The 72,089-nt window shown below is 42.9% G+C and overlaps 1 protein-coding gene across 1 annotated transcript; it reads right to left on the bottom strand.

The window, feature by feature from the left end:
- Positions 1-17,277: 17,277 nt before the first annotated feature.
- On the bottom strand, positions 17,278-48,633 carry LOC124872988. The gene is made up of 8 exons (XM_047373443.1): positions 48,025-48,633; positions 47,875-47,939; positions 47,474-47,701; positions 24,033-24,199; positions 23,871-23,946; positions 22,141-22,220; positions 21,962-22,056; positions 17,278-17,351 (listed from the first exon to the last, which is right to left on the bottom strand). Exons 1-8 carry the CDS (start codon positions 48,416-48,418, stop codon positions 17,278-17,280), a joined length of 1,179 nt encoding a protein of 392 aa, XP_047229399.1. The 5' UTR covers positions 48,419-48,633.
- Between the last annotated feature and the right edge of the window lie 23,456 nt (positions 48,634-72,089).

Here is a 72,089-nt window from a genome sequence, read left to right as displayed (position 1 = left end):
GGATGTGCCAAGTGAGCAGCTTGGGAAAGGCTGGTTTTAAGAGCAATAAATGCTTCCTCTGCTTCTGTTGTCCATTCTAGAGGCGCCGTCAAATGGTGCATGCCCTGTGTCTTCACTAAGTCGCAGAGTGGGGCAGTTAGGTCAGTGTATCCTGGAATAAATGACCTGCTGTATCCGGTGAGTCCCAAGAAGGAAAGCATGTCCCTCACCCGCACCGGTTTTGGATGAGAAAGGACAGCAGATTGATGTGAAGGGGACATTCTTGTCCCGGGCTGAGAGATTACCCTACCCAAGAAACCCACCTGTTTCCGGCAAATTTGTAGTTTGGCTTTGCTGACCTTGTACCCAGCTTTTGCTAGGTGTGAGAGCACCACAGCCGTGGCCTCCAAGCATTCAGAAACAGTTGGTGTCGCCAAAAGAAAGTCATCCACATATTGAATCAATGTGGTGTTCGGTGGGAGGGGACAGTCCAATAAATGTTAGGTATTATTTAGTCAACTCAGAGGTAAGAACGATCCAGTCAGTTACTTGCAGCAAGGGTAGCCCACTTTGCAGTGAAACTACAAAGTTTTTGACACCCTATCTCTTTATTTATATGCACAGTTCAACAGACAGTTCAGACAGGGTGTGTGTGTGTGTGAGACGGAAAGGAGGCTGGTTCTCACAAAGATAACAATGATCTCACACACACAGGGAGGAAGGCATAGTGCAGGTGCCTTGCAACACAAAGTTTTTACATGAGTGATAACAAGTTTTTGCACCCATCCAACAGAGGGATTCCTTAAGGACCTGATTAAATATTCCTGGTGACAGAGCAAAACCCTGCGGCAAACGAGTGTAGCGGTACCTGTTTGACTTATATGTGAATGCAAAACTATCTCTGCACTCCTCAGCTAGAGGCAGGCAGAAGAAAGCATTGGCAAGGTCGATGAAGGTGAACCATGCATGTTCGGGGTTTAGATTGGTAAGAGCAACATAAGGATTGGGCACTGGAACTGTAGGAGTGGAAAGTGCTGCATTTACAGCTCTCAAGTCGTGGGCCATTCTCCATTTCCCAGTGCCCTTCTTTTCTAATGGTAAGATGGGTGTGTTCCAAGAAGAGCCGTCAGCTGGTTCCAGCACCCCAGCGTTCCACAGGCCTTCTATGGTGTCAGAAATTCCACTTTCGGCTGCTGGTTTGTGAGGGTACTGGGATTTCCAAATGGGTCGGTCAGTGTTAAGCTGGAAAGTGATGGGAGAGCAGTGAATGAGTCCCACGTCCGTGGGGCCCTCAGCCCAAAGTGAAGATGGCATGCTCTGAACTACAGCTGCAGCCATTGGATGATCTGTTTTTTCTCTGCCATGATGTCTTTCAAGTGGCACATGTTCCAAGGTGCCATCGTCTGTGGACATGTTAGTAATGTGGTAGGTGTTACATGAGGGGGAATAAGATAGAATGGGTGTGGATGAAGAATGCCAGTCAGTGAGAGCTAGGGAGCGTTTTAACACTCCTCCCAGCTCACGGGCTTCGTGAGCAGGGTGGAGCGCCAGTGAAACATGGGGTACACCATCAGACCACATTTTAAACCAGTACTCCTGTTCTGTAGACAGCTGCACGGAGGCTACGACACCTTCAGGGGCTACATAAATGTCTGTGGTGGCGATCTCCCAGGAAGTCCCCTCCAGCTCCTCAGCAAAGCTTTCCTGATAACACTCACAGTTATTCCTGTCATAGAAGAGGGTGACATGTGGCGGGTCAGGGGGAGAGACGTAGGGCGCCAGGGTCGAGATCCAGGATTTCCACCGAAGGAAGGACGAGAGGATGCCTCCGCCCGCTGTGGTTTCTGGATGCAGGAAGACCCAATATATGTCAGTCATAGGGTCAGCCAGGGGTTGTATGAGATACTGTCCATGAGAGAGGCGGGAATTGTTGCCACAGGCTAATTGAGTTCCATTGGGCAAATGCACAGACAGTCCATCAGGTCCACATAAAATGGTGGCTCCCATTTTAATCAACATGTCTCTGCCCAATAAGTTGACAGGGGTGTCCGTTGACACCAAATAGCTGTGGTTCAAAGTCTGTCCCCCTATCTCGGTTTTTAGGGGTTTGGTGTAAGGTAGGACCTGTTTAGCCCCAGAAAACCCCATGACAGTGGTAGTCCTTGTGGAGAGGGTGGTAGGAGGGGCTCGTTGAATAGTTGAACATGTGGCCCCAGTGTCCACCAAAAAAGGAAGAGTTTGTCCATACACTGTCACGGACAGTAAGGGGTCCTCAGTCCCTCTGTCCGGGGGGTTCTGTGGGGGCCCTCAGTAGTGGTCCGGGCCAAGGCTGGGTTCATCCCAGGCTGGCAGCTTGTTAGGGTTTTTATGACTTTTTGTATTATCACTCATCTAAATGCTTTTCCCTCCTTACATGTTGCAGGAGGGGAGATGGTCACAAGAATGAATTATGCTTTTATTACCAGCAGCATCTGGGGGCTATACACCAGGTGCTCACTTCCCACTTCCTATGTTTGTTTATAATCAAGACAGATGAACACTAACCTTTCTGACCCCCCACACACACACATATACACCCCCACCCTGAATGATGTTTGAACTGTGTGTGACCAAGCATGTATAAATAAAGAGAGAGGGGGCTAATACTTCGTATTCTGTAGTGCACAGCTACCCTTGCAAGTAAAACTGACTCGGTGTCTTTCCTTACCTCTGAGTTGATTAAATAATACCTATCACAGCTGAAGTGAAGGTTGCTGCTGTTGACCTCCACGTGGTGGACCACCCCGTCCTCGATACGGGCGTCGCCCTGGGCCTCCTCTGGGTCCATAACCACGCTCATATGCCTCAAGGTTGTACGGACATTCTCGGCTCCAATGACCCTGCTCCTCACAGTAGTAGCAAACGTCAGCACCCCCCCATCGCCTTGGTGGTCCTCCACGGAATCCACGGCCCCTTGGCCCGCTTCTGCCCCTGAACCGGCCTAGTTGGGCACGATAAGGACCAGAGGTTGCAGACCTCGGTTCAATTGTGTCCTGATGGCCAGGAAAGGGAGGAGTCTGGGGGACCTGAGACACCCCACCTTCATACATTATTTTGGGAGTTTTGTTGTCTTTCTTTTTTTCTCCTGCTTTCTGCTTTGCTTCGGCTAACTGCATTTTTAGCAATTGGGTCTGCAGGGTCTTAAGTTCCTCCTCATCTTTCTTATGGTCCTCTCTTATTTTGGACAGGTGGTGAATCAGATGGCGATCCCAAGTTCCAGTGTCCGCTCCAAGCATGTCAGGATTGTCGTCCATACTGGCCTTCACCTGTTGGGGCAGTCCCTTGAGGACAGCATCTCTGAACCAGTCTCGCTGTGCCCCCTCATTAGCTGGGTTAGTTCCTGTCTGAGTTTGCCACATGGATTTGCACTGGTCCAGGTATTCCCTGGGGTTAATTTTAGGGTCCCATTCAAACTGTTCTCAATGCATCACCTAGCCAGTGGACATGCTGGGTGAAGAGGTCAGAATCCGGGGCTCCTGAGGTGTAAGCAGCAGTCTCAATCTCTCTACATGTGTGGTGTGGCATGCACCGTCCTGCCACTGCTCTATAATCTCCCAATGCTAGCGTGGTGCCTGCCGTCAGGGTGTCTAAAGTCTGGAGCCACCCACACTGCTGCTCCTTCAGTTATGGGGGGCAACTTGTCACAGAGAGCCGTAATGTCGCCCAGAGAGAAAGGTTTATACCTACAGGGGGCTCCAGAGCCTTGTTGCTGTAAAAGGGGATAATTGGTCTTTGGGGCATAACTAAAGCCTTCTGGTTTAGCTGCAGCTTTGCGGGTTAAATGTTCCCTTAACTGTCCAACTGTCTGACTGCGTATTGGGGATCCGTCCTCAGGATGGTTGTGCTGCGGATCTGCTCTGTCTTCTCCATCTTTTTGTGGTATGCTGTGGCTGTTTTTCTGCAGCTCTACAGCTGGGGTAGAGGTGTAACAAGGTGTGGGTGTGAGAAAAGAATTGGGACACAAAACCCTATCTGGCCTCCAGGATCCACTTAGCATTAAAGCCACTGATCCCACCGGATCAGTCCCTGCTGTCCCGGGTGGCTCCCGTGCCCCAGCCTCTGAAATTAGACATGATTCTTGTGGGGGTGAGCGAAAGGGATTTGTTTTGCTCAGGCTTCTTTGTTGTTGTTCTTGTCTTTCTCTTACCTCTCTGTCCTGAAAAGCTGCTTTTTCCGCATCCTGAAATGACCCATCAGATGCTGACATAGATAATCTGGAACTTCCACTGACAGATGCAGCCCCCCCTTCTGGAATCTCTAAGCCATGCAGTACAAGTGTTCCATTTTCTACTTCCAATATGGGGTACAATCCACCAGGGGGCGGTGTGGGTGCACCAGTGAGGGAGCTGCATGGGGAGGAGGGTCTATATGGGGGAGGTGTGTCTGAGCCCATCTCCTGAGCTGATTTTGACCCCTCCTTCTTGTCTCCTCCCCTGGGTTTTTTTCCGCTGCATTGTGTGAATTCCTCCTTGGTAAATCAAAAGAATATCTCCCCAGAATCGCTCTTCTTTTTCATATTTATGTATGTTTGTGTTGTGCTTACCTTTGGACCAGACAGAAGCGTCATTCAACTTACCTTGTGCGTCCAGTCTGTTTTTCTTCGCTGTGTTCAGTTTCTTTCTAAACCAATCACCTAAATTCCACTTGTCTGTCAAATTAATTCCATCCGCCTTAATTGTTTGTCTTACCTTTTTTGCGATTTTGTTTTTCATTTTATCAGCGTCGTCCTTATCTCTCGTTTGGAGAACCAGTGCTTGTATGTTAGTTACTTGTGTGTTTAAATCTAGCCATCCTGGTTTTTCAAAAAATTCCTCTTCCATGTTGTCTAAAATCCTGTGAAATAAATGTTCAATCAACGCTTCACAATATGCATATAAAATCCACTTATCACTGTCTTGTCCTTGTCAACACGCCAGGTTACCGGACAATACAGTGCATTTCATAAACAGCCATGGCAAGCCCGCTCTGTGCGGGCGTCACCCAGATACACACACACATACAATCAGTCAGTCAGCGCTTGTCACAGTCACTCCCGTTTAATATCAGCAAAAACACTTAACATTCACATTTCTTGTATAATCCGCACCACAGATATTTATATGTAGTACTTTGTCTTTTATTTTACAGCAAATAATCATCCAGGTCAGTTGCACACACACACATTCAAGCTCGTACTGCCTCAATTCAGCACAACTGTCTGTGACAGACACTCGCACACAGGAAATATGTACAAATATGCAGAAACAATCCACTACAAGCCACTTCACCCTATATTCAATAAATGCATTTTATTTTCCCTCAAATAATAAAAAATGCAACCGCATTTTTAATTCAGAACGAGTGTCCAATGATTTAACTTCGACTGCACTCTCAGTCGCTTGTGTAATTCCTCCGTGTGACCACTAGATGGGACTCTAACCCTTCATAGATTTGAATGAACCAGTCACAGGTTTAAAAAATTCAGATGAAGTTCTCCTCTTTTAATCCTTTGTGTTTTGTCAAAACACGGGACTTAAACCCAGCTTTTCTTACTGCTTCGTCAAACAATAAGTTGAGACGCCAACCTCAGCAATTAGGCCTCTAACCTTTAAGGACTTTAACCTTTTTCAGCTTTAAATGAACTTTCAAGCTGCCTTATTTTGCCGACCCTGTCAGCAAATCTTATCTGACTCTATTTTAACACGTCCAGTTGACGCACACACTTTTACAGTTTTGAAGATTAAAATGACATTCAGAATCCTCTGACACCCTGGTTAATTTAGCCTATACATAAATTCAATCGGAGAGTTTAATAAAATAGGCTCTACCTCACCTTTTTATGATGGACGGGTGCCCGGTGTCAGAAGATTCCGTCTGTCACACTCACTTTTTGTCCACGTCGGGGGTCACCAAATTGTTGAAGTACCTCTTTAAAGAGGCCTTATGCACGTTCATTTATTCACCATAACCTGGAGGAATTCACAACACATTAGAATAAATCACACGGAGACAGCTGTATGTCATTCAAAGTACCTGGACCAGGGGAAGCTCTCATGTGATCAGGACACACACCGAGACGACTTCGGAGCTTCTCACTGGGCACATTGCTTTTATTAAAACACACATTAAAATGGGCAGCGCCCTTAATTACAATATTTTCTCACATGTAGTCACGTACACACTTTTCCGGCTTTACCATATTTAGACAGTCATTGTCCTGCACCTGCACCCTGTTTTCTACTGATATGAGAAGGGAGTAAGTCAGTCAGTTGTACTATCTCTATTTTTCACACACTCCTGCAGTTCTCAGTAATTTTCCACTTCACCTCTCCAGTGAGAAATACTTCTGCAGGCCACACACAATGTCTTATACTAACACATGTTACACATTTTATTTCCCACACTGGTTATGAACATAGTAATAATAATGATGCACACACATAATATATCTCCACACTAACCATATAGAGGCACCTTCTGTGATCGGAGGAAGTTTGTCTCACAAAGTGTTGAGATCTCCCAGTGTGAATGGCTTGTATCTGTTTCCTCCAAATTGTTGTTGGAACAGTGGACCCATATAAGAAGGTTTGGGCTGGGTTCGGGGTCTCATGTTATAGCCATGTCCAGCAGGGGGAGGAGTAGCCTCAGGTACTGGTGGCAATGGGGTTGAGGGAGATGACATAACTTCCTCATTTTCAATTGGTAACTGATTCTGTACTGTAATAGGTGGTGCCTGCATAGCAGCGTCATAATAAGTTACTGCAGTCAGTGGTTCTTGTTTTACCCATTTCCCTGACACTGTCATATTAATTGAGCCCTCAGTTACATCTGGTTTCAGAGGTGTGACCAATTCCATATCACTAGGTGAATGGGAAATATACGGGGTGGAACACTTTATTGGGCCAGAAGCTGGCTGCAATTTGTAACCCGGGTGTAAATTTTAACTTCCATTTCCTCATTCTCCAATTTTTCACTCTTTAGGCCCTTTATCTCTCAAATCTCGCGATAGTTTTAATATAATGTCAGCAATTCTCGCGAGACTGCTACACTGCCAATCGCTGTCGAGTATCGGGGTCACATGTACCACCGCAGCCTATCTGCTAGGTATATTAGCTGGAGCGGGGAAGTATGAAAGATTGGGACGCGTTGGGAGGAGCAGAGCTGTAGGAGCCAACTACTGTGAGCCGAGAGGGGATGAGATGAGAAAAACCCGGTTGTGTGAGATATAAACAGAGGAATTGGCCAGGTTTTGATGGCGAGCTGAAGATCCAGGCCTTGAGCCTAAGAACGATTGCACTTTTGGTGCATGAAGACTTCTGATTCTCCTGCCAGGCTGGTAGGAGGCTCCTTGCAGCTAGCGAACAATTTGTCCCCACTCTGATCTGACTTATGTAAGTCCATGACCTGCACGGCACCAAGCCCTCTATAATTAACTTGTGTGGGACCTCTAACCAACCCCAGCTTGGGGTGGATGAACTGAAGAGTGTGGGTCTATCAATTAAGGAACTGTGGGATTGATTGATTAATTTTGTTTTCTTTTGCGCATTTTATATGGCCATTCGGATGTTTCATTGATGTTGTAAATATGTACCGTATTTTCCGCACTATAAGGCGCACTTAAAAACCATTAATTTTCTCAAAAAATGACAGTGCGCCTTGTAATCCGGAGCGTCTTATATATGGATCAATTGGTTAATTGGTTGATCCATACTGGTTGTACACGGCGCTCTGTCAAAGTGTTTCAGTACGACTGGTAAACTACAAAGCCGCACCGCTTGCAGCATTACGGCTACCGTAGTCAGGGGTGTCGCCGAAGTAATAGCGGTAAACACCTGTACTGTGCTTACTCCTAGTCCAACACCACTTGTGTGTGTATAACGACCCCAAAATTGCACCTTTCAAGAGACACGCTTACGATGCTGAGTTCAAACTCAAGGCTGTCAGCTACGCAGTCGAACATGGGAATAGAGCAGCAGCGAGAGAATTCAACAGTTAACGCTACTATATTGTGAATGTACTAACGTTTGATTTAGTGCATCAAACTGTTTCTTTTACGTGTTTACTGAATCAGGGAAAAGTTCCCTTTCACGTTTTAACTAACGTTTGATTTCAACTTCATAGACTCCAATGCATTCCTAACGTGCGGTTGACTCTATTCAATAGATTTCTATGTAGAGGAGACCTTACCATGAGAGTGAATGGAGTTATCAGAACGCTGGTTTGTAGTGTATTAATAAAGTTTGACTGACTGACTTATCTGACTGTTTTGTTGACATTCTCTTTAGCACACCTCCATCTAGTGGATGCATAACGCAACCCCAGTCAAACGTTTGACTGCAGTAGCTTCTATTCTATGCGCCTTATAATCCGGTGCGCCCTATATATGAAAAAAGTTCTAAAATAGGCCATTCATTGAAGGTGCGCCTTATAATCCGGTGCGCCTTATCGTGCGGAAAATACGGTATATGATTTTTCTCACTTTAAATACAAGGCACTTGCAACTGCAACCTTCTAGTTTGTCTGCTCCTTCATGAGTCGTATCTATCTTCTGAGAAAAACTAGCCCATTGACCTTATTGGTCACCATCCATTTACATTGATTTAAAATATAGTATACTGTTATCTTTACAGATATGCTACAAATTTGTCCCGTAATACCCGGTCAGCAAATGGGTCAGTTAGTGGAGCCTGTGAAATGAATGAACCTCCAAAAGACAGTGCAGACTCAGCAGTGGAATGTGAGCAGAGAGAGGCGGTGGCTGAGGGGGAGGGAGCATGCAGTGATGGGGCAGGAGGCGACTGGGCAGTTACTGGCGGCAGATCACACACGCTCACGTGTCCCCCAGTAACTTGCAACGTGAGGTATAAGCCTGCGAGGGGAGAAGTGGGGGGAGTGGGAAGTGTATAAGGAGGCGGCATTTCAACTGTACTGCTATCTTTAATCTGTCTGCTTTTCCTGTCTCTGTTCTCAGTCATAGCATGGTCACTACTTTACACAGCAAACCCATCTGTGACCAAAATTTTTCATCTTTTTCTGCTTTGTCTGTAAGTTCCTTCCACTTTCCTCTTCCCAACCACCTGCTGTCTCTGCACTGTTTGTCAGCCAACTCTTTCTCCTGTTTTGATTTTTTCATCTTCAACCAGAACCACTTGCCAACATTCTCTCTATCTGTCTTGCTCTTTCCATCTTTTGACAATTCTTCATTTATTTTAGAATCCATCCATTTAACCAACCTCTGCTCCTCTTTATGCTCATGTGATTTTTTAATAGCAGCTTTCATTATTAGCAGCTGGTTCTCTATGCTCTTCCATGGACCATTCTGTTTCTCTGGACTAATATTTACTTCTCTATAAAATTCACCTTCCATTCTTATGACAACTACTATCCTTTTTTCTAAAAGATATATTTAATGCGTTATCTCAGTCACTCACTCATTCAGTTCTGGTCAACCGGGACTTATGGCACGCTATGTCCCTAGTTCCCGGTCCAACTGAAGGTTCTTTAATGACCTTCAAGACAGCAGAACACATCCACCCCCAAGGAGTCTGTTTTCAGTGGCCGGTCCTTGTTATCACCGTCAGGTTAACAGACCGAACACTTATCCAGTCCCCCGGGCCTTTCACACCGTTTTTTTAACCCGCAATGGGAGCCGCTCACTGCTTTGGCGTTCTTCCCCACTCGTGTTTTCCTAATTACTCTGCTCTTGCCGGGGTGTGTGTCCAGCTCACAGCTCATTAATTTAAACTATAAATCTTGTCTGATCTTGCTGGTGTGTGTGTCCAGCTCACAGCTCAAATTCACTTTTTAACCCTAACAATGTCTGATCTCGTTGGTTATATATATCCAACTCACAGCTCATTCATTTAACTTTTATTTCTGTCTGATCTTGTTGGTTGTGCCCAACTCACAGCTCATGGCCGGTCTTACAGTTGTAATAACTTCTGTTCACGGCTCTTAAGAAAAACGTCTCGAACTCACAGGACTACCTATTCTTACGGTGTTATTTTCACCGCTTATATTGTTCCTTCTGTGTTTATGCAGATGTCTGTAATCTGAGTTTTCGCAGAGAAATATCTCCGTTACTCATCAGCATTCACACACAGTGTATTTGCCTGGTCTTGTTCTCAGTTATATGTAGAATTCAAGGTTTCTCAGTCCCCCGGGCCTCTAACCCAACTTAATCAAACTCCCCCATCAAGGACATATGCTGAACCGTCACGTTCGAGAAACTACTATATTTTTTCACACAACACCACCACTAAATCTTGTAATTATCTTAAAACAACATCCTATTCACCAGTTTAAATCCTAGTCAACCTTTATGACACTCTTTTTCTTAAGTTTTGGCAGACTTAGACTTACTAAGACATCGGACACAATATTAATTTAGCCTATCGAAAATCCAAAAGCAGAGTTTGATAAAACAGGTTCTACTTACCTTTTCTGTAGTTTTGGCTAGCCTGTGTCCGGTGTCTGTTTGTCCTTGTCAGTGATCCCAATTTTCACCTGTTCTCCCAAATCCCGGACGAGCCTCCATGTTGTCAAAGCCGTCTCTGCTTCCCCGGGTCCGTTGGTTTGGGCACAGGTTTCAAAAGAGTGAAATAAACACAAAATACAATCAACTTAAGTTCGCCTCTGCGCAGAGTGAGAGATATGCCCCAGCCAAACACCTGCGAGCCCAACTCTGGTCTCTCTCCGCTTCCAGCTCGTTTTATTAAGTCTCCAGGGTGTGTTCACATTACATATATCATGTCACTCATGTATAGCATAACAGTTCCTTATGTCCAAATAAGGAGTGCTTCTTGTTATTTCTTCCAGCAAGCTCATCTTGTCTTGTCTCCGGCCCTCCCTGTCCTTCACCAATTTATGACCTTGCACTCTCTATCCTCTACTCCCTGTCCTCTATCTACACATTCCCGTTACACACATAGATAGTTTATGTTCTACACTTACCAACACCCGTTGCTGACTTCTGATGGTACTGAGAAGATTGTGACGAACGTGAGACTCTGGCAGCCTTCCAGGTACTGTTGCTCCATGACTGACTCCTACTTCGGGCAGCCACAAATACATCAGCCAGGGTTATGGTACTTAATCCACACCTGAAGCTCAGGACACAGCATCCTTAAAAGTTGTTCCAAAATAATGAGTTGACCAATTTCTTTTACAGTCTTGTGTTTAGGCTGAATCCAGTTCTTGTAAAGTTCTTTCAGCCTTGTATACAGTTCCTTGGGACTTTCATCAAAGACATCTAGGCAGCCTGTAGGTTTCTGGATTTACATCATATTTTAGCAAAATGGCAGTCTTTACCTTCTCATAATCCAATGAATTTTCTGCATCCATGTTAACATATGCACTTCAAGCCTTACCAGTCAAAAGAAGAATGAGGTGAAAAATCCAATCTGACTTTAGCCAGTGACAAGAAGCTGCAATTCTTTCAAAAGCTGTTAGACAATGTTTAATATCATCTTCAACAGTTAATTTCTCTAATTTTGGATGATGAACATGTGCAGACTGACCTGTTAAGCTGGAGGCTGAGCCAGAATGTTCCAGTTGAAACGTTGCTTGAGTCTAAATATCATTTGGAATTTAAACAGGATCTGGACCAGTTAATGTAGGCTCTGGCCTGCCCTTCCATCTGCAAAAGCCGAAATTGTTGCAAACTCTTAAATCGCTGCTCTTGCAGTATAGATTCCTCTCTCTGTTTTTTATCTGGAAATTCCTGTTGTCCCATAAAGGCCTGAAGAATTTCAGGAAAATCCTGAAGGGTTGCCCCCCTAGCATCTTCACCCTCAGTGTCTCGTGCCATGACTGAAGCTCCTTCCATCTCCTCTCTGTCTGCTCCTGCAAGGCCTCTTTAGTATCCATTCTGTTTCCTTTCCTTGGCCGCACAGCAGTCTGCATGGCTAAACAAAAACCAAGATTACTCACAAAAGAAAAAGAATATTGGAAAGAAATCCTGTCTCCTCAAATGGAGCATCCCTTTTCTGACACCACTTGTGAGTGATCGAATCGGAAAGCAGGAGGAGTTACAGGAATTATTAGAAAAATAGGGTTTTTCATTTTAACCCAAAAAAGTTTTGACTGCAAAAATGACAACTGAGCTCATAAAAGAGGTCAAATAAGCAAAAGTAAACTCAGGCAAAAAATGTGAGCAAACCACCTGACTGCACAAACAAACATAACTGACCTGTTAGGACATGACACACAAGAGTATATAATTTGTTAAAAATACACGTAAAACAAATCTGTGTGCTTACAAGAAGAACCCATGCATTTAAACACCTTAATAAAACTTTGTTGCAAACTAAAGCGCATCATTGTGTTTGGATGAATGAACAATGAGGGTGCATGAGAGTTACTCAACTTTACTAGCGTGTGGCCATGGATTTGGCCATCACAAGGAGAAATATCTAACTGGTTGGGCTCATCAGGATTAATGGCTAAATAAACCCATCACCATAACAGTGAAAATTTATCCTATGCAGCCTGATACTTTTTCCTATTGGAAGCATATATATAGTAAAGAGAATTGGCCCTAGCACTGAACCCTGTGGTGCTCCACAATTAACCCTGGAGTTTAAAGATGATTTATCATTTACATGAACAAACTGGAATCTGTCAGACAGATACGATTTAAACCAGCCTAGTGCTGTTTTCCTGATCCCTACAGCATATTCCAGGTTTTCTAAGAGAATATTGTGATTGACTGGATCAAATGCAGCACTGAGATCTAACAGAACAAGTACAGACACATGTCCATTATCTGAGGCTAGGAGAATATCATGAGTGACTTTCAGCAAAGCTGTTTCAGTGCTATGAGGAGCTCTGAAGTAGAGGCTGACATTTGTTCGGGAGTCCCACGGGTCACGGGATTCCCACGGGAATCCTGCGGGATGGGAGACAGCATCAGTAAAGATCACGTGATTGGGACGGTACAGGATAAAAAATGAACGGGAGCAGACGGGAGCGGGAGCTAACCAATAGGAGGGAAAATAAACTAGGATCAATTGTCTTTGGAAATGTAAAACTGAGACTTTGTTATAAACGTTAAGAAAAAATAAACTTGAATCGACACCGCCATTATTGTGTAGTTTTTTTCCAAGAAGCCTATACTATAATGCGAGTCAAGCGAACTACACAACCCACAAGCCAACAGTGCTTCTGATCAATGTTTTCCACCTGCATTCAGAATGGAGGGAGCAAACGCAGGTGGAGAACTGGACGTGGTAAAATTGGATTTGTAACGTAAAGTCAGAAATAAGGACTTATCTATTAAACTCATAGAGCTGACAGGAAAGTCGCAAATATTACCGAACTTCAGGAGAGTTGAATGTAGCGGTGATAAAAACCAGTCTGCTGCTTGTAAAACGTGTTTAGTCATAATCAAGGACACCAGTGATTAAAGGACACTTGTAAGACAGATTCTGGATTAAATCAGCCCTGCATCTCTTCATTCATCAAACCAAAAGTACCAACATGTGTCAAATCTCATCTGACCAACAAAGTTGCTGCATGTGCTCTAAAGATTTAAGAGGTAAGGTACGGAAGCCCGTGAGGGGACATGGGGAAATTTATTTATTTTGCGTCCTCACTCAATACTTTTGCGTTCGGCATTTTGGAGAAACAGCACAGATGATAAACTGCTCATAAAACAAACAGCACTGATATGTGATTGATATGGTTTATTTATCATATGCAGGTTAACACGTAGTAAACAATGCGATTAAATGCTTAGGATAAGAAGAACCGTTCAAATCACGATAAAAACAAAAACACTAATGACGTACAAAAAAAAGTACACATCATGCAGCAGTAATAAGCAAACAACGTGTCACAGATGTGGTTTCGTGCAGTTTTATTGTTCAGTAGTTTGTTTGACAGCTTGTGGATAAAAACTGTCTTTTAGTCTGATTTGAAGATAATTTTATTTAAGGCTGATTTCAAAATAAAATTCAATAAATCTCAAAACGGGTGTAGTGTTTGTTTCATTTTGTAGTTATCTGGTTTGGAAACTATCCCACAAAGTATTGCGAAATAACACAAAAACTATTGCGTGGGGACACAAAAGAGACAAATTCCATGTCCCCTCGAGGTCTCCGTATAGAAATGCTTCATCAAGGGAAGATATTAAATAAATATGTTGTGAAATAGAAAAAATTTTTATGTACCATTAAATGTACAATTTATTTAATACGTCATTAAATATTAAGTGTACCACTAATTACGTCATGTCGTCTTTAAAATTATACTTAATTATTAAGTGGCATATTTAATTGCATAATAGTCCATTTCATGATATAATGGTACATTTATTGTTTCTAATGATGTATTAAATAAATAAATGGTACCTTTAATTTAATGGCACATTTAATGTTACATTTCTTTCATGTTACATTTACTTCACTTATGGGACATTCACAACATTTATTTATTTAATGATGATTTTATTGTATTAAATTTGTCCAGTTTGACCCTCCATTCTTGATGCCTGTATAGGAGGTCATGTCAGAATTTGAATCAGGTGTTCTGGAGCAGATACACATCTAAAACTTGCAGGGAAGGGGTCCCTGAGGACCAGGGCTGTGAACCATTGAGGTACAGTTTCTAAATTATGAAGGTAATGCATTTTTGTCCTTTTGTTCAACAAGAACAGTTCTCTTACTAGGTGCATTTTTCTTTCGTTTCAGCAACTTGAAACATAAAAGTAATGTCATTGTTCAAAGGAAACGATCACTTAATAAATAAGTAAAATACAACTAAGTACATTTTGTTTATTCAACTAAGATAGACATGGTCTGTTTCCTTGTTTGATATTTTATTATTTCTTCATTATTATTCTTTTTACTTTAACTGGCCTTTACTACAACTAAAAACACTTGCATCTTTCATGTTTGGTATTTATCTCACAGTGGTGAACAAACATTAAAAAACATGTGGACTGCTCATTTGATTGTATTGTATTGTATTCGATTAAACAGGCTAATATGTCATGATAGAGGTGTTATGGCTTCATTTGGGTTCATGTTTTTTCAGCATTTTCCTTGTTGTCTATGTTGTTCTACAGGTTTTGCCATATCTGTTAGTTTCTCTGTGCTCATATTTGTTTTTCACGCATGTTTTTGCATTTAGCTGTCTAGTTTATTCTTGTGTTCCTTATCTTTGAATGCATTCTCTCTTAGATTTTTGTAGTATCTTTGTTCAGATCCAGTCATGTTTTGGCTTTCACCCTCTGCCACTGCCACCGTATCACAGTAATCACAGTAATTTCTTCCACCTGCCTTATGCCAATCAGTCTCACTACCTGCACCATGTACTATATATAGTAATCTGCTTTGTTCACTCCTCACGGGTGAATACTGCTTCTGGTTACCTCAAGCCTGGAAGTAAGTTTTCATGTTTTAATGAAACATCTCAACTCACCTGGCAGCTTGGCGGCTGTGGTCCAGTCAACTAAAATAATACGTTTTATTAGCTGCACATTACTGCCCATTATGAAGGACAAGCCATAGCAACAACGTATGGGGCTGTGAGTAGCTGAGGCACCTACAGATCGTCTGCACCTCAGCCCATTTTTATTTACACATCAAACACATCATTTGCCTCCTGAGCTTCTCGTTGCTAAATCCCCTCCTTCTGCCTGAGATATATTGCCATTTAAACATGACAAAGAGGCCATGGAGGTGGCCATTACAATAATCCATCATGTCTAGTAGTGGTTGGATCCAGCCTTGCGGTAAATCCAATCTATGCAGGGTCAACTGTGTTTTGTTGTCTTGCAGTGTGGCTGCCTGACATGTCTGCTGGTCTGTCGTCGGTTAGCTTTGTCAACACATGAGACACCAGAGGCACATTAATGCTCCACGTCTGACAGCAGAAAGAAACTGGGATGTCATCGTACAGTTAAATATCATCAAACACACAGCTTTTTAAAATGTGTCTTTATTATAAATCTGATGTACAGTTCCAATAGGAATAATTCATTTTTTATCAAAATATGCTCATAGTTTCCAGATAAAAAGCATTATTAAGTTCTAATTAAATAATTTTCAGAACTTACAGAATAATTGATTGAATGCTTTACTTTGAACATGTGCAGACACTACATTACATGCATTTTAATATGTTCAACTAATACGTAACATACCTAAAAATGAGCAGTAAGAAGCTTAGGCTAATTCAGTCCAACCTCATTAAAGGTCCCTTAACGAGGATGGACACCCTCCCTGGGCTGCCACCTTACCATGGTGGAGGGGTTTGAGTGTCCCAATGATCCTAGGAGCTATGTTGTCAGGGGCTTTATGCCCCTGGTAGGGTCAGCCAAGGCAAACAAGTCCTAGGTGAGGGATCAGACAAAGTGCAGCCCACAGACCTCTTATGATCATTGCCACAAATGGACACAGTCTTCCCTCGCCCGGACGCAGGTCACCGGGGCCCCACTCTGGAGCCAGGCCTGGAGGTGGGGCACGCTGGCGAGCGCCTGGTGGCCGGGCTTTCACCCATGGAGCCCGGCCAGGCATAGTCTGAGGAGGAAACGTGGGTCCCCTTTCCGATGGGCTCACCACCTGTGGGAGGGGCCAAAGGGGTAGGGTGCAATTTGGTATGAGTGATAGCTGAAGGCAGAGACCTTGGCGGTCTGATCAATGGCAACAGAAGCTGGCTCTTGGCACGTGGAATGTCACCTCTCCGGTGGGGAAGGAGCCTGAGTTGGTGTGCGAGATAGAGAGGTTCCGGCTAGAAATATTTGGGATCACCCCGACGCACGGCTCTGGCACCAGTCTCCTTGAGAGGGGTTGGACACTTACACTATGGAGTTGCCCCTGGTGAGAGGTATTGAGCTGGGGTGGGCATACTTGTTGCCCCCCGTCTTGGCCCCTGTACGTTGGGGTTCACCCCAGTGAACAAGAGGGTGGCCTCCCTTTGCCTACGGGTCAGGGGACGGGATCTGACTGTTGTTTGTGCTTATGCACTGAACAGCAGTTCAGACTACCCACCCTGTTTGGAGTCCTTGGGGGGGGTGTTCGAGAGTGCCCCTTCAGGGGACTCCCTTGTTCTGCTGGGGGACTTCAACGCTCATGTTGGCAATGACAGTGAGACCTGGAGGGGTGTGGTTGAGAGGAATGGCCCCTTCCGTTCTGAATCCGAGTGGTGTTTTGTTATTGGACTTCTGTGCTAGCCATGGATAGTCCATAACTAACACCATGTTCAAGCATAAGGGTGTCCATATGTGCTCTTGGCATTAGGACACCCTAGGCCGCAGTTCGATGATAGATTTTATTGTCATCTGATCTGTCCGCATGTGGTGGTACCTGGTGGTAAGCTGGCTCTGATGGTGGGGAGGATGCCGGTCAGATCTGACAGACCCAAACAAATCTTAAGGTACACCGCCAACACAGTTTACAGTTGAGAGGGTGGGCTGTGGACCTCAACTCGGGACGTTGTGGGTCGGTGGGCAGAGTACTTCGAAGATCTCCTCTATCCCACTGGCATGTCTTCCACTGAGGAAGCGGAGCCTGGGGACCTGGGGCGGGCTCTCGAAACTCTGGTGCTGAGGTCCCCGAGGTGATTAAAAAGCTCCTTGGTGATAAGGCCCTAGGAATGCCTTGGGATTCCCCCAGACGAGCTGGCCTAAATGGCAGGGGAGAGGGAAGTCCGGGTCTCTCTGCTTAGGCTGTTGCCTCGCGACCCAACCCCGGATAAGCGGAAGGATGGATGAGTCCAACCTCATTCTCCCATGTTCATAAACCAAATGATCGGTTGTCCTATAAATGAACTACTTTTATCTGTCATGATCCTTAGGTGTTTGGATATTTGGGTTTCTTTGGTGTCTCTGTTTTCTTCATTTTTCCTGTTGTGTATGTTGGCATTTTAGTTTAGTCCTTTGTGTATTAATTTCTTAGTTCATTATTGTGTTCTTTGCACCTTTAGATTTATGTGTGATCTCTGTAAGATTTTTTACCGTGGGTTTCTTGTACCTCTATTCAGCTCCTCTGTCTTAATTAGTCTCCCTCCCTCAGTTCCTCTGGGTTCCTTCTGTCTCAGCTGTTCCATAATATCCCTGATTGCTCACACCTATATTTCATGTCTTTCTTCACACTTACCTCAGTTTATAAGGACTCTTGTTGTCATCACTCTTTCGTGGATTCTTCTGTTACCATGCCTGTCGCTTCCCTGTCGTCAACCTGTGTCTCTGTCCATATTCCATGTTGACTTCATCTTGTGCAGTTTGTGAGATTTGTCGTTTATTGTTATTAAATCCTGCTTTTCAACATGCTGCTCCAGTATTCATGTCTGCACTTTGGTCCCACAAACAGCTAACAAAACCTGCCACTTCTTAACACAAACATCCTAAGTACATATATGTACAAACTTTTTAAATGATTGCAATCTAATCTCGTGCACAAGACTACACACTACAGATATAAGATTTCCATTTATTACCAGTTCATCAATCTGTTTTAGAAAAGTTAAAGCCAAATTAGGAAGGTTGGTAAGAAGCCTACAAACACTCTTAAACCCTGGATACAAAAAAAGCCCAGTTATTTTTACAGTGACTGCAATAAACAGATCGAAGACCTAAAGCGTGGTTAAGGTAGATTTCTAACCTTTAAATTCCCAATACATAAATTAAAGAGAGACAACATTAATTTCCAACAGAGTTCTTCTCTGTTTTCAAATATAGAGGCATTTTGTTAGTTAACCTTAACTTAAACTCTAGGCCTCTTTTTGAGAGTTCTGCTCGAAAATGACATGCCTAAGATGAACTGACTATATCTTAGGAACTATAAGGTTTATTTGAATGGTTCCGGTGTCCTAAGAAAGGTAAGACTCCAGAGAATATTTCAGAGGTCTAAAGATCAATACTTAAGTTACTGAGTGAGAGAAAATAAATCTGGCTAAATAAATTACACATCTGAATATTCTTTCAAAAGTATGTAGTTGCAATCTAGAAGATCTATTAAACCACAGTCCACAATGTTAACATTAGCTGTACCAAAATTATGCAAGGTGAAGAATTGTCATAATTCTCCCGTGTTATGTTTGGAGTTTCATTTCCTTGTCTATTTCTCTGCATTTTCTCTGTTTATTTTTTTCGGTTCCTGTCATGTTCATTCATTGTAGTTTAGGTTCAAGATTTATTCTTGTGTTTAGATGTTTCTGTTACTTCCCTGAAATCTCTGCTAATCTGTGTTAATTAGCCTCCCTTCTACTGTTGCCCTGCATTTTGCCTGTCACCAGCTGATCCATATTTCTCTTAGCCCCCAACCTCTGTATTCATACCCTCTGGTTTTCATTGCTCACCACTGGTTCCTCCTGCTTGCTCCTTTTCCTTTACCTCAGCTTCCCTGTTTACTAACCGCTCAGTGCCTTTATTTTCAAGTCTTCCAATTTATTATTATTAAAGAACCTCTGCTGCTCACCATGTGTCTCCCTCACACCTGGTTGCACATTGGTTCTTCAAAACTACAGCTATTAGTTGATTTAAAATCTAGGCAAAACTTCTTAAATAGCCATTTGGCAACATGTGTGTCGTGAAGTGCTCAGTGTTTTTAGGAACAACGTGCATATCAGGAGCATCAACATGCATTGAGCTGCAATAAAAACTTACAGAGAGGTAAAGGAGATACAAGGTAACATGCTTCAAACAGTTAGTCAACAGTACAATCCAGTGGTGAGAACAGAAAACCAGAGAAAATAAATACTGAGGAAAAGTGGGAAATGGACCAAGGAACCTAGGGAGCTAATAAGAGGGAGAATCAGAAACAGGTGGAGGAAGAGAGACGGAAGGTAACTGAGGGTGGGAGGATAATTGACACAAATAAGCAGGGAATCCAGGTGAATAACAAATACATCAAAGTAAACAATAGAACTAACTTAAACAGGGAGGGACAGATCTACAAGGAAACACAGACTAAAGCACCTAAAACAGGAATCCAAGAATCTAACCACAAGAATGAACGATTATTCTAATCAACATGAAATGAACCGAAATAATAGCAACTGTAGAACATGGCATTGAAGAGAAAACAGAAGTCACACTCAAAACCTGACATAGGCGGATTGTGACGTTAACCTAGTTTGTATTTATTTATTTATTTTATTTTACTTTTTTTTTACCATGCCCTGTCTGGCAGAGAAGCACTCAGAATTGTTGTCTGAGTGCCAAGAAAAAGCCAAACAGATTTACTTTCACAAGTGGAGCATTACAGTTAACGCTTGAAAGCTCTGCTTGATATTTATAAAAAGAAACTTTATAAGAAACTGTTTTGGGATTATTTCAATTGTTACAGACACAGAGACAGAAATGGAAAGGAAAAAAAAAAGAAGCACAAAAGAGAGAAAGGGGGGAAAAAGGAAAGGGGGAAAGAAGGAGAATAGAATGGAGGAAAGAAAGAAGGATGAAGAGAATACAAGATAACACCTTGCTTGCTTCTACACCTGCAGAAATGTTCATATTAACAGCTTTTTTACCGAAAAGTGCATGGTACTTATCAATGCAAGATGTATTTAGTTGTAAATGCTGCTCAATATAGAAAATCTGTTAACACCTGAATCTAAACACCTGTGGGTCTGAGTGTGGGCGTGCATGTTGCATACAAGGTTTCTTCATAAAAATATGCAATAGTGAGTGTAAGGAGCCACAGACCTACCCCCCTGGACCTGGGACAGATACGGAGGAGATTCAAGCCACAGACATCCAAAGGCCCCCCAGAGCACAAGAACCCCAGGAGATCCACCGTCGCGACTACCTCAAACCCCCCAGAGAGGAGCAGGGGATAATCTCAGGGGAACCACGCAGCAGCCACAGTGCAGAAGCCCCAGGGAGCTGCAGTGACGAGCCCACAGGCCCTGCCGGCAGCCGTCTATGCCTGGGCAGATCCAGCCATGCACCCAATGAACCCGAGACCCCGGGACATATGACTCCCCAAGCAGAGGCCCGACCGAGCCCAGGGGTCCAGGCCCCGGCAAGCAGCCACCAGGAGTGAGCCAGCACACACCAAAGCACCCAGCCCTGGATACCGAGAACCACAAGTACACCGGCGGGCAGCGATACCAACCACCGGCAGCTAGTGTGGCGGGGAGGGAATAAGCCATACATTCGATGGGGGCCTAAACTGATTCAGGAGAGGGAGCAGCCCAAGACCCAACCTGACACAAAAAACAGGCACATACAGTCACAATCACACATTCCCACCCTCATGCGTACACATAAAAACACTCACACCCACACACCCAACGTAAAGACAAACAACAATGGATGTCGTACACTTACTCACACTCCCCATACATTCTCTGTACTCCCAGGTCCAGGTGCCAATATTCCATAGGACAACCAGCCCCCTGGACCCAGGAGGTGGTCCCCTTCCCTCTGGGGGTGGAGACAGGCAATACGCCCCAGCACCTGAACCTGGTCTGGGTTAGCCTGGGCTTGTGCCTGAACCTGAGCGACCCCGGCCTGGACCCCCCGGCCTGACCCCAGTCCCCAACCACCCCCATATACAAAAGAGGGTCCAAACAAGCCCACCAACCAGAGCCGCCACAGAATAAAGTAGTCCCAACCCCCAAGGAGTTCTGATTCCAACCCCATGTGCCCCCAACCCCCAATGAACCTGACATGAATCTCCCCACTGGGACACCCCCAACCAGGACACAGATATCGAACACACCCCCGAACCCAAACGCCATGAATCACTCCTCACAGCACATGGGCTACTGTCACAGGAGAGCTTAATCCCCAAAAGGCTGATGAAGCAACACCCACACAGCGCAAGCTCTACACACAGTCCTGCTCCAAGCAACCCCGCTGCGTCCCACCTCCACCCACAGCGCGCTGCGACAGCAAGGCAAGGGCCCCACAAAATGCTGTCCCAGCCCCCGCCCACAGGCGCAACAGGGCAGACACCGTTGAGCACCGAGCTCACAACGGAGCCCCCGACCCCACACCAAGACGGGACAAACTCACCCGGCAAGAGGTCCCAGGCCAGCGGGAAGCACTCGAGGCTGGCGTCCCTGGCATCCTCCACCCCGCCCCCGCAACCACACAGACACACCACATCACTGCCACCGAAACGATAGCCCAGGTAGAAACATTATCCAGCTCAGCTCTGCCATTGCTGCTCAGCCAATCCAGATTCCGGTGACCCCACAGCCAAGAAGAAGACGCAACCCCCTCCGACCCCTTTCCCCCAGACAGAACTGGGACTGGCGTCAGGAACCGGAATCTAGACAAGGAACCAGAATCCAAACTGGAACCACCGAGGTCTAAACGATGCCCATCCCCACCCAAGGCTAACCACCCACCTCCATGCCGGAAGAAAACCTACACCCACCCCAACATTCGAACAACTCCCAGAACACATAAGACATTAGACACCCAGGTTGACTCCGCCCTGCCCCCTCCTACAGATCCTCCGCCCAGCCAGCAGAGTGCACTCCTTGAAGGAGAGAGCACCTGCAATGAGATGGTACATACCCGCCAGTTTAGGAGGCCCTTACCCCCACCGATGCACCGAAGGCCTCCAGCCTGGTGCCGGATGCCAGAGCATGTGCCGGCCTAAAACCCCGGTGACGTACCAGCCCGGGGGCAACACGCCCCAGGAACCCAGAGCCCCTAAGATCATCCCAGATCCACCCAGGAGCAGCCCGGCCACCAGGCCAGTAACCTATCTCCACCGGTAGAGGCTCCCCAAAACCATTGCATGCAGCCACCAGATGCCGCCCCAGTGAGCCACCAAAGCCCCACCCCAGTTAGGGCCACAGCCCCCGGCGCCAGACCCCCCAGAGACCCCAGCCCAGTGACACCCCAAATGCCCCAAGCACAGACACCCACCGTATCCGCCACAATGCCCCACAGGACGAACCCAAAGGTGCCCCACACCTACTAGGTGATGGAGCCAATTAAAGGAGCCCAGAGAGATTTCTGTACTGGTTAATATTAAGAAGGTTTTTATTTTTCCAATTCATGAGGATAGTTTTCTTATCAATACATAAGGCAGTGAAAACCATGTAAACTGAATTTGTCTCTATGGTGACATCATCTAAGTTGCCCAACAAACAAACTGAGGGGGAAGGTGAAATATTACATCTCAGACACTTTGATAAGTCTTCACATATCAGGCGCCAGAACCTCTGAACAGGTGTACATAACTATAGTGCGTGGATGTAATTGTCAGGTATATTGCCTGTGCAGTGTAAGTAAATATTAGTTGGTGCAAAACCCATCCTGAACATCCGTTGACCTGTATAGTATACTCTATGGAGGATTTTATATTGTATTAATTGTAAACTGGTGTTATTAGTCATATTAAAAGTTCTGGAACATATCCGAGACTATAATGTTTGGTCAAAGTTAACTGATAAGTCCACCTCCCATTTCATAATAAGAAGGGAAATTGATTCGTCTATATTAGACAGTGTCCTGTGTATGTTAGACATTAATTTGGGGGTGTTGAGTTTTAGGAACTCTAGCACACTTGATGGCATTTGGAACCCAACATTTTAAGCCTAAATGTATTTTTTATTATAGATTTAATTTGTTGATATTCTAAATATGTATTCTTGTCCATCCCATATTGTATAATTAATCTGTTAAATGGGATGAACTGAATTCCTTCAAATATATGTTCCAGGTATTCAATTCATTTACTCCTCCAATCTGGAAAGTTTATCATATTATTTTTTTGTGGGATGTCAGGGTTGTTCCAGATGGGTGTACGTCTGCATGGGATTAGCGAAGACCCTGTCATTTTTAGATAGTCCCACCATGCTGTCACAGATGTGCTGATATTGAGTCTTTTAAAGCATAAATATCGTTCTATATTTGAATCTGCGGCTGAATTGTTGTAGAGGCTCTGGAGACGGAGGCGGCTCACCCTCGAACCGCTCACGTAACTCAGGAAGAGGAGGCGGTTTGCCCTCGAGCCCCTCATAGAATTCAAGAAGAGGAGGCTGGAACAACATGAGGGATGGGTGGTCAGGTAAAACTGAACAGTCACGCTGACCCTCAGTAGCCACATCTGGAGCACCTCGCTGACCCCTCAGTAGACTTAGCTGGAACGTCGCATTGACCCTCAATAGATGGAGCTGGAGTTGAAGCGTCATGCGGACCCTCAGTAGACTTAACTGAAGCAGAGGCATCTGGCTGACCCTCAGAAGCAGGAGGTGAGGCGTCGCGCTGACCGTCAGAAGTGTCGCCAGCGCTCTGAAGATGGGAAGCGGATGGTGTGGTCCAGCAATAAAAAGCCCTTACTGCAGTCTCATGAATCCCTTCTGCTGAATGCGCACAAACCTGATCATGGCAAAATGCGCACATAACTGATCAAGCGCGCACAGCCTGTAATTGCACATCATGCAAAAGACCCACTGTGCTTTGCTGTTGATTGTTAATAGGAAATAATTAAAGACATTATAAGGCATAATAATTACTTCATTTGCAAACTGCTAAAAACATCTTCTTAGCAGATTATAAAATCAGCATTTTAAGGCATTATTGGCAGCAATCGGAGCTGGATCAGTTTGATTACATTGTTTAAATGTGAACATGTGCCAGGGGAGGATTTTGTGCAGTTAAAAATTATTTTGTGTCACCAAAAAACAATTTAAACAATCAAACCTTTTATTTATCGTATATTGTTAAAATATTGGCAAAACAAACAAAACGAATTTAGTATAACATTGGAAAATAATTTATTTTTACGTACATAAATGTTGGATTTAACTTTTTGCAGGATAGTTATTTGATGCTATGTTTTAAATTTAGCAAAGCTATAACATACAGATTGTCAACTCCTACAACAATCTATTTTTATCTTGCTAATTATGTTCAGGCTTAATTATTGTAGCTGTTTATGATAAACTCCAAACTCTTCAAACGTATACTCTCAAAAAAACAACAGAACCCAGTGAGTCTCCGAAAAGAATTAAAAGATCATGGGAGACAAATTAATTAAGAGTCATATTTGTCTTTAATATTGTTAATATTGATTGGCCAATTTGTTGCAAGGTACATCAAGCAAGATAAGAGGAATAAACTCATCAGGGCAGATGACAAACCTGATGTGAGTAGCACAAAAAAGGTTTAACTGTAACAGTCCAGAAAAGCAAGGGCAGAACGGAACAGAAGGAAAAAATTAGCAAATGGATCATTTATAATGATGCAGCATAACAATCCCTGCATATTTATAGCAACACAGCAGAGGATCTCTTTGCTTATCCTCTTGTTCCAGCCAATAGCACAAGCAATTTCCTCATTTAAATAAGGTGGTATTCACCTGTTTCACACCTGTTATCCATGCTCAATCTTTGAAAATCACACGCAACACACCCACTTATTGCACGTGCTATTTATTTATAGTACACTCAATTTAGCACCTGCTATTTTGGATCTTTGAATATCAGGCCCTTAATGCACTGGCAAGCACTAATTGACACAAATAAGCAGGAAATCCAGGGTAACACCAAATAGTAAACAATGGAACTACCTTAAACATAAACAGGTAGGAACAAATCTACAAGGAAATACAAACTAACACAGGAATCCAAGAATCTAACCACAAGAAAAAATGAGTGATCTAATTAACATGAAATTAACTGGAATATTAGCAACTGAAGAACATGGCAGCGCAGAGAAATCAAACTCAAAATCTAATATAGCCTGAGCTTGTGTGGGAGGTCGAGAGATATCAACTAGAAACAGTCGGACTCACCTCCACGCACAGCGTGGGCTCTGGAACCCATCTCCTTGAGAGGGGTTGGACTCTCTTTTACTCTGGAGTGGCCCACGGGGAGAGGCGGTGGGCTGGTGTGGGTTTGCTTGTTGCACCCCAGCACAGCCGTCTCGTGTAGGGGTTTACCCCAGTGGATGAGAGGGTCGCATCCCTGTGCCTTCGGGTTGGGGATAGGTCTCTGACTGTTTCAGCCTACGGGCCGAGCAGTAGGGTGGAGTACCAGGTCTTCTTGGTGTCCCTGTCGGAGGTGCTGGATAGTGCCCCTCCCAGGGACTCAATTATTCTGCTGGGGGACTTCAACGCCCATGTGGGAAACGACAATGACACCTGGAGAGGCATGATCGGGAGGAATTACCTCCCCGATCTGAATCCGAGTGGTGTTTTGTTATTGGATTTCTGTGCTAGTCACAGATTGTCCATAATGAACACCATGTTCAAACATAAGGGTGTCCATCAGTGCACTTGGCACCAGGACACCCTTGGCAGGAGGTCAATGATTGACTTTGTTGTCGTATCATCAGACCTTCAGCCGCATGTTTTGGACACTCGGGTGAAGAAAGGGGCTGAACTGTCCACTGGTCACCACCTGGTGGTGAGTTGGATACACTGGAGGAGGAGAAAGCCGGACAGACTTGGCAGGCCCAAGCGCATAGTTAGGGTCTGCTGGGAAAGCCTGGAGGAGCCCTCGGCCAGGGATGTATTCAACTCCCACATTCAGGAGAGCTTTGACCACATTCCGGGGGATGTTGGAGACATAGAGTCCGAGTGGACCATGTTCCCCGCATCTATTGTCGATGCTGCTGCCCGTAGCTGTGGCCGTAAGGTCTGCGGTGCCTGTCGCGGCGGCAATCCCAGAACCCAGTGGTACACCAGCAGTAAGGGATGCTGTCAAGCTGAAGAAGGAGTCCTATCAGCTGTGGTTGGCTTGTGGGACTCCTGAGGTAGCTGACGGATACCGTGAGGCCAAGCGTGCTGCGGCCCGGGCTGTGGCAGACACAAAAACTCGGGCCTGGGAGGGGTTCGGTGAGGCCATGGAGAAGGACTACCGGTTGGCCTCGAAGCGATTCCATTCGGTGCCTCAGAAGGGGGAAGCAGTGCTTCACCAACACTGTTTATAGTTGGGGTGGGAGGCTGCCGACCTCGACTGAGGACATTATCGGGTGGTGGAAGGAGTACTTCGAGAAACTCCTCAATCCTGCCGTCACGCATTCCCTGGTGGACTCGGGGTTGGACTCTTTCTTCACCCAGGCTGAAGTCACCGAGGTGGTTAAAAAGCTCCGCAGTGGCAAGGCTTTGGGGGTGGATGAGATCCACCCTGAGTACCTCAAATCTCTGATGTTGTGGGGCTGTCATGGTTGACATGCCTCTTCAACATTGCGTGGCAGTCGGGGACAGTGCCTCTGGACTGGCAGACTGGGGTGGTGGTTCCAACTACAGGGGGATAACACTCCTCAGCCTCCCTGGTAAGGGCTATGCCAGGGTATTGGAGAGGAGAGTCCGGCCGATAGTCGAACCTCGGCTTCAGAAGGAGCAGTGTGGTTTTCATCCCAGCCGTGGAACACTGGACAAGCTCTATACCCTCTACAGGGTACTCGAGGGTTCATGGGAGTTTGCCCAACCGGTTCACATGTGTTTTGTGGACCTGTAGAAAGCATTCGACTGTGTTCCTTGTGATGCCCTGTGGGGGGTGCTCCAGGAATATGGAGTCGGGGGACCTTTATTAGGGGCAATCCGGTCCCTGTACGAACGGAGCAGGAGTTTGGTCCGCATTGCCAGCACTAAGTCGGACCTGTTCCCGGTGCATGTTGGAATCCAGCAGGGCTGCCCTTTGTCACCGGTCCTGTTCATAACTTTTATGGACAGGATTTCTAGACGCAGCCAAGGACCGGAGGGGGTCTGGTTTGGGGACCAGTGGATTTCGTCTCTTCTTTTTGCAGACGACGTGGTCCTGCAGGCCCCGTCTAGCCAAGACCTACAGCATGCGCTGCGGCGGTTCACAGCCGAGTGTGAAGCGGCTGGGATGAAGATCACCTCCTCCAAGTCAGAGGCCATGGTACTCGACCGGAAAAGGGTGGCTTGTCCTCTTCAGGTTGGAGGGGAGTTCCTGCCTCAAATGGAGGAGTTCAAGTATCTCGGGGTCTTGTTCACGAGTGAGGGAAGAATGGAGCGTGAGATCGACAGACAGATCGGTGCGGCTGCCGCAGTAATTGGGGCACTGTGCCGGTCCATTGTGGTGAAGAGAGAGCTGAGCCGAAAAGCGAAGCTCTCGATTTACTGGTCGGTCTACGTTCCTACCCTCACCTATGGCCATGAACTTTGGGCCATGACCGAAACACAAGATCCCGGATGCAAGCGACTGAAATGAACTTCTTCCATAGTGTGCCCAGGCACTCCCTTAGAGATAGGGTGAGGAGCTCGGCCATTCGGGAGGGGCTCGAAGTAGAGCCGCTGCTCCTCCACATCGAGAGGAGCCAGTTGGGGTGGCTCGGGCATCTATACCGGATGCCTTCTGGACGCCTTCCTCGGGAGGTGTTCCAGGCACGTCCCACTGGGAGGAGGCCCAGGGGACGACCCAGGACACGCTGGAGGGACTATGTCTTGCGGCTGGCCTGGGATCGTCTTGAGCTGGAGGAGGTGTCTGGGGAGAGGGACGTCCGGGTGTCTCTTCTGAGTCTGCTGCCCCCACGACCCGGTCCTGGATAAGCGGAAGATGACGAGTACGAGTCCGAGTAAGTTTCAGTCTGTCAGGAAATGCTGTAGTTTTGTAAGACCGAGGTGTAGAGTGGAGTGAGGAAGCAACAATGGAAGTCTTGTCAAGTTTATTATACAATGTTGTATCCACTTACACAGTTGCTGAGATAGATATAGGCAAGGTACAGAAGCTTTTAAGTGAGTGAGAGTAAATGTAGAGCTGTATGTAGAGCAGTATAAGATGCGAGAGCAGTACAAGAGTGCAGGTGGTCAGTGTGCAAGTGTGGCAGTGCAAGTAAAGCAGAAGTCCAAGCTGAGCATTAATGTAACGCATAGAGTTGGAAGTTACAAGTGTCCTGACAGCAAAAAAAGGGGGGTGTTGGGGAAAGGGAGAGTGTCAGGGTGGTTTCCGGGCTTTGTTAACAAGACTGGTGGCAGATGGGAAAAAACTGTTCTTGTGGCGTGAGATTTTGGTCCGGATGGACCGCAGCCTCCTGCCATAGGGGAGAGTTTCAAAGAGTCTGTGACCGGGGTGGGAGGGATCAGCCAGAATCTTCCCTGCCTGCTTCAGGGTCCTGGAGGTGTACAGTTCCTGGAGCAACAGTAGACTGCAGCCAATCACCTTCTCAGCAGAGTGAATGACACGTTGCAGCCTGCCCTTATCCTTGGCTGTAGCAGCGGCGTACCAGATGGTGATGGAGGAGGTGAGGATGGACTCAATGATGGCTGTGTAGAAGTGCACCATCATAGTCTTTGGCAGGTTGAATTTCTTCAGCTGCCGCAGGAAGAACATCTTCTGCTGGGCTTTCTTGATGAGGGAGCTGATGTTTGGCTCCCACTTTTGGTGTACAGGGAGAAGAGCAGAGGAGAGAGAACACAGCCTTGGGGTAACCGTTGCTGATGGTCGGGGAGTCAGAGACGTTCTTCCCCAGCCTCACGCGCTGCTTCCTGTCAGACAGGAAGTCAGTGATCCACCTGCAGGTGGTATTCGGGCACACTCAGCTGGGAGAGCTTCTCCTGGAGCAGAGCTGGGACGATGGTGTTGAAGGCAGAGCTGAAATCCACAACAAGGATCCTGGCGTAGGTTCCTGTGGAGTCCAGGTGCCGGAGGATGAAGTGAAGGGCTACGTTGACTGCATCATCTACAGACCTGTTGGCTCTGTAGGCAAACTGCAGGGGGTCCAGGAGGGGGTCGGTGATGTCTTTTAGGTGTGAGAGCACAAGGCGCTCAAAGGACTTCATCACCACAGAGGTCAGGGCGACGGGTCTGAAGTCATTAAGCCCTGTGGTCCTTGGCTTCTTGGGAACAGGGATGATGATGGAGGACTTGAAGCAGGCTGGCACATGACATGTCTCCAGTGAGGTGTTAAAAATGTCTGTGAAGACTGGAGACAGCTGCTCAGCGCAGTGCTTCAGGCTAGCTGGTGAGACAGAATCCGGTCCAGCAGCTTTCCAGGGGTTATGTCTCCTGAAGAGTTTGTTGATGTCTCTCTCCTGGATGGAAAGAGCTGTCCCTGGCATGGGTAGGGGGCTGATGGGGGGGAACTTCAGGGTGGGGGTTGGAGTTGCTCAGGCCCCTCTTGAGGTTGGGGAGGTGGGGGTGGTGAATTGTGGCTGCAGCTGTTAGGGGGTGTCTTGGGGGATGGTTGCATGACCGTCCCTTTGTCTTTCAAAGCGGCAGTAGAACTCGTTCAGCTCGTTGGCGAGGCGTCGGTCGTTGATGGAGTGGGGGGCTTTCGGCTTGTTGTTGGTGATCTGCCTGAGCCCTTTCCAGACAGATGCAGAGTCGTTGGCTGAGAACTGGTTTTGGAGCTTCTCAGAGTACAGTCGTTTGTACTCTTTCACTGCCTTGCCAAACTTGTACTTTGCCTCTCTGTATATGTATTTGTCTCCACTCTTGAAGGGCTCTTCCTTATCCAGTCTTAACCTTCTGAGTTTGGCTGTGAACAATGGTTTGTCATTGTTGTAATTCACCCTGGTGCATGATGGTACACAGCTGTCCTCACAGAAGCTGATGCAGGAAGTCACAGCCTCTGTGTACTCGTCCAGAATGTTGGTAGTGGTCCTGAACACATCCCAGTCTGTACAGCCTAAACACGCCTGGAGATTCTCCACAGCCTCACTGCTCCACTTCCTTGACGTCCTCACAACAGGTTTGCAGAGCTTTAGTTTCTGCCTGTATGTAGGAATCAGGTGGACCATGATGTGGTCGGATTGGCCCTTTGCATCATGTGGGACGGCGTGATAAGCGTCTCTGATGGTGGTGTAACAGTGATCCAGAATGTTGTCCTCTCTGGTCGGACATTTTATAAACTGTCTATATTTGGGGAGTTCGTGGGTGAGATTACCTTTGTTAAAGTCGCATGATAAGCGATGATAACTAAGGAGTCCGGGTTGGTCCGCTCCAGACTCGGTATCTGGTCGGCGAGCACGCGCTGTGCGACCTGCACGTTAGCTTGCGGCGGGATGTAAACACCGACCAGGATGAACTCACGGGGGGAATAGAAAGGCTTATAGTTTATGATGAAGGATTCTAGGTCTGGAGAACAGTGCTGCTGAATCACTGTCACGTCATTGCACCAACCACTGTTGAGGTAGAAACAGATTCCTCCACCTTTCGCTTTGCTGGAGAGTTCTGTGTCTCTGTCCGCTCTGTAGAGCTGGAATCCTGCCAGCTGCAGCGCAGAGTCCGGTATTAATCCACACAGCCACGTCTCCGTGAAGCACAAAACTGCAGATGAATAAAAGTCCCTGTTTTTCCCCCAACAGCAGTTGTAGTTCCTCAATTTTGTTGGGAAGTGAGCGCACGTTAGAGAGAAATATACCAGGTAACGGTGTTCGTAGTCCACGCTGGCGAAGACGTACCAGCACCCCAGCCCGTTTCCCTCTCTTCCGTCGTTTCACCGCGTGAGCAAAGGTGAGCGCACCTTTGACCAGAATGTCCAAACATTCCAGAGCAGTAGGCAGAAAAGTGGGAAATAACTCCTCTGGTGTAGTAGCCCTGATGTTCATGAGTTCTTCTCTGGTGAGAGAGCTGCGGGTACAATCACAGAAGACTAGTCAATAAATCAGACTGAAAGATGGTTGCTACTCCTCCTCGCCCAGTATTTCGAGGAATGTAAAAATTTAAATAATTAGTAGGAGTTGACTCATTTATAGTAACATAATCCTCTTGCTGCAGCCAGGTTTCTGTGAGGCAAAATAAACCAATCGGATTGCCACATTTCATTGTTTTATATTTCTTTTTAGTCTGAGTTGTGTTTATTTTTATGAAATTTTCCTGATTTCCTCCTTTTAGATTGTTTTTTAATCTATTCAATTTTGGCCGTGGGCGAGACACTGTCGTAATAGGGTAATGGGTGGGTAGCAGTACAGACACTGCAGACAGGAGTATTAAACTACGACCCTGCTTCCCGGTTTGAACCCTGGGTTGTCAGAGTTTTGGAGAACTAATAAATCCGGCCATATTCCTAGAAAGAAGATCTTCTCCATCCAAAGTGGGATGGATGCCGTCTCTCCGGATCAGAACAGGTTTTCCGAAAATGATCGCCAATTGTCAATGTAGCCCACATTGTTTTCTGGACACCACCTAGACAGCCAGCATTTACGCATTTACGCTTATCCTTAGCCAGCAGTTTCAGGTAGGATTTGATGTTGCCCGTTCTGGCCCATGGCAGACATTTGACTATGATCCCTGGTGTCTCTAGTGCCACGTTTCTGACTATGGAGCTGCCAATTACCAGGGTTGGCTTCTCAGCGGGTGTGTCACTGAGCGGGGAAAATCTGTTAGAAACGCAGACTAGTTGGTGGTGACCTGTGGGCGGGGATCTACAGCGGGGCTGCGTGGGCTCTGCTGAAGAACTGCTACCGGGAGCTACCCTTGGTGGCTCCGTGCTGGCAAAGGGGCCTCGGCTATCTGCTGGTTTTTCAACAGCGCGGAGCTGGGCCTCCAATTTCGACACCCTCGCCTAAGCTACAAAAATGCTACATTTATTACACGTACCATTATCACTAAAGGAGGCAGAGGAGTAACTGAACATCTGACACAGAGAGGAGGAGACTCAGAGAGAGAAACAACAGAACGGGTAGCCATGGTGGAGCTAAAGCTAATGCTAAGCTAGCGACCCCTTACCACCACTAGAAAAACCGTGTAAGACACAGAGTCCCAAACGTTAAATGCAGCAACAGAAAGTATGTGTTTTAACGTGCTTATGTATTAGAACAAGTAAGAGATATCACAGTAGAGAGAAATCAGATCAAACCAGGGAGCCTTCACACACCAAACAATCCACCGAGTGCAACAGCAAAAACAGGAAGTGACGAATGTGCCTTACCACGCCTTCCACACAGGAAGCCTAACAGAGCACTTTGTTCTCAGACTGCAGGTCTCTCATACTCTGAGCTACATTCATTACCATTTACTTTTCCATCCCATAGAAAGTACTCCTAGATCAGTACTTCTGTGTTCTGCTTCTTTGTTCTTTTTCCTTCTCTGCTCTGTTCTCCCAAACCTCCAGTTGGTCGTGGAAGATGGCCACTCACACTGAGCCTGGTTCTGCTGGAGGTTTCTTCCTGTTAAAAGGGTGTTTTTCCTCTCCACTGTCGCTACATGCTGCTCAGTATGAGGGATTGCTGCAAAGTCAACACCAGTGACTTTCCACTGTTGCTACATGCTCATCCAGGAGGAATGACTGCTACAAGTCACTGACTTGACGCAATCTGCTGGGTTTCCTTAGATAGAAAGACTATTTATCCAGTTTGAATAAATGACTGAATCTGACTGCAGTGTTTGATGGTTAGGATTAATTGGAATGTATGAACCTGACTTGAAATCTGTATGATTCGATTTAATTGACTTAGCCCATTTTAAACTTTTCACACAATGCAACAGGAAACACTCTCCAATTTTAACACTGCATTCCTCCCTCCCTGTTGGATGGAGTAAGGGGGAGTTAGGTTTAGCCTAAACTGGCTCAGTTATGGTTGAGGTGCAAACACACCCTCCATTTCTGCTACTCCTTCTCTTTTCCAATGGTTATAATCAGTCTGACAGAGAGAGGTAGCCCCAATCCTTGTGGTCTTTATCTAGAGCCACCAGTGGGCTCTAGATAAAGAAATTATAAGATTTTCCTTGGTACCCCTACACATAGCCCTTTCAAAAATGGCCAAACTAACACTCCGATTAATCTAACCTCCCCAACAACCCAAGACCATTCCAAACCCTTTGTGAAGTGCCTTGAGACGACATGTGTGGTGAATTGGCGCTATAAATGAAACTTAATTGAATTTTGCACATCAGCCCCGATGGTAAGATAAGTAGCTTTAAAAATTCAATTGTACTGCTCCTTTAATAAATCAGGGTTACACAAGTCAGCTGATTTACTAAATTGTGTCTCCTGTATTAAGTACTGGCAAGCTTAAACCTTATTTTCAAATGTTAGTGTTTAATTTAAGAGCTTTTAATGGACAGGCCCCTCCCAATACATCACCAAAATGTTGATTCCTCATTTTTCTAGTAAGATGTAAAAGACAATATAAAAGTTGTACAAAAAAAAGTACAAAAAAACCCAAAACTTTTTTGATCCCACAATGAAGAAATTGTCCTCAGCATTTAACCCATCCCTTAGGGAGTAGCATCCAGGGGAGCATTCAGGGGCTAAGGGTCTTGCTTAGGGACCCTGAGTGGCAGGCTGTGTGATTTGAACCAGGGTACTTGTGGCCTCTCCAGGAATCAAATGCCCCTGCTCTCCAACCACTAGGCTAGCTGATTAATTTATCGAATCATCAAAACCAATAGTACTCGGGGTTCTTTTACAAAGATCACGTAGCCAACATTATGCTCCAATCACAGCGAGGGAAATACATTCACCTCAAAGCGAGGGAATGTAGCGTCACGGGACGCTACATGGGAGACAAAAAAAAAAAAAACCTGAAATGAGCCACAAATCACGATAGCATGATGCTGGGACAATGGATTACAGGAGTGGAAATACAGGTCCTTCTCAAAATATTAGCATATTGTGATAAAGTTCATTATTTTCCATAATGTCATGATGAAAATTTAACATTCACATATCTTAGATTCATTGCACACTAACTGAAATATTTCAGGTCTTTTATTGTCTTAATACGGATGATTTTGGCATACAGCTCATAAAAACCCAAAATTCCTATCTCACAAAATTAGCATATTTCATCCAACCAATAAAAGAAAAGTGTTTTTAATACAAAAAACGTCAACCTTCAAATAATCATGTACAGTTATGCACTCAATACTTGGTCGGGAATCCTTTGGCAGAAATTACTGCTTCAATGCGGCGTGGCATGGAGGCAATCAGCCTGTGGTACTGCTGAGGTCTTATGGAGGCCCAGGATGCTTCGATAGCGGCCTTTAGCTCATCCAGAGTGTTGGGTCTTGAGTCTCTCAACGTTCTCTTCACAATATCCCACAGATTCTCTATGGGGTTCAGGTCAGGAGAGTTGGCAGGCCAATTGAGCACAGTGATACCATGGTCAGTAAACCATTTACCAGTGGTTTTGGCACTGTGAGCAGGTGCCAGGTCGTGCTGAAAAAGGAAATCTTCATCTCCATAAAGCTTTTCAGCAGATGGAAGCATGAAGTGCTCCAAAATCTCCTGATAGCTAGCTGCATTGACCCTGCCCTTGATAAAACACAGTGGACCAACACCAGCAGCTGACACGGCACCCCGGACCATCACTGACTGTGGGTACTTGACACTGGACTTCTGGCATTTTGGCATTTCCTTCTCCCCAGTCTTCCTCCAGACTCTGGCACCTTGATTTCTGAATGACATGCAGAATTTGCTTTCATCCGAAAAAAGTACTTTGGACCACTGAGCAACAGTCCAGTGTTGCTTCTCTGTAGCCCAGGTCTGGGGAATGCGGCACCTGTAGCCCATTTCCTGCACACACCTGGGCACGGTGGCTCTGGATGTTTCTACTCCACACTCAGTCCACTGCTTCCGCAGGTCCCCTAAGGTCTGGAATTGGCCCTTCTCCACAATCTTCCTCAGGGTCCGGTCACCTCTTCTCGTTGTGCAGTGTTTTCTGCCACACTTTTTCCTTCCCACAGACTTCCCACTGAGGTGCCTTGATACAGCACTCTGGGAACAGCCTATTCGTTCAGACATTTCTTTCTGTGTCTTACCCTCTTGCTTGAGGGTGTCAATAGTGGCCTTCTGGACAGCTGTCAGGTCGGCAGTCTTACCCATGATTGGGGTTTTGAGTGATGAACCAGGCTTGGAGTTTTAAAGGCCTCAGGAATCTTTTGCAGGTGTTTAGAGTTAACTCGTTGATTCAGATGATTAGGTTCATAGCTCGTTTAGAGACCCTTTTAATGATATGCTAATTTTGTGAGATAGGAATTTTGGGTTTTCATGAGCTGTATGCCAAAATCATCCGTATTAAGACAATAAAAGACCTGAAATATTTCAGTTAGTGTGCAATGAATCTAAAATATATGAATGTTAAATTTTCATCATGACATTATGGAAAATAATGAACTTTATCACAATATGCTAATATTTTGAGAAGGACCTGTATATACACCAACATGAATTATGACCATAATCCAGCTGTGTGCAGCTTTTAGCTCCTTGAACAGTACTGCATGCTTTGAATATTATTATTACATCAACAGTTTTACATTGTTTTTGCCATTTTTGTCATGTTTCTGCGCTGCTAGATAATTAAAACTACAAAAATGGCCAAACATGTTAAACTGAAGTGCTCTTTGACCTTGAGGGGGTTGGGGTGTAAAGCGCCTCAATAGCACTTAAAGAGACCACACCAAAATGAGTTGCACCTCAGAACAGGGGTAAAAGAGGTGCATGTGGAGCTACAATAACCAAAGCATTGCAGTTCCACATTACATAGACCACAACTGAATGATTTAAGTGTGAAAAGGAAGGATTGGAAGCATGAAATGTCCCCGTTAATAAAAATGGCACAAAAATGTTTTAGTTAATTATATCAATTGCTTCAAAAGTTTCACACAGCTGTCATGATTTGCCTGTTTTAAGGTTTGAGTTTTGAGTTTATTTTTGGATCTCTTTCCTCCCTGTTGTTTACGTTCTTTAGTTGCTGTTATTTTAGTTTATTCATTTTTTATTAGTTTTATGGCTCATTCTTGTTTAGATATTTTTGTCACTTCCCTGGACTTCTCCATATTCCTGCTTGCCTCCCTCCTTTAGATGCCCTGCATTCCCCCTGTTACCAGCTGCTCCATATTTCATCTGATAATTTTTCCACCCTGTCTTTGTACTTATGCTCTCTGGTTTTCACTGCTCATCACTGGATTCTTACGTTGGCTCCATAATACTGTTTGTCATGCCAAGCCTGTCCACTACTGTTTGCCTGCCCATTTCATGCCCGTCTCATTGCTTTGCTCAATGTTCTGTTTTTAAACACAAAATGTTTTCAAATGATAATTTCATTTATTAAAAGAGAAGAGCTACCTGGGCCTATATAAAAAAGTGGTATACATCTACACCATATAACTGGCTGCGGCAACCTTGCTAGCAACAACTGCCATCAAACGTCTTTTGCATCTCAGCCAAGGAAATTTTATCCACTCTTCTTTGCAGAATTGTTATATTTCAAGTACATTGGAGGGTTGTCGAACATGAACAACCTGCTTAAGGTCATGCCACAACAGATCTAGGTCTGGAGTTGGACTAGGCCACATTTATGATTTTTTACCCATTCGGCTATGGACTTGGTGGAGTGCTTTGGATAATTAACCTGCTCCATAACTCAAGTAAGCTTGAGCTTGAGGTCACAAAGGGTTGGCTGAACATTCTCCTTCATGATTTTGTCTTAGAGAGCAGAATTCATGCTTCAGTCAATTACAGCCAGTTGTGAAGTCCTGAATTAGGTAAACAACCGCAGACCATCACGATGGATGGATGGATGGATGGATGGATGGATGGATGGATGGAAGGAACAGGGCTTTGTGTTTTTTTTCTGGTCAGCAGTGCTTTTGCCTTGGAACTCTCCCACAGAAGCCAGGTTATTTTTGTCTGATATTAAAATATGTTTTCATAATCTGAAACATACAGTATAAGTCAGACTAAAAAAGAATAAAATCAGTATGGGGTATTACACCTTTTCACAGCACTGTATGTATGGAGAAGAGCCTTGGCTTGTTTTTAGGAGGTATTGTGCCCGTGAGGCAGAAGAACAGAAAAAGCTTAAGGACGTGGATAAACCATTGTACAAGCTGTGCTGCAGTGGGGGCTAAAAAGTTGGAAAAGCATTTTAAAGATTAATTTCTAATTTGAAATCTTTGTAGCATTGTGTCACCTGACTGAAACAAAAACATTAAACAAGAGTCCTCCAGAATTGTTAAACATCATAAATGAGAATGTGATAACTCTCAGCTGATCAAACAGGAGCAGGTGTTACAATGACTCTTTACTCAGCTGAAGAAAGGCCCATGGCTCTAAATAAATGTTCTATACACAGTGTATGTACAGTGACCATACAATGAAGCAAGTTCATGGTCAAAGAGCGGCTGCTGCACTTCACCGTGGCAGCTTAAATCCTAGTTTGTTTAATCTCTGCTGATCTTCACAGCTTTGTGTGTCTCTTTCAGCGCTCATTATTTCTGCTGCAGGATTTGAGTGAAGATCAGATGGAAAAGCTTTGTAGAGTTGTTGAATTTAAGATAAATGTCTTAACTTTTTCTGAGGTATTAAAGAATGTGTCTGCTCTGATTAATATTTTCTTTCTGAGAATAAGTTACATAGCTTTAAGCCTCACGAGAAACACTTATTTAAATCTTTCCAATTTCTTCTTCTTAATGTATAATCTTCCCTCAGGTTTATGTCTGTGAATAGAAACAGATATTTCAACTGATCTACATGTTCTGAAGCAAGAGCTGCATTAAACAGATTAATCACGTTACACTGATATAGCTTGTATCATGAATATCTTTAGAGGATCCAAGCAAACTCTTAGTAAGTTATGAAACTGTGATCGTGAATGTTTTATTTTCTACAACGGGGCACAGGTTCATTTTTAATGTAAAATTGTGAAGTTGGGTTGTCAGAATGTGTTAAAATGTGTTGATGCAGTTTTAGTTTGATTTTTTTATGCACGGAAACTCACATTAACCTTTAGTGTAAATCAAGAGCATGGTATTGGTTTGTGTTCTTTGAAAGAATATGTTGTTTCCAGCCAAAGTACATTCAGCGGTGTTCCAGCAAAACACAAATAAAGTCTAACAAAGTTTCTTGTACTGACCTGCGACAGACCACAACAAAGAATGTAAAGTTCTAGCAAACTATCTTCATTGTTTTAGATGCTGACTGTATTTTAGGTAATGCAACATTCCCAGACGTCCATGATCAACCATGATCCGAACACAACTTGGATCCCAGAAATTAACATCACAATTATTTATAAAGCCAAATGCAGAAATAATACATTACATCTTAACTGATGGGTTTTGATGTACTTTAAATGGAAAATACCTTTTTGGTTTTAGCTTTGAATAGTAAAGCTATATCTAAAAGCATGATGCAGATTTCATTTCGATCCATAACAGGTTACATAAATAAAGCCAGTCGTATACAATGACACTGAGAAAAAGCAGGTAAATACAATCAAGCACAAAAAAGGTCCCCCTTTTTCAGCCAATAGCTTTAAGTATCAGAATGCAATAAAAGTGATCCAGTCTTACCAGGTTGGGAATTTATTCAAATACAATAAAAAAAAATTTGTTTAGAAAAAGATGAAGCCAAAATGGAAAAGTTGTCAATGAAATTTAGTACACATCAAAACTCAGTAAATTTATGCTGGAACCATTTAATGCATCAATTATAATAAATCAATAATAATAATGAATAAATAAATCATCCCCAAGCACTGCTTTGACTGAGGATTATAAAATTATCTGGGGAAACACAAGGAAAGAATAGGGCACAGATACATAGAAATATGTAACTGCTCAGGACCTACAAACAAGTCTCTTGGAACCATGGTACAAACCCCACAGGAAGTCGAAAATTTTGGATCAAAGCCACCATGTACTTTCGTTTACGCAAGTCGTATCTGAGCGAACTCCTCCTACAGTTTTTGACTTACATAAAAATTACTCAGGGTACTCTCAAGGCATTGGGGATCAAAATTGATCAAAAATCTTTTTGTTGCATCAAAGAGTGTGGGCATGGCCAAGCCTCAAAGTCGGATTTCTCACCATAAAAGAAGAAACTGTAATAACTTGTTTTTTTCTGCTCCTTGTTGTTCATAAAATCTTAAACAATATACTGGTATCTTCCTGTCTGTGCATGTTTTCAGCTCCACAACATGTCATGACAGTATTATAGTCAGAAATATCTACTTTGGTTTCATCTGTGCAAAGACATTATTCCATATGTCTTTTCAGAGGCAACTTTGCAAATCTAAGTAATGCTAACATATTCCTTTCACTAAACATGTCAAAATGTTTTCTAAACTAGCCACACCTATTCAGCCTTTTTTCAATAGTACAATGGTGATCCATAAAATTTAACAGAGGAACTTTTACTGTTTTGCTAAACATTACACATACAGATCTTATAGTGGGGGATTTTAAGATTGATGTTGACACTGAAAGTGATAGCCTAAATATAGCATTTAATGCTATCTTAGACTCAATTGGCTTTGCACAAAACATTAACAAACCTACTCACCTTTGTCTTTATTCTCTGGACCTTGTGCTGACACATGGCATTGAGTGTAAAGACATAATATTTTCTCATAACCCTGTCCTGTCTGACCATTTCTTAATAACCTTTGAGTTTAATTTTACCGAGTTCTCCACACCTGAAAGAAAATTTCATTATAGTAGATCATTATCAGACAATGCTGTAACAACCTTTAAAGAATTTGTTCCACTTTTAAGTTTCTCATTATCACAGAAAAGCACAGTGGAGGGCAATAATTGATTCTCTTGTTTATAGTGTTACTTAATCATTGCGTGATGCATTAGACAATGCAGCCACCTTGAAAAATAAGGTAATTATTCACAGGAGGCAGGCTCCTTGGTTTAATTTAGATCTTCATACTTTAAAGCACAATGTCATAAAATTGGAGAGAAAATGGCGCTCTACACACCTAGAGGATTCCTACTTAATCTGGAAAAATAGCCTACTGTTGTATACAGGTCCTTCTCAAAATATTAGTATATTGTGATAAAGTTCATTATTTTCCATAATGTCATGATGAAAATTTAACATTCATATATTTTAGATTCATTGCACACTAACTGAAATATTTCAGGTCTTTTATTGTCTTAATACGGATGATTTTGGCATACAGCTCATGAAAACCCAAAATTCCTATCTCACAAAATTAGCATATCATTAAAAGGGTCTCTAAACGAGCTATGAACCTAATCATCTGAATCAACGAGTTAACTCTAAACACCTGCAAAAGATTCCTGAGGCCTTTAAAACTCCCAGCCTGGTTCATCACTCAAAACCCCAATCATGGGTAAGACTGCTGACCTGACTGCTGTCCAGAAGGCCTCTATTGACACCCTCAAGCAAGAGGGTAAGACACAGAAAGACATTTCTGAACGAATAGGCTGTTCCCAGAGTGCTGTATCAAGGCACCTCAGTGGGAAGTCTGTGGGAAGGAAAAAGTGTGGCAGAAAACGCTGCACAACGAGAAGAGGTGACCGGACCCTGAGGAAGATTGTTGAGAAGGGCCGATTCCAGACCTTGGGGGACCTGCGGAAGCAGTGGACTGAGTCTGGAGTAGAAACATCCAGAGCCACCGTGCACAGGCGTGTGCAGGAAATGGGCTACAGGTGCCGCATTCCCCAGGTCAAGCCACTTTTGAACCAGAAACAGCGGCAGAAGCGTTTGACCTGGGCTACAGAGAAGCAGCACTGGACTGTTGCTCACTGGTCCAAAGTACTTTTTTCGGATGAAAGCAAATTCTGCATGTCATTCAGAAATCAAGGTGCCAGAGTCTGGAGGAAGACTGGGGAGAAGGAAATGCCAAAATGCCAGAAGTCCAGTGTCAAGTACCCACAGTCAGTGATGGTCTGGGGTGCCGTGTCAGCTGCTGGTGTTGGTCCACTGTGTTTTATCAAGGGCAGGGTCAATGCAGCTAGCTATCAGGAGATTTTGGAGCACTTCATGCTTCCATCTGCTGAAAAGCTTTATGGAGATGAAGATTTCATTTTTCAGCACGACCTGGCACCTGCTCACAGTGCCAAAACCACTGGTAAATGGTTTACTTACCATGGTATCACTGTGCTCAATTGGCCTGCCAACTCTCCTGACCTGAACCCCATAGAGAATCTGTGGGATATTGTGAAGAGAACGTTGAGAGACTCAAGACCCAACACTCTGGATGAGCTAAAGGCTGCTATCGAAGCATCCTGGGCCTCCATAAGACCTCAGCAGTGCCACAGGCTGATTGCCTCCATGCCACGCCGCATTGAAGCAGTAATTTCTGCAAAAGGATTCCCGACCAAGCATTGAGTGCATAACTGTACATGATTATTTGAAGGTTGACGTTTTTTGTATTAAAAACACTTTTCTTTTGTTGGTCGGATGAAATATGCTAATTTTGTGAGATAGGAATTTTGGGTTTTCATGAGCTGTATGCCAAAATCATCCGTATTAAGACAATAAAAGACCTGAAATATTTCAGTTAGTGTGCAATGAATCTAAGATATATGAATGTTAAATTTTCATCATGACATTATGGAAAATAATGAACTTTATCACAATATGCTAATATTTTGAGAAGGACCTGTAAAAAGACACTTCGCCAAGCCAGAACAGCTTATTTCTCATCATTAATAGAAGAGAACAAGAATAATCCTAGGTTTCTCTTTAGTACAGTTGCTAAACGTACACAGAGTCATAGCTCTGTTGAGCCATCCATTCCCTTAGCTCTCAGCAGTCATGACTTTATGGGATTCTTCTTAAATAAAATTGATTCTCTTAAAAATAAAATCTTTCACATACTCCCGAAGATGATTACTTCATCCTCAGCAAGTGAGACAACATTGGAAATAACTGTAGAACCTGATTTGTGTTTGGACTGTTTTGATCCTGTGGACCTTCCTGAGTTATCAGAAATATTAGCTTCATCTAAACCTTCAACTTGTATGTTAGACCCAATCCCAACCAAATTATTTAAGGAAGTGTTCCCTCTGATTACCAGACCCATTTTAGGTATGATTAACCTATCCTTAGTAAATGGATATGTACCACAAGCTTTTAAGGTAGCTGTAATTAAACCTTTATTTAAGAAACCTTTGCTTGATCGAGATGACTTGAAAAATTACAGACCCATATCCAATCTTCCATTCTGATGTAAAATTCTTGGGAAAATAGTTGTTAATCAAATGTGTGAGCATTTATACAGCAATGATCTGTTTGAAGAGTTTCAGTCAGGCTTCAGAGCTCATCATAGCACTGAAACAGCTCTGCTGAAAGTCACTAATGATATTCTTATGGCCTCAGATAATGGACTTGTGTCTGTACTTGTTCTGTTAGATCTCAGTGCTGCATTTGATACAGTCGATCTCAATATTCTCTTAGAAAGGCTGGAATATGCTGTAGGGATCAGGGGAACAGCACTAGGCTGGTTTAAATCTTGCTTGTCTGACAGATTCCAGTTTGTTCATGTAAATGATAAATCATCTTTAAACTCCAGGGTTAATTGTGGAGTACCACAAGGTTCAGTACTTGGGCCAATTCTCTTTACTATATATATATATATGCTTCCAATAGGTCAAATTATCAGGCAGCATAGGATACATTTTCACAGTTACGTTGATGACACTCAACTTTACTTATCCATAAATCCTGATGAGCCCAACCAGTTAGATAGACTGCAAGCATGTCTTGAAGACATAAAAACTTGGGTAACTTTAAATGTTTTGCTTCTAAATTCAGACAAGACAGAAGTTGTTGTCTTTGGAACGAAGTCTTTAAAAAAGAAACTGCTTAGTCAATCACTTAACCTGGATGGCATTAAATTGACCTCCAGTAATAAAGTAAAAAACCTTGGTGTTATTTTTGACCAGGACATGTCATTTAAATCCCATATTAAACAGGTTTCTAGGATTTCCTTCTTTCACCTCCGGAACATTGCCAAAATTAGAAATATCCTGTCCAGGAGTGACACTGAAAAACTAGTCCATGCATTTGTTACCTCATGGCTGGACTATTGTAATTCTTTACTATCAGGATGTTCACAAAATGCAGTTTAAAGCCTTCAGCTGATTCAAAATGCTGCAGCAAGAGTTCTGATGAAAATTAAAAAGATAGATCATATTTCTCCTATTTTAGCTTCCCTTCATTGGCTCCCTGTTAAATCCAGAATAGAATTTAAAATTCTCCTCCTCACATATAAAGCCCTTAATGATCTAGCTCCATCATACATCAGAGATCTGATTGGTCTATATGTTCCTAACAGAGCACTTTGTTCTCAGACTGCAGGTTTACTGGTGGTTCCTAGAGTCTCTAGAAGTAGAATGGGAGGCAGATCCTTTAGTTATCAGGCTCCTTTCTTGTGGAACCAGCTCCCAGTTTTAGTCCGTGAGGCAGACACCCTGTCTACTTTTAAGGCTAGGCTTAAAACCTTCCTTTTTGATAAAACTTATAGTTAGAGTGGCTTAGGCTATCTTCCTTTTTTTTTTACCTCTGCCTTTCTTCCTCCTTGTTGGATGGAGTAAGGGGGAGTCAGGTTTCGCCTAAACCGGCTCAGTTATGGTTGAGGTGCAAACACACCTTCCATTTCTGCTACCTGTATGACCCCTTCTCTTTTCCAATGGTTATAATCAGTCAGACAGAGAGAGGTATCCCGATCCTTGTGGTTTTTAATATAACAATGGCCATCAGTGGGCTCTAAATAGACAAACTTTATAAGTTTATTATTTTACTTAGTGCCCCTACACGTGGCCCGTTCTGGGGTGGCCGGGCTCTGGCACTCGGTGGTTTGGTCTGGCCTCCCCGGTGACCCGTGCCGTTCCGGACCCTTTGTGGGGTGCCTTGAGACGACATCGTTGTAAATAAGCACTATATATACAGGGGTTGGACAATGAAACTGAAAGACCTGTCATTTTACTGTGGGAGGTTTCATGGCTAAATTGGACCAGCCTGGTAGCCAGTCTTCATTGATTGCACATTGCACCAGTAAGACCAGAGTGTGAAGGTTCAATTAGCAGGGTAAGAGCACAGTTTTGCTCAAAATATTGAAATGCACACAACATTATGGGTGACATACCAGAGTTCAAAAGAGGACAAATTGTTGGTGCACGTGTTGCTGGCGCATCTGTGACCAAGACAGCAAGTCTTTGTGATGTATCAAGAGCCACGGTATCCAGGGTAATGTCAGCATACCACCAAGAAGGACGAACCACATCCAACCGGATTAACTGTGGACGCAAGAGGAAGTTGTCTGAAAGGGATGTTCTGGTGCTAACCCGGATTGTATCCAAAAAACATAAAACCACGGCTGCCCAAATCACGGCAGAATTAAATGTGCACCTCAACTCTCCTGTTTCCACCAGAACTGTCCGTCGAGAGCTCCACAGGGTCAATATACACGGCCGGGCTGCTATAGCCAAAACTTTGGTCACTCATGCCAATGCCAAATGTTGGTTTCAATGGTGCAAGGAGCGCAAATCTTGGGCTGTGGACAATGTGAAACATGTATTGTTCTCTAATGAGTCCACCTTTACTGTTTTCCTCACATCCGGGAGAGTTACGGTGTGGAGAAGCCCCAAAGAAGCGTGCCACCCAGACTGTTGCATGCCCAGAGTGAAGCATGGGGGTGTATCAGTGATGGTTTGGGCTGCCATATCATGGCATTCCCTTGGCCCAATACTTGTGCTAAATGGGCGCGTCACTGCCAAGGATACTACTGAACCATTCTTGAGGACCATGTGCATCCAATGGTTCAAACATTGTATCCTGAAGGCGGTGCCGTATATCAGGATGACAATGCACCAAAACACACAGCAACTGGTGAAAGATTGGTTTGATGAACATGAAAGTGAAGTTGAACATCTCCCATGGCCTGCACAGTCACCAGATCTAAATATTATTGAGACACTTTGGGGTGTTTTGAAGGAACGAGTCAGGAAACTGTTGGAATATTTTAATATAGATTTATCTTATATTTTCTCCTATTCTTTAACTTGACTATTTGATTTTTATAACCTTTCATGATGTTTGTGTGAGTAAAGGATGTGATGAGTTTGTCTGCAGGCAAAGGTCATAAATGGAGCTGAGAAGGAAGCAGTCCGCAGTTGAGGAGGTCATAAAAGATGAAGACTGATTGTGCTGAATGGACAACACACTGATCCTAAGATTGGAGGAGACTGTGGAAGTGTGTTGTTAAAAGATAATGATGTTTATGACCTATATACGATGCAGCTGTTTTTCCCATCCTTAGAGAGTAACGTTCTTTGTAATTAAGGACCCCCGAAAAGATAATAAAAAGAGAGGGTCGGACAGATGTTTTTCAGAGCGGTAGGAGATTGTAACTGAAAACATCTCTGTTCGTTCTCCTCGCAGTGAGTGAAATAACTAATTCGTTGTCTTTCTCTTCTTTTTGTGATGTTATAAGTATTGTAGGTTGTGTAAACCTGACATTAATTTGGTCCTTCGAGCCGGATTCTAAACACACCTGATGATTCCAGCGGGTTGGTAGACTCTGAGAGAGAGGAGAGGACAAAGTGGTGAGTTGAATGTGGATTAAAAAGTGTGATGAATGACTGGGGATCATTGCGTGAAAAAAAACCCTGTGAATCCTAGGCCCTAACAGATAAAAGTAGGGCGGCGGAGTCCTGAAAAAGTATTAATAAGTAATACTGAAAATTCCGTGTTTCCAGGACGGCGGAGTCCTCAAAATATCAATAAGTAATACTGAAAATTCCGTGTTTCCAGGACGGCGGAGTCCGCGTTTAAGTATTTTAAACAGAAATACTAAGAAAATTTTTGTAAATGACAATGTCATCAAGATATGCACAGGCATAATCAGCAAGACCATATAGTACCTGGTCCATCAGTCTTTGAAAAGTGGCAGGGGCTCCATGTAGACCAAATGGCAGAACAGTGAACTCAAACAGCCCCCAGGATGTGCAGAAAGCTGTTAACTCCTGTGAGCCTTCACCAAGAACAACCTGCCAATAACCCTTAGAGAGGTCAATGATGGATAAATATTTAGCTTTCCCCAAACGCTCTATCAGTTCATCCATTCGTGGTGTAGGGTATGAATCAAATTTTGAAACAGAGTTCAGATACCTGAAATCAATACAAAACCTTATGGTTCCATCTTTCTTGGGAACTAGAACAACTGGATTGCACCACTCACTTTTTGAGGGCCAAATAATTCCCAAGAACAGCATGAGGTCCACTTCTTTCTTCAGTGCTCCCTGAAGACGTTCAGGAACCCTGTAACTCATGCGTCTGACTGGCGCCTTCTCTTTTAAGACAATGTTATGTTCCACCAAATTTGTGCGACCTGAAAATTCTTGGAATACATCTGAGGTTATGAAAGTTTTTACCACATGGCATTGGTCGTCAGTGAGGTGGCTCAGATCCATGTTGGAGGCAGACTGTGATGGCAAGTATTCATCAGTTTCTTCATCCTCTTCCACACGCCGGATGAACAAGACATCTGCTTCTTTCCCAGATCGTGGGACCCACTCTTTAAGCAGATTTACATGCAGCACTCTGGTAGATCGTTGGAGCCCCGGGGCGGCAACCTGGTAGGTTGTTGGACCTAACTTCTTCTGCACTTCAAAGGGACCCTGCCACTTTGCCAGAAGCTTACTATCATTTGTAGGCAACATTACCAGCACCTTTTGACCTGGTTCAAAACTTCTTTCCCTTGCTGAACGATCATACCAAGCTTTTTCGGGACATTTGTGCAACTGCCATATGTGTTTGAGCTAATGCACTCATTTTTTCCAGTTTCTCCCTCATCTGTAGGACATAGGAAATTACATTAACTGGCTTCTCTCCTTCTTGGGTCCCTTCCCACATCTCCTTTAACAGGGTAAGAGGGCCCCTGACCTCATAACCATATAGGAGTTCAAAAGGTGAGAACCCATTGGAGGCCTGGGGAACTTCCCTATAAGCAAAAAGGAGGTAGGGCAACCACTGATCCCAGTCAGAGCCCGTTTCATCCACAAACTGACGAAGCATTTGTTTCAGGGTCTGGTTAAACCGCTCTGTTAACCCATCTGTTTGGGGATGGTATGGGGTGGTCCTCACACTTCTAATCCCCAATAGTTTATATACCTGTTTCAATAAAACAGACATAAAATTAGTTCCTTGATCTGTGAGAATTTCACAGATCCTTTGTCTATAGGTCTCTGGATTAATGTCATACTTCTTCAAAATTGCTGTTTTCACATTATCATAATTGAGTGTCTCATCAACATCCATATGAACATAGGCACTTCTTGCCTTACCCGTAAGGAGAGGAAAAGGCCGAAAAACCCAGTCTGCTTTTGGCCATCTACAGGCAGCTGCAATTCTTTCAAATGTAACAAGGAAATGTTCAATATCATCTTCACTTGTCAATTTCTGCAACTTTGGCTCAAGAGAAAATTACGACTGACCTGAAGATATATTGACTGGTGCAGATATAACCTGGGCCCACTGAACAACTTCATAGTCATCCTCCTGTGTTTCTGGATTAGTTGAAGAGGGTTCAGGGAGTGGAGATGTGCAGGCCTGCACTTCCATTTGTAGTAGCTGAAACTGATGTTTTAAGGCTTTAAACCGCTGTTCCTGTATCTCACATTTTTGGTTTAATTTTACCTCCCGTGCCTCCTGCTGGCCCATGAACGCCTGCAAAATCCCAGTCAGGTCTCTCAGTGTTGGTTCTTTATCATCTTCACCCCCAGTGTCTGCTGCCATTGTCGAAGCTCCAGCCTCCATTTCCTCGTCTCCAGCACATGGTTCCTCTGTTAGTTGAGTCTCTGGTTTGTTTTTCCTGGCTCCGCGGTGCATGATCAAAAAGGGAAAAACATGGAGAATCAAAAAAGCAAAAAAACAAAACAAAAACTGGGCTTAAGAAAACTGCCAAAAACAAAAAAAACTGTGTCCTCAACTGGCAAATCCCATTCCTGACACCATGTGTGAGGGACCGAGCCGGTCAAGCATGAGGACACAGTAATAATTTTCAAAGAACATGGGTTTCATTTCCCCAAAATAACAAAATTCAAATAACGGTTACAGTGCCCTTAAAAGAGGTCCAATAAAGAAGCTAAACTCAAGACAAAAAGATCAGGGTTAAACATAACAAAATCTCAAATTAACTGCTCAAACAAACAAACTGACCTCCTACACAACAAACAAAGGGGACCTAAAAACTGGCTGATCAGACCAAACTAACACACTGAGGGAAGAGGGAAGGAAAACATATACAGAAATTTAACTAACAAAAATAACTAAACACAGTTAGCTTAAAAATGTACTTGAATGACTAATAACTAAACAAAATAAGCAAATCACAAAAACAAAGAGAACTTATGCAAAAATTAGAATAAAGACTCCATGGTCTTCCCCCGTGGTGGAACTCCAGATGGTATCACCCAATCAGTCAATCTGGAATTGGAGTGTGCCAGCCAGAGTCCATTGCTTCTGTTCAAGGTACTCCCCCACAGCACCAGCAAAGAAAACACAAAAAATGTTAAATATTTGACAAAATTAAATATACAAAAGTTAACCAAATGTGCGTGCTAAAATTAGAAGTAATGCATTTCAATATTGTCAAATGAAAATATAAACAGAAACCCATGTATTTTTGCTGCAGTGAATGTGTATATAAAAACTCAAAACGAAAAAGTGTTTGTGTGTAGGGTTACCGACTGTGTGGCTGCAGGTGTGGCCATCACAACCTGTATAAATAAACTGAAACTATCTCTGTAGTTATGCTGCTATAGGCTTAGGCTGCTGGGGACATATTGACCACTTTCATCCTCTTCGCTACATTCTCACACTACTCTCCAATTTTGCATTATTTGCTGTTATTTCAGCTTTTAACTTTGTTCTCTCTTTTCTTTTCCTAGAAGCTACACCTGGCCTGGCTCTGTGTCTACCTGTGACACCTTTATGCAGAGGGGCATCATCCAAGCTTCTGCTGGCAACAACTTAATGCTCACCCTCTACAGATGATCCACTCTGTCCTGTCTTTTAGTGTTTCACCCTATTTTTCTCCTAGATGTAGCAATTGACTGAGCTTTTACTGTAACTAACTCTATGTGCTCTCTTTCAGACTCTATCCTTGAAAACTGGCTTAGAATTGATCTGTTCTTTTTTTCTAGATGAAACGACTAAAGGAGCTACATCCATTAACATTTACTTTTCCTTCCCATAGAAAGTATTCCTGGATCAGTGCTTCTGTATTGTTTGTGTGTCTCTGCTCTTTTTATCCAATTTGAATAAATAACTGAATCTGACTGCACTGTTCAAGGGTTAGGATTAATTGGAATGTATGTACCCGACTTTGTCAAGTGCCCTGAGACCACATGTGTTGTGAATTGGCGCTATATAAAACTGAATTGAATTGAATCTTGGTATGAATGTGTTCTTAATGTTTAGAATGCTATACTTCAAGATGTTTGGTAATGACTGCAATCCAGTGACTTTCTCAACCCTCCCATTGTTATGATTCTGGCACGTCTGCTCTACCCTGTCTCCCTGGCTGCAATCAGCAGATTAGATGCACCTGGTGGCTGCTGCAGTGTAGTGCAATCTGTGGAATGCCAAGCACCTGTGTCTTCCCTGATATATACTGACTCTGACAAGCAGACAGTGCCAGATTTTTGAAAGCCATTGTGTGAGTAGATATCCAGCGTTCCTTCCTGTCTGATCATTGTTTCTTGACCTTGCCTTGCCTCTTGGATTTTTGCCTCTCTGCCTGCCCCCTGTTGGACTATTTGGATTTTGGTTGTCGACCTTGTTTCCTGCATCTGGTTTATGCCTCTGCTTGCCCCTTGCCTGACGTCTCTTGTTCCGATCGTTGACCCTGTTTCTGTCCTTGGATTATTGAGCCAGCCTAGCCCTCGGATTATTCAGTCTGGAGTCACTTCTTACATGTGCTGTGGAGATCACTGCCTGCCACCCACTGAGGTTTCCCCTCTGGGTTTCAAGTTCCACTCAAGACAAAAGCAGGTTAGTGACTTTTCTGATCCCTGCAAAATCTGGAGAGACTACAAGTCACTAATCCCTCTTTCTGCCTCAGTGATTCCTGGAAGCTGTGAGGAGTGTTACCTGTGTGACGTTTTCCTGTGGCTGAATAAACCTTTTAAACTTTCAGTACTGTGTCTGGCTGAATCTTGGGGTCCGCCTTTATCTGATTCATAGCACCCATAATTGAAAGCCAGCATTGGTTGCTTCCCTAAAATAATTACTGCTGTCTTTTCTTCTTGGCATTGTGTTGACACACACATGTGTGCTCAAGAGCAAGAAACTGTGAATACTTCCACTTTGCATTTTTTAGCAGAACCTGGCAGCCATTTTTAGTTTTACGACCCTTGGAAACAGCAGGGCGGTACTTAGTCTTTCCATCATTTTAAGCATAATTTCTGGTGCAGTTGAATTTGTTTTTTTTTCAGGCAAGTTCATAATGGGGTTTGAGCAAAATTTTGGAGCAAACATAAGAAAATTCCTTTTTATCAACATTCACTGATAAAAATGTTAGGCAATTTTACCTTATTTTCTCAGAAGTAGCAGCATCAAAAGGATAAAGTGAAACTGAGACAAATTTGAAACTTTTAGGTTAAACTGGATGCAATAAAACATTCGTAAACCTCCATATCATGGAACTTCATAGAAATCTATGTCATTTGATTGCTAACTAAAGTTGTTTAAAGCAAAATGACAAAAGCATTGGTTTGTAGTTCAAGAATGGAGGTGTCTTCAAAATTTACTTCTAGTTTGGTCAAATACTGTTTTTTTTTTTACCAAACTAGAAATAAATCAAGTGGACAAACAAAATGACCATTAGCTGCAGCCATAATTAGAAACATAAAAGCAGTGGATGTCTAACATCTAACAACATTTCAAATTGGCTTCACTACAGCCCTGAATGTCCAGTGTGCCTTTTCGGGATCTTTAGTGAGACTGATAACAAGAGGAAGAGCTAAGTGGTTCTGGTAGCTGCAGGTGCACCTGCTACTTGCAGTTGAAAGGAACAACTCCTGAGTTAACTCCATTTAATGTGTCCTGCAGTATCTGAAATGCATAAATATGTCAAGTGAAGAAGCCTTAATAGACCTGTTTAGGCTGGTAATTGCAATGGTATTGTTTCCTTCTGATTAAGACAAAAGCTTTCCCTCCTGACCCCCACCCTCGATTGCTTCAGCTGCTCAATGTGCATTAGCTGCCTCTTCCCATGCTTTAATCTGCTCCCTCCTCAGGTATTTAGAATAAATCAATGGAAATACATGATTGTTTAATGATTTTGGGAGGAGCTTCCTTTGACCACAGGTGCATGATTTAGAATGACTAATCCCAGTTTTTAGCATTGATCCTAGGGGGTGGGAGGCTGAGCATCCTCACTGAGGAATGGCTGCATTAAGAGGTTACTAGCTGGGCATGTCCAGCATTTAGCAATGAGAAAGAGATTAGCTCAAGGTTACAGACTGAACACTAGGAAGTGTTGAGACTAAGTGGGGAAAGAGGTGCCCATCTGAAAATGGAGGAAGACTTACAGAATGTTCCACAATGTTCCTACCATATGCCCATACACCCCCCACAATCTTAATACTTACTGCCTCATACTGCACACTAGAAGATCATGATGCTCCCAAAATTCTTCTGTCATGGCTATTGCTTCTATGCTATGATCTTTCATGACCTTGTATGATTTGTACAATTTTCCTAAATATTTTGGAGGTTTCTGGACCTCTATCAGTTTTAGCCTTGTTGTGGAAGAAGAAAGATACGCTTTTTCATCAGGTTATCAGTAGCATGACAGTCTGAAACTGAAGGGTTTTCTGTGCATAGTGAGGATACTGTGCCTGGTCAAGTCATTGTAAATATGATGCCAGGGCTTTTTGTTGACAGCCTGATACAAACTGCATTCACATTGTAACCTGGAAACTTTATTTCCTTATTTCCATTTTCACTGGTAATTTTGATATTTCTTCCAAAGTCAGCATTCAGACTAATAACAGCTCACTGTTCTCTGGAGTCTGTGACAGACAGGGTGCATTGTGCATCACATATTGCTGTTTAAAAATTGCCAAGAGACCGATACTGATAAAAAGGTAAATTTCGGCTGAATCATGGACAGGCAGATAATATCAGTCGAACTTTAATTGTTATAAGCTTTTTGGTAAGCCGCAACCTCTCAGTGATATTTGCTGTTATATCACTATTTTTTAATATTATTTAGTGTTTAACTTTTGCAATTCAGGTATATAGAAAACATCTTTATTATTTTTAGTCATACATGAACTCGATGCAGCACTGTTCAGGTTCCCCCCCGAAAAGAAAAATAGTTAGATTTGAGTCACAGCAGATTTGATGATTAATCTACTGACTTGTGTCTTCAGCCTCTGCTGTGCTGTTTATCTGTTTCAAACAGTTAAAAGTGAACTCATTATTCTGGCAGGTTGATTTCCTGCAGCTCTTGGGCCAAGGAAGGAGTGGCGGCATCATCTTTCCAAGCTTGTTGATGGACACTTTAATTACAGTGGAAGCTGATTAATTATGGGGCTGCCAGTTGCCACTTTGCCATGAACCTCTGCCCCCTTGGCTGGTTAAAGAACAGGAGCATCAGGTGAACATCACACCTGTGGTTACCATGGCTACAGCTGAAAGGTCACTATTCCACCCAAGGACAAGAATTAGTAATGTGGAATGTTTTAATTACAACACAGGGTCTTTCATTACACTTGTATGGATTTGTATAAAGCCTCTTGACTTTCTTTTTTAGGCTAAATAAGTTTGAAGTCACAAAGATGATCAAAGTTTGTGGAGTTTAAATGACTACAGGGAAAAAATATTATGCTTCATAGAAACAGAAATCTCGGAATCCAGAGGGCACCCTAAAACAAAAGGATGAGAATTAAATGGATTACAGACACAAAAGCCAGGATCATAGCACTAACCAAGGAACAAGGAAACTGAGAAGAATGGATTGAGGGGGAACGTGAAGGAAAATATGAGGGCAGTGATTACTGATTGAGCTAATAAGCACAATGAAGCAGAATGAATAAAAATGTGAAACAGAAGACAGAACATGCTTCTGACTGGAACTGATTGAACCACTGATTGCTCCTTGGGGAAAATAAAGATCACCTTTCCTTAACCTTCTACCAGTTCTACATTCATTTTCACAGCTACCTCACTTACTAAAGTCCCATGTTCGGGAGGGTGTAAAGGATTTAATTTACTACAAAATCAGTTTATGCGTAAAGAATGCCATGAAGACATCACTGCTGAAAATAAAGAAAGTGTTGTCCTTGTTTGAATAAATAACTTGATTCTTCATCCACTTTCATTCCTGCTGAGAGTAATAATACACAACACAGGCCAAACAAAAAACATTTGAGATAGACAGATCATAATTAGACGTAGATTATTCATTAAAAATCACATTATCAATGCTCTTCATGTACTGTAATTACATTTTTCTTGGTTGTTGTGCTATATACGGTCTTAAACATTTGATGTGTACAAAAGAGCCACCTGTTCAATGTTGTTTGACCCTTTGATAACCCCATCAAAGTTAATAGTGGATGTAGGAATCAGAAAACCTCTGTGACATACTGAAGACAATATTTATTATTGTGCAAAACAGGAAGTCAGTCAGGACACTGTAATCACAGAATAGCCAGTCGAGCTGTTACAGTTAATGTCCTTCTCAATAGAACAGCTGCAGGATAGCATGTACTGGGTGAAAACAAGGCAGTAGCTATAACAATAGGTAGCTACTAGAGAGACTTCTTAACATAACCAGAAAGTGTTCCTAATTAGCTGTATCAGATTCAGCACACACAGAATCACCCACCAGATGAACACAGACATACTGGTAAGATGTAGCTGCAGCAGGTGTGGAGCATTTTATTGAAGGTTCATTAAAGACCTCATGGTCAGATGTAAGGTCAGCAATTTATGTGTCTACTTTTGCTCAATGATAAGCATTAGTCATTTTTCTGCATTTGATTTTAAGATGTGTTGGTATTTATTACCTTTTCATCATTAATTTATCTTGATGCAATTTAATAGTACCTGTGATAGTGAACTATAGGAAGGGCCTGGACTCTACCAACCCTTTCAGTTCTGCAGCCCATTCCACAATGTTGTTTGATAACTTAAATCCTTAAAGTTTTTTTCTCATTTAAGAAATGATAACTATCATTTAGCTATTTTGGAATCAGGACCCCAGCTATAGTACATCACCTAAAGTTCATTCCTAAAGAAAATCCATACAACAGGTGGTGCACATCATGGCACCCTTCACAGCTCCTCCCAACATTTGTAATTAATAGATGAATGTAACCTTTACAGTGGGAACACTTGTTAGTAAGTCCATGGTGTATGACTGTTTCCTTACAATGATGATGGTACCTTGTTGATTAAAATTCTCACACATATTAACCAACAATTAGTACGGTTACAGACAGCATGAGGGTATCATTCTCACAGATATTGGAACAGAATTCCTCTTTACCTTCAGGTGTCACAGTATAAACATATTTTTATCCTTTTGTCAGAAAACAGCAAAAATCACTAAGCCTTTCTTAGTATTGTTTTGAACTTTGTTTTGAACTGTATATTTAACACACTGGAAATATTTCAATGCACAGCTAAGATTGATGTCTTTAACATAGTTATCTGCTTGTGGTGTTTGCCTTTAAACTAATGGTTTCCCTTAATGACTTGACTGTTTGCCCACAGAGCCATTTGGTCAATGATGTCAGACTGTTGGAAGCTGAATTAAAGGCCAAAGTCTGTTTTAGCAACTTCATTGCAAGGCTCTCGCTCATGTTGTTATTCTAAATGTGTAATGGAAACATTTACATATTTCAGCTTCTGAATTTGTCAGTGATGATAATTTTGCCCAAAGCTGACAGGAACTGAGAGAGCAGGTCTTATCGGGATTAAGAATATTCAAATCTTTATTAGACTTATTGGACTTTAATCAAAATTGCCCTGTAATTGGTGTCTGTGATTAGATTAGTTGGAATGAAATCAAGCCACCCCCTCCCCTTTAAAAGGATTAGAGCTGGTTAAAAAAATGGTGTTCAATCTAAGCAGTGAATGCAAATGCAATCTAATAGAGGGGGAAAAGGCATGTGATGGAGAAAAAAAACCTGACTTGTTGGGAATGCAAATCGGCCCAACCTGGTTTTATGCTAATAAAACAAGAGCAAAACATTTCAATGTATTCTTGTCTTGTTACAGTCAAGCTAAAAGCTTCTAAATCCCTGCCATTTACCAAATTAAACTAATTTCATGTGCTTCCAAAAGGCACATCTGTAGGCTGACGTTTGTCCCCCGGCCTTTGAGAAGTGGGCTGCGCCAAAGCATTCAACATCCCATTGATCCTTGAATAGTCATGCCTGTCAGGCAGCCATATCAACCATTATCATTCTAATTTTACTGCTTTTCCTGGTCCCTAATCTAATTTGCAATGATTCTGGAGCATTTCACGAAGCCACTGCACTTTCTTCAGAATTTCAACAAGGGTATTAAAAGCTCCCCAATTTCCATTAATGAAGTACACATTTAATTATGGCAGGTCACAACAGAATTGTAGAGTTCGACAAGTTGGACACTAGGAGGAGGAAGGGATAAGGTGAGAAAGCCTGATAGTTCAGAAAAAAGCACAGAAAAGGAAAAAAAAAATCCCACTTTCTTCTCACAGTAATAAACATGCAGCTGGAGGTCAGAGGAACCAACAGAATTCCACTCAAAATCTGTTTGATTAAATTCCTGTTGCCTTGACTCCTCTCTCCTTGTTTTTTCTTGACTTCTTGACAAGCTACGAATGGAATAAAGGAGTGGGATAAAAGATGTATAAACTGTAAAATAAGAATAGGAAAGTGGATTTTATTGTCTCTCTTGATGTGTTGAAAGTTCTTATTTTGTTTAACTCATTGTTTTAGCAGTTTAACTGGATATTCTTTTAATCTTTATGCGTTCATAAATGTTTTTTTTTTGTATCTTGTTTAATGTTGCAAAACATATGTGTTGTATTTATCAAAGTTCACAGATTCTTATTTGGTTTGTAGATTTAGTAAATTTTGAAAGGACAACAGAACATTTTGTGGGATTTTCTTGGATTAGTGTAGGACAAAGAGGTTGTCTGGCCAGGTTTAATCCAAGATAATACAATCTATTGTGGGAACCGTTCAGTGTGCAGTCTTCAGTATGAAGGATTTTTATTTCCATAACTGTCTTTGTTTCACTGTACTGTGACTTTACAGGGATAGTTCAGGATTTTTAAAGTTGAGATTCTGTTAAAACGTTGTAAGCAGTTAAAACTTACCTGCAAAAACAAAATGTCTTGGCGTCTTTGTTTGATATGAATAGAGATTTAATGCTTTCAGAGGTGGCAGAAAACTATTTGTCCAAGAGCAGCCAAGAGCAAAGTGGACTTCTACCTCAAAACAACTACACAATATCTCAAAAACGTCATACCCCTTATGTGAAAAGTCTTTTATGAACTTTTTCACATTTGCACTAGGAAGTTACTTATAGAGAAACCAATGCTAATAGGATATAGAGGTAGGAGGAGGTGCGCCATGTTGTGATTATGAATCTGAGAATATTATTTAATATTAATATTTTATCAAATAATATTTTGGTCTGTTAAGGGTTATTCTGTGAATACCAGCCCAGTAAGGCGATGGTATTAGGACAAAATAGAAAGATGTGAGCCAAGCTCTGACATTATTGAACAGCCAAACTCTGCACATATATGGAATGAATTCACAGGCACAACAGGGCAGAAACCGTCCCCAGTAGAGACAGCATCTCTACTGGGGACTTCTCTGGAACACAGTTTGCTTCTGCAGGCCTCAGAGAGAGAAAGTCAACCCAGGCTTGTACCTTTATTGTTACCCCCTTTCATGAATGTATATCGGATACACAGACAGTAATTCATTATTTCTGTACTTAACTTAGCGCATATGATCGATGATCTTATGACACCCTTGGATCCAGTTTGAAGAGTTTATGTCTGTTTGCCAGCAAAGAGACATTAGCGTGCTGCCTCTTCAGCCAGCCTCGCACGGAGTCTGGGTGGAAGAGGCAGGATGTAGCAAGAGCGGTGCTTTTATTTGGACAGTGACGTCACAGGAAGTCCGCAGTTACCCCGTTTCCTGGCTGTGCCGGAAGTAGATTAATGCCATTTTTTCTGAAAGTTCCAGGAAAGTCTGTACTGGTTTTCCATGGCTGTGGGTCCCAACAGCCACATTGATTTTCCTCTGGCAACAGCACATGTAAAACAGTCCAACAAATAAAAGAAACCATTTAAAAATACATGTTAAAAACTATAGAAAGCAGAGAGTTAACAAATAAACATTAAATATTGTATTTGACCTGGACAGCATCAATAAAAAAAATGATTTCACTGAATGCAATACAAGCATATACACAACAACAGAATGCAATCTTCTAGACATCACATTCCCGTTGTTCTGCCTTCTGATGGAGATGTTTGTTATGTGGACATCTGATTGAACATTTAATCTTCAGCTTCTGTTTTTAATAAAGCCAGATACTAGTGACACAACCTCAAACTCTGGTCTGCTGTTATTACTGGGGGGGTGAGAGGCAGGGTACACCTTGGCCAGTTCATTGCAGGGCAACACAGGACAGACAACCAAGCACACACCCATTCATAACTAAGGTCAATTTGATTTTCCAAGGATTATCTTGAAGGATCTGGAAATGAAGTTAAGTTAGTCTTGGAACTAACTTAGGCAATAATCATCAAACGTTTAGACAATCACTCACAATGCAACATCAGATAAAATATTATTTTGATAAAATAATGTTTTAAATAATGATCTGCTGAATAAAACCAACCTTCTGGATGACCATTTCTCAACGGTGTCTAATTAGCTGCCTTTATTTATTGAAATAATGTTTGAAGAAATATTATTAAGGGAGTATTTTGGAAAAGAGCCAAATCTTTCTGGAGAAATGGGGCTTAATGGTGTTTACTTAGTTATCAAATCTAGTAACTGATGTTCAGGGACTATTATTCACTAGCTTGAAAACTAACAACCTTTCTGTTAAATACTCTTTAGTAGCAAGAATGTGTTCTTACCAGTTAGCATTTGAGCTAACAAAAGAAGCTAATAGCTTAGCAACAGAAACAAACACATACCTTTAAAATACCAGGTTAATATAAGGGTTAAAATGCATAAGCGTGGACGGCGCGTTATGATCAATGTTCTGTTTAAAATCACCCTTTAAATAAAGTTTGTCTTAACCTTTAAACATACAAAGAACACAAACCGGCACGTTTGCTGCAGATAGCCTGCTAGCACTAAGATAGCAGAGTTTCACACAAACTTCATAAAATGAAAAATGTTTAGATCATTTCATCCTAAATCTGTCTCTGCCCAGAACACCTAACCTCATGAACCGTGGTGAGGAAACGTTGTCCAAGGGGCGAAGTTTGAATAAACGTCCACAGTCAACAAGCGGTTAGCTTTCAGCTAACCTGACCTCCGGAGCTGTGGCTTGAAAGACGGCTCGTTCTGTCCGTCAACCAGCTGTTCATTACCGTAAACACGGTGGTGCAGGCCGTTGTCCTTCCTTCAGACTCGGCTTGTAGAAACAGCTTCTCTACTTGGGATTTCTCTACGACACAGTTTTGCTTTTGCGGGGGCTTCAGAGAGAAAAGGTAAGCAACTCTTACACCTTAATTTCCCCGTTCATGAATGAAATCACCGGGTACACAAACAGTGCTCCACTCATACTTATCTTGTGCATATGATCGATGATCGTATGATACTCTTGGATCCAGTTTGAAGAGTTTATGTCTGTTTGCCAGCAAAGACACATCAGCGCGCTTTGTTCCCCTCCTATCCCGATGGTCACCGGTGTGGAAGAGGGCAGATGTAGCAACAGCTGTGCTTTTATCCGGGTAGTGGCGTCACAGAAAGTCAGCAGTTATCCTGTTTCCTGGCTGTGCCGGAAAAAGGTTAATGCACTTTATTTTGAAAGTTCCAGAAAAGTCTGTACCGGAGTTTAATGTTGAAATCCATGGCTGTGGGTCTCAACACCCAGACAGCATCATTTTAGTAAATGCTATTAATGCTTTCTAGAGAATGAGAATGTGAAAGAGAAAGAGAATGTGTCAATATGATGAGCATGCTAACTGATTCTGATTGTTGTAGTGTCAGTAAATGCACTGAAAAAGATGTTTTTGTACATGTTAGAAGTCTGGGCATTCTAACATTTGATGTAACACTGAATCTTCAGCTCAGAGTGAATTTATTAGTACAGGTAATCTGCTGCTGCATAATGACCTGCTTAATATTGTATTCGTTTCACATGCTACAAAACATTTGTAGGCACTGTTCTTAAACAGTGTAAAAATAAATAAAATAGCATTCACTTAGACTGCTTTAATATTCGTGCTTTTTACATCACTTCACTTAATGTCAAACAGTTACTCTGACCAGAGCTTCACATGTACCCTCCTCAGTATGTTTCACACAGGAACACCACCGGTACCTCCATGTTCTGTGTAAATAATCATTGGTATTTGTCTAAATAAGCATGCAGTGCAAATATGAAAACAATTTAACGGTTCATACAATAGTGTTCCCATATGATGCTTTTAGATATAGAAATTATTTTAACATAGTCAAAAGTATGGCTAACTCTCCTGGATTAGCCGTTGACTTCAGCTTCCAGGACCACCCAATATGGATTTATTCTCCACAGTTAGTTGAGTTGTTGCAGAGTTCTAAAAGGATTACTTCTTATTGCTCCACTACTCCTTTTTTCTAGCTTTTAGCTCAATCACTAAGAATTCAAATACATCAATGCTGACACTTTTCTGATTAACGTTGTTGGCCTTGTGTATCAATTAGATTTAACTTCCTTTATTGAGAGTTTGTGTAAATGAGGAAGAGGTCAAAAACATGTCTCCTTTACCAGAGTAGCAATCTGGAAGGAGGAGGAGGAGGAGCAGGAGGAGGAGCAGGAGGAGGAGCAGGATGATGGGGTGTATCCCTCTTTGTGTTGTACAGATGAGGGGGGTTTTGGTGATCCCGGCCCAGTCTCCCCAGAATGTATGGTGGCCTCTGGGGTAGGGATGATGGGAGGAGGGGTCCAGACAATGATTGGTGCTTGCCCACTGTGAAAAGCCAAAGTTATAAATTCATCTATTTGCTCTCTGCTGACCTGAGCTCAGAGCTGGCTCGCCCACAATGCATCAGCCTGTCACACAGTTGAGGAAAATGTGAAGGAAGAAGAAAGACTACCAGATGCTTTATTGTTTCTGTAATTTCCACATAATTAGCCGGGAAGAAAAGTCCCTGCTCTGGTTTAATCACGCTGAATGAACTTGAAGATTACCATTCTGCCTGACACCAGAGCCACCAGCCCTTCTCCCCCCTACCCACATGCCACTCTGCTCAAAACTGGGACACAGAAGAGTTTAACTGTGCGTGACTACAGACTGTGAAATTGGTTAACACACAAACACACACTGACTGCTGACCTACCTCATGCTGACTGTTGATGTAGCTGAACAGATTAAGCAAATCTATCTGTTAACACCTCCTAACATTAAGTTGGGCAGCCTGATGTAATGGGGCTACTCAGCCACAGAGAGGACGGCTCTCATTAGTTAAGCCACTGCATGCAGCACCATTAAAGCCACATTAGTCTGTTGATAATGTTTAATTTGCTTTTGATAATCCACATGAAATTTGTCCTCAGCTAATGAGTTTAATAGTTCCTAATTATAAAGTTGCTCCCAATGAGAAGAACAGACATTTACATTACATGAATTTCTGGTGCTACAAACACTACATCCCCACCTGTACAATTATATCCGAGGGGCCATTGTATACACTCATCAGCCATTTTATTAGGTACATCTGGTTAATTGTTGTTAACACAAATAGTGAATCACCCAATCACACATCAGCAACAGAAACAACATCATGCAGGGGATCCGGTGAAGGCGGTGTGAAGGGTGCATATGTTTATCTTGAGCATGTGTGAGTGTGTGCAAAGTAAGTCCGTGAAGCACTGTCACATTGTCCTTGATGATACGATGGAATGTTCATCAACCAGCCACACAGTTCTGAGCAGGTCCACATATGTCCTCAGGGAAGGGAGGGGGCAGAGGGAGCAGAGCGTCATGCTTACATAACATCCAGGAGAAGTTGAAGATAGCCAGCCATCAAGCCGTACAGGGGAGCCAGATTCAGAAAAACAACAATTATTTGGGTTAGACTGAGTCTTAATTTTCCTTCAGCCTTGAGAGTCTTGCTGGTGCTTCTCAATGGCGAATCCAAACAGCCAAATTCCAGGTCCTTTCCGCTAGATTCGAGCGAATGACTTTCTCCCATTTATTTATCCCATTTCACCCCTGAGTCCAGGAACCACAACTTGCCTGTGATCCTGTGTAAGGATCAAATCCAGTCTGCGATTCAGCTCATGTAACATCTCAGTCTGAGTGTTGATCACTCTGCAGATCCCATCATACATGCCAGGCAGCCTTACAATTGCCAGAACAGCTGCCAATGTTTTTCGAATTTCTCGATATGCCAGGTAACCGCCAACTCCAAAAAGCAGAAATCCTGTTATCAAACATCCAATTGTGTACACATCTTCAACATCCTCGACTGACAATATCGACAGACACACAATTCTCCACTACTGCATGGAGTCCATCGTGTATCCGGAGAAAAATGTCCCGTCTGGACAAGAGGGTTCCCCTTCACCCTGTATTCTCGTCAAGAAAATTTGATCAATTGCATTGAGAGACCAGCTGACCAAATCCATAACTCAGAATTTTGGATGATATGCAAAAAGAGGCTCCAAAAAGAAAGACAAGACACAGAGCTGAAGAAGGGCAGATATGGGAGGGTGCGGGAGACAGAGAAAAGCTTCCTCCTCCACCGAGAGCACTAAGAAAGAAAAAAAAAAGGCATTTAAGAATCTAGACGTGTTGAAGACGGCTTGCTAAATTTAAAATTAAACATAAGAATGGGGAAGAAGGCAGATTTAATGACTTGGTTGTTGATACCAACAATATCTAGTGAGTGACAGTTTTGTGGACTGAAATACTTTGAAGGGTTGTGTGTCAAACCTGATGGTCAGCAACACAGAGGCAGCACAGGGAACGTTGGTTACGTATTGTAACCCCAGATTCGATGAGTATAGGCGCAGCCGTTTAAGGCTATTGCCAGTGGGTTTATCCCTTTGTGTGCGTGACACCTGCTGGATGGATCTTACCTCGGTCTGTATAAATTGACCTTAGACCAAGTAATCAGTACACAAGTTTTTTCTATTTTCCCATTTAGGGACCTGTGAGGCCTAGAGCTTTAAGGGCTGTGCATATACTCAACGTTCTATTTTGTATAGGCTTTGCCCTTTAAGACTATCGCTAGTTGGTTAAAGGCAGGATGTGGTCTATGGCTCACTAAGACTGTCCGAACCACGAGCATAAACATCTACCAGGCCAATATAACTCCAAAAACCCAGCCTTCTGCATGTGTAATTACGCGCTCAGAAACGCCCTGCACCACTGAGCAACAGAAAGGAGAATAATCTCTGTTTAGGGTGGAGACTGAGCTGACAGACCTGCTGTTGTGAATAGTGCAGACGACTGTAAATGAACAGAGCAGGCCAACAACTCTTCGGGGGTAGGAGGAAAGTGATTAACTGCTGAATCACAAATAATAACATCATGTGTGATGTAAGTAGAAAGGTCCAGCAGGTAAAACATAATAAATGAGCATGGAGATAACCAGAAGGCTGCCGTGCAAATGTCCTCCACTGTCATTCCTGCCTGCAGAGCTGTGGAGGATGAAATTCCCCTGGTGGATTGAGCTCTGAGCTTCTCTGGAGGATCCAGTCCAGAAAAAGTATAAGCATGTGATATAGCCTCACATAACCAGTGTGAAAGGCATTGAGCAGACAGAGGTTGTCCCGCAGAGTTCTCTCTGTAATACACAAACAGATGCTGGATGTGGCGCAGTGTAGCCGCGCGCGCAACATAATACGAGAGCATGCGCGGAGAACAGAGAAGGTGAGACGTGGCTTCCTCCTCTGAGTTACAAGGAGGGGGATAGAAGCCATTCAGAGTTACCACTCTGGACCTCAATGAGGTTTTGATGCTCATGTAAAAATAGGTTTAGGATGCAGCTCAGCTGAGCTACCGTCGCCCCGCATTCCGAGACAGAAAGAAGCAACAGAGAGGACAGATAATCACTCACTCTCTTTGCAGATGTCAGCTAACAGCAGAGCTGTTTTAATGACAAAAAGTTAGGTGAAGTCTGGTCTAAGGGCTCAAATGGGGCTTTAACCAGTGCACACAGGACCAGAGCTAAATTCCACTGAGGAACCAGTGGGCATTACATGGTAGATGTCTATGTATATATTTTAAGGAGGTCTCCTTGAAAGTCTCCAAACTCCTCGTGATATGATGAAATAGCTGCAACATACATTTTAATTGTGCTGAAAGCTAAATTCCTGTCTATCAGCTGCTGGAGAAATGACAATATGCAGGCTAGTGGACTTGAAATGGGATCATCGCCTTTCTCCGCAGACCAGCGTTCAGAAGTTTTCCATTTTGTGGTGTATGATGCTGAAGTTGAAGCTACTCGTGCGCCCTGAATTGGGCGCATGACTTCCTGCTTCAGGTTTCTCTAAGCACTCCCGTTCAGCGGCCAGACCCAGGGCACTGGCCTATCTCTGGGCAGCTTTTAATCACCTCCCCTGCCTGGAAGAGCACATCCTTCCTCCATGGCAGCTGCGTCCAGAAGCCTGACAGTAGCTGCTGCAGATTCAACAACCATGGAGCGCCTGTATGCAGGTGAACATTAATATTTACTGAAAGCTGTTTGTCCCAAACCCGATCTTGGAGCCACTGGATCAGCGGCATCCACTCCTAATGATGGAACCTCCCGTGGATCAGTGAGAGTCACAGCTCACACTGTGCGTTCTCCCTTATTGCAAACAGATCTACTGCTGCATTGACGAATCTGCTCTTGATCTGAGAGATCGGGTTTGGATGAAGGCCCCAGTCTCCATGTCAGGGACCCCCCGGACATAATGCCCGCTCCACTCTTCAGGACCTTGGGGATGTTAACTACTCTGACGGAGAGCGAGTTCATGTGTGCCCAGGACAACAGCTGTCTGGCAATGTTTAGCAGCTGGGCTGAGCGCACCCCTGTCGGTTAATGTAAGCTGCTGCAACTGTTGTTTGTGTGGATCAGAACATGCTGATCCCACAGCAGAGGAGCAAAATTTGGTGACAGCATCCACACAATAAGGAGCTCCAGGACATTTATGTGGACAGAACTGTGATCTGGCCACTTCCCTTCCACTACCTGGGATAAACATGTCCCTCTCAATTCTGACAGTGACATCTGTGATCACTGGGATGTGTGATGCAGAGGGGACCTCCCTCTGACATAATGTGGAGGTTTCCCTAGTGGGCCAGGTTGGCTCCTACTGAAGGAGGGACAGAAATTTGGTGCACAGGTGGAGAAGCACTGACAGCGCATCTGCTCATCCCTGCTCATCCCTGCTGTGAGCAGCAACATTTGAAGAATTTATTTGGGGCGAGAGATAAATCGAATGGCAGGTGGTTGCATTGCTATGGCAACCCCTGAAATGTAGATATTTGTGGTGTTAGGGAATGAAGGGGATGTGAAAATATGGGTCTTTCAAATCTATGAGCCAGTCATTCTGGTGAACATTTTCCAGCAGCTGCTGTATTGTCAGCATGTGGAATTCTCTCTCCATTGTCGATTTGTTGAACAGAAATAGATCCAGAATGGGTCTCAACCCTTATATTTTCTTTTGGAACCAGGAAAGATCAGGAATAAAAATGCATGTTTTCCTCTGTACCAGGAACCCTGGAAGTTGAAGAAATTGGAGCCGATTACCTGGTTTGAGCGCAATTTATAGAGACTGGGGTGAGGCCCATCCAGCAGGCGCTCAAAGGGATAAAACCACTTGGTGTCAGGCTTTTCCCTATGGTTTGTAGATCCTTTGTATTTAGCTCAGCTCAGCCTCAGCTCTCTGTTTGTTTGACTTCTTTATTCAGTTGCCCTGCTCTGCACTTTACTGAGCTTTTCTGTAACTAATTATATGTGCTCTTTTTCAGACTCTAACTTTGAAAAGTGGCTCAGAGTTTATCTGTTCTTTCTTTCTAGATGAAACGACTAAAGGAGCTACATTCGTTAACATTTACTTTTCCTTCCCATAGAAAGGACTCCTGGATCAGTGCTTCTTTGATCTCTTTGTGTCTCTGCTCTGTTCTCTCAAACCCCCAGTCGGTCGTGGCAGATGGCCGCTCACACTGAGCCTGGTTCTGGTTCTGCTGGAGGTTTCTTCCTGTTAAAAGGGAGTTTTTCCTCTCCACTGTCGCTACATGCATGCTCAGTATGAGGGATTGCTGCAAAGTCAAGACCAGTGACTGTCCACTGTCTCTACATGCTCATCCAGGAGGAATGAATGCTGCAAGTCACTGATTGGATGCAATCTGCTGGGTTTCCTTAGATAGAAAAACCTTTTATCCAATTTGAATAAATAACTAACTCTGACTGCACTGTTCAATGGTTAGGATTAATTGGAATGTATGTACCTGAGTTTTGTGAAGAACCTTGAGACGACATGTGTTGTGAATTGGCGCCATATAAATAAAACTGAATTGAATTGAATTGCACTCTCTCAGCCCCAGGATTTGTTTTACCCAGGCAACAGAAATCCCATGGAATCGCCATTTAAAAGACTATTAGTTAATAAATTATTTTTTGTTTTAATTGATAAACAATAGATGATGAGCAGCTTTAGAGTTATACAGTTGATTAATTCCTTCTATTATTCTTTAAGTTGCACTGGATCCATAATCAGCAAAAGTTTAAATCATCATACCAGAGTCAAATTTCTTGTTTGTGTGCACAAACTTGGCAATAAAGCTGATTCTGATTCACATTATTTTACATTACATTTTTTTATCCACCTGCATCTGGCCAGAGTTGTTGCTTTACTCCCATGTTTTTCTTCAGCGTCAGATAAGAGCACTGATTCCTTAGTAACTCTAAAGAGCAGGAAGAAGCATGATTTATTTACAATAACTAGGTAACACTGTTTAACACATATTTTTTATTATCATCACGTAAACTCAAATCAGATAACTATGGAAAATATTTCTAGTAAAAAATTTATTTATTAAAATAAAAAAAACTGATAAGCAGTCCAGAAGTACAAGGAATTGATACCTTGACTGTCTAATCATAAGCAAATATTTATATAAAGTAGAAGATGTGTAGACATTGGAGTAGAGGATGGAAGTTTCTGGGAAACTGCATCCAAACCTGGAGCTGTGCTCTCTCCTCCACCAGAGTTGTCTGTATAAAAATATGTTAAATTAAAAATATTAAACAGTTTACACTTCTCTAAGTTAGGTTAACATGAAAAGACAGTTTTAGGAAAATGTGTATTTTTTATGTACATGGAAAATTTAAAGTACTCTGACCATCAGCACTGCATTAAAACATTTGTCTTACAGAACTGTGGCTAAACTGTTTATAATTAATCACAGTAACTTAAAATGTCACAAATTTGTATCAACGAACATTCCGTTTTATTTCCTGGTACTTGCAGTTACTCACCACATATCTACTAAATGCTTTTATTCACTTCCAGCCGCCACAAGAAGGTAACAGATAGCGGGAAATCTCAGAGTGCCGGGTCGATATCAGGCAGCGGTCAGAGTCTGGTCCCAGTCTGGTTAACTTAGTTTAACAGCCAGACCAGCCTGTAAGCGGAGCATTCCAATGTAGGCTCATTCTTGATGAATTGACTGCACAGATCAAGTTTTGATGTAAACTTTGTCACTTAAAAACACCTTAAAATTACTTTTTGACAAATTATTCATATAAAAACAATTAATTTGTACACCAACCTCTGCCATAACTGCATCTGCTGGTGCCATACTTCGCTGCACACAACCTTGCCCCTTTAACAAATCCCGAGGAAAGCTGAAAAGACAATCTCCAGAGTAGGACCATCTACCCGTGAAAGTAAAGCCCTAGGAGAGTGAAATTACTTGGGTAAATTTGTATTGAAATGCGACCTGGGCATTCAGAAGCCTGGGGCTTTCTGCAGGCAAGGGAAAAGGGGCTATTGTCATTCTGCACACCTCCTCAATATTTAAGCCCCTTGCTTTTCATTGTTTGTGCTTGGCTCTTCCGTAATACTCATCCCATTTCCATGTCCTTTATTCATTCTACACTACTTCCTCCTGCTTTTAGGTTCACCTAAACTTCATCATGAGAAACATAGCATCTCAGAAAAGAGCATCACACCAATAGGCAAACATGGTGGTGGTTGTCATGGTCTTGCATTACTTTTCTTTTTCAGGACTGTAGCTGAGAGAACCATGCATTCTTCTCTGATATTGGAAATAATATGGGAGATATCTGACTATCAGTTTGTGACCTTAAGCTTAAGCACAATTGGTTATGCAGCATGACAATGACTAGGAGTAGGCTAGTCAAAATCAGGACTTGAATACGATTTAGATGCTTTAGCATTATCTAAACAGGCTCCTAATGCTAGAGCACCTTTTAGTGTGGCTGAATTCAAAACCTTCTAGAAAGAAGGGTGGACACAAAGTCCTCCATAGTAAAAGATTTACTGTCTTGGAAACAGTTGTTGATGCCTGGGCAGGCAAAACTAGTCATTATGTTTAGAGGTTGTTTTTTTCAGTTGTTTAAATAGGGTTAAATAGGGTTCTCCTATATGCTTTGAAATGGCGGCTGCTCAGCAGAGCCGTTAGCTGAGTATGGCTTAAACTGACCCTCAGAAAGCTAAACCACTGCTTTCTCGCAGTAATGTTTGTTCCCTTGGATACATGATGGATAATTTACAGATGCTAGTACACACACAACATGTAAATCTGCAATGAGGAGACTTCTGTGTTTTTGACCATCTTTTTAGCAGCGTGTCATACTCAAGATAAATGTCACAGCAGATATCTGAATATCTGAGTTATCAGCTAAAGCAGTTATAAAAATATCAGCTTATTTCTCTTGGTAGTTATTTATAATGAATTACGGAACTTAAAAAATGATACACATTTTGAGACCTCAAGAATAGTTTAACATAATTGTACAGTTTTTTCAGGCAAGGTGGTTCTGATCCCTATTTTGGCCAACTGAATCCAGTTAAAAATGAGAGCTAATGACTCCTTTTTTTAAACCAAAATAATTTTTACCAATTTCCTGTTGGTAGAAATAATTTATTGGACATAATTACAGTCCCTTACATCAGCAGATTACAGAAAATTACTTTAAATTATCTGTCATCAAATCAGGTATGAAATGTCACAGGCAGGCATGAACTGACACATGGCAGATGGCTCCTTTAATATGTAAAAAAAAAAAAAAACTGCAAAGGTACAATTTGGTGAAGGGCTGAAATGATCATTGATCATTGACACAGGTCAACACTTTTCAATGTGTTTTAAAAACTTTTTATTTGCATTGTTTACTCCTTTTTTGTTAATGCTCTCTTGTTCTTACCCTGCACTCTAGATCCTGGTTAGTAAGTATCATATCTGCATTGAGTCTACTCATTTGCTCCCTCCATATAAAGTCATGGAAGGAGGAAATGGCTGTTAAAAATTCCACTGTTACATATTCACTTAATTTATGTAAGCAAGTAACAGCCAAGTGGTGCTGATCAGTTGCATTTCATTAATTAAACATTTGTAATTAGGCCACCTCTGTAAAAGTGTACGTTTTGACGGATTCCTGGTTGGGGGTGTACGGTTATACAATCACTTTTATTTCTAGGGTTTTACGCATTTTGTATGTAGCTAAGTCTTTTTTTTATTTTGTTGTTTATCTACAGGTCCTTCTCAAAATATTAGCATATTGTGATAAAGTTTATTATTTCCCATAATGTCATGATGAAAATTTAACATTCATATATTTTAGATTCATTGCACATTAACTGAAATATTTCAGGTCTTTTATTGTCTTAATACGGATGATTTTGGCATACAGCTCATGAAAACCCAAAATTCCTATCTCACAAAATTAGCATATTTCATCCGACCAATAAAAGAAAAGTGTTTTTAATACAAAAAACGTCAACCTTCAAATAATCATGTACAGTTATGCACTCAATACTTGGTCGGGAATCATTTTGCAGAAATTACTGCTTCAGTGCGGCGTGGCATGGAGGCAATCAGCCTGTGGCACTGCTGAGGTCTTATGGAGGCCCAGGATGCTTCGATAGCGGCCTTTAGCTCATCCAGAGTGTTGGGTCTTGAGTCTCTCAACGTTCTCTTCACAATATCCCACAGATTCTCTATGGGGTTCAGGTCAGGAGAGTTGGCAGGCCAATTGAGCACAGTGATACCATGGTCAGTAAACCATTTACCAGTGGTTTTGGCACTGTGAGCAGGTGCCAGGTCGTGCTGAAAAATGAAATCATCATTTCCATAAAGCTTTTCCGCAGATGGAAGCATGAAGTGCTCCAAAATCTCCTGATAGCTAGTTGCATTGACCCTGCCCTTGATAAAACACAGTGGACCAACACCAGCAGCTGACACGGCACCCCAGACCATCACTGACTGTGGGTACTTGACACTGGACTTCTGGCATTTTGGCATTTCCTTCTCCCCAGTCTTCCTCCAGACTCTGGCACCTTGATTTCTGAATGACATGCAGAATTTGCTTTCATCTGAAAAAAGTACTTTGGACCACTGAGCAACAGTCCAGTGCTGCTTCTCTGTAGCCAAGGTCAGGCGCTTCTGCCGCTGTTTCTGGTTCAAAAGTGGCTTGACCTGGGGAATGCAGCATCTGTAGCCCATTTCCTGCCCACGCCTGTGCACGGTGGCTCTGGATGTTTCTACTCCAGACTCAGTCCACTGCTTCCGCAGGTCCCCCAAGGTCTGGAATCGGCCCTTCTCCACAATCTTCTTCAGGGTCCGGTCACCTCTTCTCGTTGTGCAGCGTTTTCTGCCACACTTTTTCCTTCCCACAGACTTCCCACTGAGGTGCCTTGATACAGCACTCTGGGAACAGCCTATTTGTTCAGAAATGTCTTTCTGTGTCTTACCCTCTTGCTTGAGGGTGTCAATAGTGGCCTTCTGGACAGCAGTCAGGTCGGCAGTCTTACCCATGATTGGGGTTTTGAGTGATGAACCAGGCTGGGAGTTTTAAAGGCCTCAGGAATCTTTTGCAGGTGTTTAGAGTTAACTCGTTGATTCAGATGATTAGGTTCATAGCTCGTTTAGAGACCCTTTTAATGATATGCTAATTTTGTGAGATAGGAATTTTGGGTTTTCATGAGCTGTATGCCAAAATCATCCGTATTAAGACAATAAAAGACCTGAAATATTTCAGTTAATGTGCAATGAATCTAAAATATATGAAAAATTTTCATCATGACATTATGGGAAATAATGAACTTTATCACAATATGCTAATATTTTGAGAAGGACCTGTATTATTGACATTGTGGACTCTGTGGTGTGAGGTTTTGACCACTTCATGTGAGATTTGCACAGTTATAGAAACTGCTAAGAACAGATCCTTTATCCAAAAAAGCAAAGGAATAATAACTTTATTTAAACATGACTCAACATTTAATTTGAGTCATCCGCGTTATTTTGTTTTTAAAACTGCATTTTTTTCCAATACACATTGAAAAATTAGGGTTTAGTATTTTTAAAGAAAACAACATTGCAACGTGCCTATGTACACAACATATGTTTGAAAACGATCATTTTAGCCTCTGAGATGAGAGAATTGTCTTCATCTTAGATGTTAAAAAATGTGAGGACTAAACTGCAGATCAGACTAAATAAGACAGTAGATGAAATCAGCATGCAGAAAGGGTGAACGTTTTTTTTTCTGATGATTCACTGGAATACAATGATTGATCAAACAAGAACAGCAACATCACAGTAAAATCTGTTTTACACAGGACTGAAAATAAAGGACCTAATGAATTATAAAAATATATATATATATTTAATATAAACAGAAAAACAAGTAAACCCCAGTAAATACTTTGAAGACATGATGTAGTTGAATTGTGAGACTGAAGAAAGCTTTTTGGGGGGGATTTATTGTGTGTTTGGAGCTCAATGAGCCCAGCAGCCCAAAGTGTCTCCATTCAAGCAGAAGAAGAAGAGCAGCCACTCATCCGCCTCATAATCTCATCCTACCTCAAAGGAGGAAACAAGGACGAAAAAGCACCTTCTGATGATCTTAAGATGAGTCAAAGCCAATGCAGCTGGCTCTGCGTGCACTAACAGCATCACCAGAGCGTTCCTCTCAGAGGGTTGGTGAATAGGAGTGCAGCATGAATGGCCCACTTTATTACAGCGTGCCCTGAGCAGTCAAACAGCAGCACCAGGCCCATCCTGCTGCCTTTATTTGCTGTCTTCAGGGGGCTTGTAAAACTGCTCTGGCCTGCAGGATGAGGG

Source organism: Girardinichthys multiradiatus, chromosome 8 (genome assembly GCF_021462225.1).
Source record: "Girardinichthys multiradiatus isolate DD_20200921_A chromosome 8, DD_fGirMul_XY1, whole genome shotgun sequence".
Taxonomy (NCBI): Eukaryota; Metazoa; Chordata; class Actinopteri; order Cyprinodontiformes; family Goodeidae; genus Girardinichthys; species Girardinichthys multiradiatus.
This window is presented reverse-complemented; position numbering and strand designations above follow the sequence as displayed.

Coding starts and splice junctions, on each gene's coding strand:
- LOC124872988 (XM_047373443.1), bottom strand. CDS start 48,418: ATGCACCGCGGAGCCAGGAAAAACAAACCAGAGACTCAACTAACAGAG. Junction 23,947..24,032: donor CCAGCTAAGTCTACTGAGGG/GTCAGCGAGGTG, acceptor ATGTTGTTCCAG/CCTCCTCTTCTTGAATTCTA. Junction 22,057..22,140: donor GTCTTCTTCTTGGCTGTGGG/GTCACCGGAATC, acceptor TTTCGGTGGCAG/TGATGTGGTGTGTCTGTGTG.